This window comes from Sesamum indicum, linkage group LG10 (assembly GCF_026168435.1).
Source record: "Sesamum indicum cultivar Baizhima isolate 11 linkage group LG10, ASM2616843v1, whole genome shotgun sequence".
NCBI lineage: Eukaryota > Viridiplantae > Streptophyta > Magnoliopsida > Lamiales > Pedaliaceae > Sesamum > Sesamum indicum.
Window position 1 is genome coordinate 4249007 of NC_142666.1, and position 60948 is coordinate 4309954.

At 32.4% G+C, this 60948-nt stretch overlaps 5 protein-coding genes across 5 annotated transcripts; all 5 read left to right on the top strand.

The window, feature by feature from the left end:
* The first annotated feature begins 4648 nt into the window (after window positions 1–4648).
* Window positions 4649–7307, top strand: LOC105172401 (F-box protein PP2-B15). The gene is made up of 3 exons (XM_011093800.3): window positions 4649–5066; window positions 6215–6336; window positions 6708–7307. Exons 1-3 carry the CDS (start codon window positions 4797–4799, stop codon window positions 7129–7131), a joined length of 816 nt encoding a protein of 271 aa, XP_011092102.1. The 5' UTR covers window positions 4649–4796; the 3' UTR covers window positions 7132–7307.
* Window positions 7308–20227: 12920 nt separating this feature from the next.
* Window positions 20228–27208, top strand: LOC105172792 (enolase (DUF1399)). The gene is made up of 8 exons (XM_011094370.3): window positions 20228–20583; window positions 20719–20833; window positions 20922–21305; window positions 23914–24177; window positions 24933–25453; window positions 25539–25669; window positions 25901–26064; window positions 26398–27208. Exons 1-8 carry the CDS (start codon window positions 20405–20407, stop codon window positions 26938–26940), a joined length of 2301 nt encoding a protein of 766 aa, XP_011092672.2. The 5' UTR covers window positions 20228–20404; the 3' UTR covers window positions 26941–27208.
* Window positions 27209–32462: 5254 nt separating this feature from the next.
* LOC105172400 (Plant invertase/pectin methylesterase inhibitor superfamily) lies at window positions 32463–35138 on the top strand. Its single transcript, XM_011093799.3, has 2 exons — window positions 32463–33433; window positions 34261–35138. The coding sequence occupies exons 1-2, from the start codon at window positions 32491–32493 to the stop codon at window positions 34929–34931; spliced, it is 1614 nt and encodes a 537-aa protein (XP_011092101.1). The 5' UTR covers window positions 32463–32490; the 3' UTR covers window positions 34932–35138.
* Window positions 35139–36768: 1630 nt separating this feature from the next.
* Window positions 36769–40085, top strand: LOC105172399 (putative pectinesterase/pectinesterase inhibitor 58). The gene is made up of 2 exons (XM_011093798.3): window positions 36769–37977; window positions 38119–40085. The coding sequence occupies exons 1-2, from the start codon at window positions 36981–36983 to the stop codon at window positions 39510–39512; spliced, it is 2391 nt and encodes a 796-aa protein (XP_011092100.2). The 5' UTR covers window positions 36769–36980; the 3' UTR covers window positions 39513–40085.
* A 3247-nt stretch (window positions 40086–43332) lies between these two features.
* Window positions 43333–50599, top strand: LOC105172398 (uncharacterized). Its single transcript, XM_011093796.3, has 6 exons — window positions 43333–43583; window positions 47863–47932; window positions 48017–48079; window positions 48422–48463; window positions 48588–48644; window positions 50167–50599. The coding sequence occupies exons 1-6, from the start codon at window positions 43375–43377 to the stop codon at window positions 50257–50259; spliced, it is 534 nt and encodes a 177-aa protein (XP_011092098.1). The 5' UTR covers window positions 43333–43374; the 3' UTR covers window positions 50260–50599.
* The last annotated feature ends 10349 nt before the right edge of the window (window positions 50600–60948 follow it).

Sequence of the window (60948 nt, forward strand, 5' to 3'; positions counted from 1 at the left end):
AAGAGGCGACTCGAACTGTGGTGGTCCGCGACAGCTATTCGTACGAACCGCGATGAATTGACGCGAAGAGGCTGCAGCGATGAAGGTGAAAGCCCAGTCTTTGTGGTGATCGAAACTTGAAATTGATTGAGGGGTTTTGTTTGTCTTGAGCTGGGGAGTCGAACGGTATATGTGGCTCTCGGCAATCTTGAGTGACGGCGGCAGATTTTTAGAAAGAAGGTGGCAGTGAAACTAGGGCAAAAATGGATATTTTTTCGGCGAAAAAAGTCCCAAAATTGAGCAATTAAAATACATAGAGGACCAAATTCAAACCCTAACAAGTTAAAGGACTAAAATGGGATTTGGCTATAGTTAGAGGACCAAAATTGTATTTAATCCTAATTCTTATCCAGTGAAGTTTACATTTCTAATTCTATGAACAACATACTAATTGTGTTCTGTATTTATATTCCAAAATGATTTATTAGCAAACTGTATTTAATTTTTGGAACCATAAATTTTGATTTTATCAAAATCATGATTCTTGATTTTCAAAACCTCGCCTTGATTATTATTTCCAACAATAATCTACATTCCACCCCTAAAGACATGTGCATTTGCTGTCAAACGACCAAACATTTTGTGGCAAGATTGGCTTAAACAATAAGGGACGCGGGCATATATCCGTCAAACCCACAACTCGTTTCCTAATCTTGTAACATATCCCCTAAAACAAAGGGTTAGTTACATAAGGGGTAAAAATTAAAAATTTACCCTTAACGTAAGGGGGTCAAGTGTAAACAGTAAATTCTCGAAAAGAGTGTAAGTGTTATTTTGATATTTTTTTGAAAAAAGATATAATTTCGTATTTTATAGGGGATCTAAGTGTAATTAACCTAAAAACAAATGACAAACACGTGAATCCCCACGAGCAATAGCAATTCCTTGATAGTTTCCCCTATTCTTTGCTTCCTGTAAAAGCGCACTAAACTCGTCCGAACAAATAATGAACATATATGGAGAAAGGGGATTCCCGGCACAATCCTTGTTCAGGACAGAAAAAACCAAATTGATCCTCATTTAACATAAAAGAGAAACTCATTGAAGAAAGAAACAACATTATAAGCGAAACAAATGACTCATTAAAACCCAACTTTTAAAGGATTCCGTCCACAAACATCCATTCAACACTATCATTTGCCTTACTCATATCCAGCTTTAGTGCAACAAAACAACAAAACTTGTTTCCCTCTCTTACTTTTAAAGAAATAATATTATAAACGAAACAAATAACTCATGAAAATCAAACTTTTGAAGGACTCCGTCCACAAATACCCATTTAACACTGTCATTTGCCTTACTCATATCCACCTTTAATGAAACAAAACAACAAAACTTGTTTCCCTCTCCTCTTACTTTTTAAAAAATGATTACACTCATATGCTAACAAGACATTATCTGTGATAAAACGTCCTCCAACAATCGCCAAAAACCATCTTCTTTTATATGATGAACCAAAAAGGAAAAAAGAAAACTACAATAATGAAAAAGATTTATTATTTAAAAGTAGAAAATTATTTTTACATTTGATATAAATAAAATTTAAACACATATTTACTATTTAGTCTCTCCGCTAATTCAAATTGAGACGAAAACCTCAAGGCCTATACGCTCATAGATTGATTCAAATACTCGTACCCAAATCCAATGAATATATTAGATCAGATCCAAATTTAGAAGCATTATAAAAATATGAATTAGATCTCTACTCATTAATACACATGAGTCTAAATTGGGCCAAATTTAGGTCCAAAAAATATTTATTTCTTTCCCCAAGTCATAGATTATTAATTTGTTCAATTGATCCACGTACAAGTGAACAAATTTTAAAAAATTTGAAACATCATAATATTATGTATCGTGTAATTCTTTAACTATGTATGTCTTTTAATTAATAAATAATTAGTTATATAAATATTTTATCATACTAGGTATATTTTGCAATATGTTGACAGACAATAGTATGTGCTTGAAGATTTGAAGTGATAAAATTGAATTTTAAATTTTTATAATATTAAATTCGATTACTATTAAATATGTAGATTTAATACTTTTATTAGATTATTTTGTAAATGGCATTATAAATTATATTAATTAAAAGATTCTATTGAAAATGAGTTATTTATTAATTGGTCTCAAAAATTCTGAATTTATTAATAAATTATGGGTAAAAAGTAAAAAATAAAAAGAAAGGAATTTAATTTACTTTAAAATTTATTTTTTAATTACTTTGTCTTAAATAAAAAAGTCAAATATTATCCAACAATATAACAACGGAAAAAAAAAAAGTTTTGGATCTGGATAGCAACATAGGATCCAAAACAACGGTATTGGATCTAAAGACTCACTGAGTCGTAAAGGAATTAGGTAGAATTTGAATATTATTTAATATATTAACTCTTTTACGGGTACGAATTCGAGTAGGATCTTACCTACTCATTAACAATTCCAATATGATCGAATGTGAAATAAAATTTTAACACAATTCTTACAAGCAATTGACAATTATTTCACATTATAAAATGAGATGGAAATTATTTCATAAGCGATCAAATGTCTGGAAAGAGCGACACTTGCTCTCGTGATACTCGTGCTCCAAGGAGATTATGGACAACAAGCTTCGTAAGGATAAAGACAAAATATCCAAGTTGGAAATGGGTATCTCAATTTAAATAAAAAAATATGGTAAATTACAACTATTTTTTTTTTAAATTTGCCACAATTATTAATATCCTTTATTGTTTAAAAAAATATCAATATCCCTTGATTATAATAGTCGTTTAATAATTAGCCAAATCCATTAGGTTTCCGTCCATTTTTATAGTGAATTGACCAAAATGACCTTGTGGATTAAGAATTATAATTTTATTTATTTTCAAAATGTTTGTCATTTTTTATGGATTAAATTGATAATATTTTGAATTAAAATTTTTCGATCCACCCCGTTTGATTTTTTTAAAACAAAAAGCAAAAAATACAATAAGGGCAAAGTTGACAATTTAATACCTCCATCCAAGAATTACATAATTTCATCAAATATTAGGGGGTATTTGTAATTTTTCAAATAACGATGAGTATTAATAATTATGCCTAAATCTCAGCAGAGGTCGTTGTAATTTACCCTAAAAAATAATAGATAACTTATTTGAATAACCTCAATATTTCTGTTTTATTATTCATAAATATTTTTATAAGATCGAATTACTTTTAATAAATAAGGGACAGTGTCATAATCACTAGTCTAACAAGTAAAAGTCATATTCTCAATTAATAATAGTTTGATATAAATCTAAAAACAATTGAGATTTGATCTAAGTCTATGATACACTAAAACACTTCAAAATAGAAATGTACCCAAAACGAATATTCAATTATACAATCTAGAAAAATAGGGATTTTACGTTTTTTTTTTTTCAAGAAATAAAAAATTATATTTAATACCACTGACGTTTATTTTTGTCCAGTAAAATAAAATCCTACATTAATTAAAAATTTATATCTACCTCGATTAAAATTTAAGGCAATAGAATAACTGCTTTTGGTAATAAAATGTAAGTCGACTACAATATTCTATTTTTTCGGTAAATATAAATTTTATTAAATAAAAGGTACAACCGTACAATACAGCAATGTTTTAGGTGTGATTTCTCCTTCAATAGACCAAGGGATACACGTCCACTACAATATTCATACATATATACTTTTCCGCTTCCAAATAATTAGTTGTATTAGTAGCTTTCTATTGATGTACATTTAAATTAATATTTTTTTTTATATTTAATTAAATGATTCACACTCATTGAGCGTACTTCATTTGCTAGTCTATGATTGAAAATTTATATTTTTTGTTCTATAACTTTAGGATGTGACTTTAGTCCACTCTGATTTTAATTTTGCAATTGATGACAATATTTAAAAAAGTATCACATTTGGTCTAACTTTTGCAGGATATAGCCCATTTTGTCGGAATAACGGGCTAGCACGTGCATTTTTCCAATAAAATTAGCATTTTAGCATAAATTGAATCAGACGTGTTATGTTTTGAATAAATTTAAAAAATATATGAGGTAAATTGCTACATTTTAAAAAAGGGTTAAATGCAATTTAACCCCCTATGATATGTGAAATGAGCAAATACCCCCTTATGAAAAAAGAATTAGCAAATTATATTCCTGTGTTTTAAAAAATAAAGTAAATTGCCCCCCTATCTATGGTTTAGATAGGGGGTAATTTGTTTATTTTTTCAAAGCACAGGGGGTAATTTGCTATTTTATTTTTCACAAGGATTTTTTTTTGCTCATTTCTCAAATCACAAGGGAGTAAATTGCATTTTTTCCTTTTAGAAAATATAAAGAGATGAATTAATATATTTTAAAAAATATAAAAAAATAATTTATTTATTTACAATATTACACGAGAGTTGCTTATATTTTTTCCGTTAATTATATTCATGTCCTCATATGTCAAATTGATGTCGTCATTATAACTCAACTCATACTATCAACATGATGACTACATAACAAATCGAATCTACTCCAACAAATATTCAAACTATACCCTACACCCTCTCCTTCCCTCTCTGTATCATATATATATATATATATATATATATATATGAACCCCATCATCATCAACCATTGATTTTAATTACCAACGTCCTCTGCTAAATCCTGTATGATCATAATTTCACGCAGCTGATCATTCTGGGTGTACTGTGCCGCCGCACTCCATCCTATTTCTACCTCGAAGCCGCAAGAATGGCGGCCGGCACGAGGGTGGAGTCGCTGCCGGAAGAATGCCTGTCCCACGTCCTGTCGTTCGCTTCTCCCACCGATGCGTGTCGGTCGTCGGCTGTGTCCTCCGCTTTTCGCGACGCGGCGGATTCCGACCTCGTGTGGGAGAATTTCCTGCCGTCGGATTATCGGGAGATTGTATCCAGATCAGTTTCGCCGGTGGAGTTCTCGTCCAAGAAGGATTTGTTCCGCAGGCTTTCGTCTACACCGCTTCTCATTGATGGGGGTAAAAAGGTAAAAGCATAATAATTAGACTATATTGCCCTGACCTCCTCTAAATTTGACATAATTATAAATATTTATTGTCTAATAAATTATAAATACTCATTGATTTTAACGTTCGTCTAATAATGAATTTACTGTATTAACTCCCATAACCTTTTTATCCAATACCTTTTCATTTAAGGGGTGTATATGTAATTTTATAAATAACGAGGAGTATTATTAATTATGTTAGACTTTCGAGAAGGGGAGATAGCTATAATTTATGATTTATAAGTTAAATTGTTTTTGTGCTTGAAATTATTTGAAATTAATAATAATTAATTTAAATGAACACATCATTATGAAAATTCTGCAACTCTTTTGACATATGACCTCGAGGGTATTTGGGTAATCTTATTTAAAAACGTCTTAAAAAGTTCATTTATTTTATAAAATATATTTTAAATTTATACGAGATAGTAAATTTCTATAACAAGTAACTCTCTAGCTGACGATATATTGTAATTAAAATACATGAAAATTATTGATACCATAATCTGAAAAATTCTATTATTTCGAAATATCTCAACATAATATTATTTCTAAAAGTATAATTAAAATTATCCATTCATTTAAGATATATAATGGTTTGGTTTCATGACAATGAATGAAATATATATAAAATGGGTGAATAGCAATTTATTCATATGTGATATTAAAAATGAGCATATTATTCTTCTATGAAAAAAATATAGCAATTTACCCTACTTTATTTTTTAAAATGAAGCAATTTACCTCCTTATAAAGGGAGGTACATTACTTCATTAAAAAGCATAGGGGTTGTATTTTGAAAAACACAGGGAGGTAAATCGTTATTTATTTTTTAATAAGGGAGTAATTTATTCATTTGCAATATCACAAGGAGGTTGCTTGCTTTTTTCCTTATATAAAACTAATAGACCAAATATTTATTCATCTAGTCTAAGCAGAATCAAAATGAAAGTGACATTTGACAAGTCTCAAATTTTAAATATTTATTTTTGTTACAATTATGCTATTTTTAATATTTTTGGTGGCCATATCTTAACATGACCTTACAATAAGATTTCACTAGATTTTTTTAAGTATTTTTTTTTAATTTTAATTTTTTTAGAGTTGTTAATATTTGTGGAATGCAGACATTTTCAATAGATAAATGTACAAGAAAGAAAATCTACATGTTGAGTGCAAGGGAACTTTCAATCACTTGGTCAACCAATTCCCTATATTGGTCATGGAAGAAACCCTTTCTCATCTCAAGGTTGATTTCTTTCACCTATTTTCCTCTCATTTATATGCTCTAATTGAAGTATTCAATAGATTTATTTCTAGGGTAAATTAGAAAGGTTGTTTTTTTTTTTTTAGAAGTTTGTCATAATTATAAATATTATTCGATTATTTGAAAAATTACAGATACCCTTATAAAATTACGGCTGACTAACAAATACCCTCCTGCAATTGGGTGTCAAGAGGAGGTATTTGTTGAATGGCCATTAATTTCAGTAAAGTATTTTTAATTTTTCAAATAACGAGGGGATATGTGTACTTATGACAAACCTCAAAAAAATCCGTTATAATTTACTCTTGTTTTCTATATAATTGATTTCGTTTGCGTTTGGACCGTGATGGAAGATTTCCAGAGGTAGTGGAGCTAGTAATGGTGTGCTGGCTAGAAATACATGGCAAAATAAACATCAGTATGCTGTCGCCAGATACGACTTATGGTGCCTATCTTATTATTCAATTGTTGGACCGTGCTTTTGGATTGGACACAGTGTTATCTGAAGTTTCAATTGAAGTCGGAAATTACAGAATGCAGAGACCTATTCATCTGAAGCGCGACCAATGCAGGAAGGAAGGACTGGAGGGGTTGAGGAGAGGGGAAGACGAAGAGGTGATTCGTGCACGTGGCGATGGATGGTTGGAGGTTGAGTTGGGGGAGTTCTACAACAATGGGAGTGAGAAGGAGGTGAAAATGTGGTTTAGAGAAACTAAGGGTGTGCATCTCAAAGGGGGTCTTCTTGTTGAAGGCATTGAGCTTAGACCCAAAGAGTGAGTGAAAATGTGTGGTTGTGTGTTCATGTGGTGAATTTTGCTCCAAAGAGTGAGTGAAAATGTATTTTTATTTTCAATTTCAGTGAAAAAAAATGTATTTTAAATTTTGTATAGTAATTGTATGAATAAGAACATATTTTGATTAACTAATAATATTGATGAACTGAGAATTACAAATATCCATCTTGAAGATTATAAAACCCTATGATGATACTTAGGATACCAATTTTGTCAAAGCTCAATGCAGTTATCCAGCCCAACTGGCCTAATGTAGTTTCGAAATCTCAATCTTATTATTTAAATTAAAGATAATTATAACGGCTTTTTTCTAAAAAAAAAAAATTGATGTGATTACACGCCGATCTTCTGTCATTTGAAAAATTATGTTTAATATCCCTGATATTTATATCTATCTAACAAATAGATCCATTCGTTAGTTTAAATTCACGGAATTTATTGATATTAGTTAAAAATTTAAATTGAAAATCTATATATACCCCTTATTGACTTATTACTGACTTATTGCAGGTCAATCAAAATTTTTTTCAACCAAACTACACTTATCAAGGTGAAAATATACTTCCTCACATATATTAGCGTGTGAAGATGTATAAGGGTAGGTTAGTCAAAAAATAATATTTGACCTGCCATTAGACAATAATAAGTCAATCAGGGGTAAATATGAATTTTTATTTATTTTTTTTCAGATTCAGTAAATTTTGACTAACAGAGAAATCTATTTGTTAGACGAAAACAAACGTCAAAGATACAAGATGTAATTTTTCTGTAATTGCACCAAACTTCAGGGGAGGGCATGCAATGTAATTATCCTCTTAATTTAAGAGGGTGTTTGGGTGAGTTTATATGTTTTTCAAAATATTTTATAAGATATTCGAGAGCTTATAAGATACTGAAAAGTGTCTGGTCAATTATTTTAAAATGAGAGCTTTTAACATCAAAAAATGAGATGCTAAGAATTTATAAGCTTGTAATGATAAAACAAAGAATTGTTAACTTATTTTTAAAATCTCAACTAGCTTTTTTAATTTTAACCATATTAGTTACAAAATTATCATTACTAGCATCTTATAAACTCTATACTTTTATTTTGTCAAAAGTTTATTTTTAAAATAAAATCTCACATTTGACAAGCCCAAACTTATAAGGTACTGGGTAAATTATACCGGCATTCCTTGATGTTAAATCGAATTACACAAATACTCCCTCAATTTTACAAAATTACAATCACATACCCTGAGGGGTGTTGGTGTAATATTTTTCAAAGAATTTCCTTATATTATATATATAGTTCAAAGAATTTCCTTTTTTAGTAATTTTGTATTTTAAGCTTAATTAATTTTTTAATTGGAAAAAACATCTATACATTTAGTGAGTTAAATAGTTCGAATTTTATTTTTCTTTATTGACTCAACGTTAACTAATAAATGAGTACAATAAATATACAAAATATTTTCATGAAAATATTTTCTTAATTTAGTAATAAAAACAAGTTATTGACTATTTATTCTTTTACATAAAAATGAATAATTGCATATTGATTTTTTAAAATATTATATTTAAAAATTATGACAAAATATATTTATTCATTTTTTTCTAAAAATATTTAACTTTTGGTTAAGCATATATATATATGTCAATTTCTTTCAAGAAGCATATATGAGTTGTTGGTTATATTATATCTATTTTGTATCTTATTAAAAAAATTAATTAAAAAATAATTTGATGATGATTTAATATGCAAAATACTAAAATATATTGAAAATAATATAACTCTTCAAGGCATGAGGAGCATATTTGTCCAACCAAGGGGGTAAGTATTATATTTGTTAGCTTAATGGGGTAAATATTACATGATAAAGGCAAAGTGTATTTTACCCTATTGTAAATTAGTTAATTATCCTCTATAAAAAAAAAATAGTAATTTATCTCCCTATATTTTTTTAAAATATAACAAGTTACCCCTCTGTATTTTTTAGAATGAAGCAATTAACCTTCTTATCACATGAGGGGTAAATTGCTATTGTTTTTTCATAGGAGAGTAATTTGCTCATTGACAATATTACAGGGGGTAAATTGCACTAATCCCTATAAAAAGATATATGGAATAATCAAGACAAGCAATATTGAGAAACTCGAGAATGAACAGGCTACTTAGATCTGTCCTTCAACTGATTCAAGTCTCACATAAGAAAGGTATGATCAAAATTGGGACAAACTGGTCATAATTGGGACAGACTGATCAAAACCAGCCACCCAATGAACCGCTTGATATGCGATTTCAGTTAAATTTATTAAAACAAACACATTCAAATTCAAGAAAAGGGGGAGCTGCCAGAAAAAAAAATTTAAAATAGGAGTTTTCCTTCATTTTTCTTCACTCAAAAAGGAATTGTTTGAGAAAATTCAAATTCTTTTTTTTTTTTCTCAATTGCTCCTTCTATTGCTTCCTACCAAACACTCAATATAAATGAGTAATTTGTGGCCCACTATATATATGCAACTTTTATAAATATCTCTTAAAATAGAATATTTATACAATTTTGCTATTTAATAAAGTATATTCAAAATAATAAATTAATATTAAATTCATAAAATAGTGACAAAAAAATGAGCAATTTTTTTTTTCAAAAAAAAAAGAATAACTGTTGAAAGATAATGGAGGAGTAAGTTATATGGGTGTGTGGAAAGTTAATAAATAAATTAATAAATTAAATTAAATATTAAAATTTATATACTAAAATAATTGAGACTCCAATTCACCCCTCTTCAATTATATATAAATAACAATTAAATTTTGTTATTATTATTATTATTATTTAAGTGAAAGCAATGAAGTATTACTCTTTTTCTTTTTATAAGTCGATTACAATCATCAATCTATATTAATCATATACTAATCATCAATATCAGATAAATTATATTTAATTAACACCTACTATTAAAGTAGAACAACACATACAATTAAAGTAGACTAACATTCTTATCTATATCTAACAACAGTCGAGAACTATATCAATCATCTACTAATAATCAAATCATATAAATTATATTTAACTAACACTTACTATTAAAATAGATCAACACCTACTATTAAAGTGGACTAACATTCCACACGTTGGTAGGGTTCGGACCCATAACATTAGAGGTCGTGGAACCTTAACTTAATTAATTGAACTAGGCCTCCTCGTTAATTTATTATCGTTGTTAGGTGTTAATTAAATTGTTTAAATTAATCAATAAATTAATTTGTATAAATGGTATAAATTATTGATATGTATATATTATGGTTCGAATCAAATAGTCATTTCGATTCGATTTGATCCATCGGCCCAATGACCCAATAACTTGATATTAGTTTAATTACTTCAATCTCAGATCCAATTTTCAAAACATTAAAAACAAGGAGAGGAACAACTTTATGCACATAATGTAAGTACTGGACTTGGACTGGAATATTAAGATTAGGTTGAGCAAATTGTAGCGGACTGTATAAATGGTAACCGAACTGGTAAGCAGGCCTTTGATTATTCATCAGAATTACGATTTTGACAAAAAAGGTGAAAGCCCATATATATGTTTCAGACGCGGGTATTTATTTAATCATCGAGTTGGATTTTTATTGCAAAATTTATTCAATTTTCTAATTTATTCAATATATACATACTATGTACGTAAAAATTTTCTTAAATAAAAATACATTATACTATTCTTATACACATGACGTATGTATATTGAATGAATTGAAAGATGGAATATATTTTACAATAGAAAATCTAATTCGATTAATTATATAGCTGGTAAGGACGTCTAGTTTGCGCGAATCATGATCCTCATATTATAGGATATTAGTCGTTGTCGAATACTGCTTCTGTTTATTTATAATAAATAATCTTTTATAATTTAAATAAGAATAAAATATATACATCAACATATTATATTTCCAAAAAAAAAAAAAATGAAAGAAAAAGAACTTAAGGCTATACAACAAAAGAATGAGTGCCACAGTGTCACAAACTGTCATCTTGTAAGTAAAAAAAAGTACCGTCATTTCTCATAGATTGTGGATAAGGGTAAGAGTGGATTGAAGGCCTAATCCACCTTTATCAGACCTTGTAAACGGCCCCTCATAGTTGGAGGGAGAAAGGTCATTTTTGTTTTTTTGAGTACCATGGGAGTAGATGGTTGTGGACAACTTGAGTTTGAACTCATGACCCTTTCATTTTTCGAGGAGAGTGATGTCAATTCAATCAATTGATTATTGGCAGGGGTAGAAAAATCTTATCATGCGACCACCTGTTGAATTGCATTGAGCAATGTTGGGGAAAGCGGTGGTGTCCGAGGAAATGCTTGTCTTCAAGGATCAACGAAAGGGTCCACCACTCCAGAGAGCGGTATTGGCACAGGCAAAGCTGGGGCGTATCCTCCAACAATCGGAGCCAGTGGGGCTCCTGCAATGACCTACAAAGGTTTATTGTTGTTGGGTGTCTCCACGGCCTTTTGGTTGTTAGCGGGGTTGTTGGGGGTTTTCATGGTAACTCACGTTTTCAACTTAGTTTTTCATAAATGACGCCAATTGATGCATGCGATTTTAGCACGGGTCCAACGGTCTTAGATATTAACAATGAACTTGGGCTGATTGAGCAAAATAACTTGAGAAATAGGACCTACAAAACAACATGTTAGCACTCCGATGTTTAACTTAGTTCTAGATTTATGAATAACTAAATGTAGAAAGAAATCGTAATCTAAGAAATTGAGATAAAAATGAGAATTTTATAAGAGAAATATAATCAAAGCACGAGATAAGAGTTGCAGCAAAAAATGATAGAATGATTTCTAGACTCTTGAAGGTGTCCCTATTGGGGGATGCTACCTATATTTATAGAGAAGGCATCCCCCTTCGTGGGGACTCTTCACATTACTTATAGTTTCGAGAAAAAGGGGCAGTAAATCTGTTAATAAAGCATGATTCCATCTTATCCTTAGCTTGATTAGCACGTTTTGATTTTGGAAGAGGGCTTCTTTTATTTGAGGCTACTCTGCATTAAATTATCACTAGAAATAGATAATAACATAGGTATAGTGGCAATAAGTGATTATTGCCATTATAAATGTCACTAATTATCTATGTTAACAACTTATACACAATTTTATCATTAATAATTATACAGCGACCAGATCAAAATTATTGTAAGTCAGTATATATTTTTTTTGACAACTTTAAAATTGTTATGTCATATTTTATCACTAATATTATATTTTTTTTATAGTAAGTGTACAGATTTTAAATTATGGGACAAAAAATACAATTTTTATATTTTATAATTTAAAATAATCATTTCAAATAATAAAATCTTATTTGAAAAACTAATAAATTTTGTAATTATTTTAATTATTTTTTTTAGGGGGGGGGGGGGGTATAACATGGACTATTTAAATTGGTGAGTTGTAGGTGAACAGATGCATGGATCCCCTTACAGAAAGAAGAATCGCATTTAGTACTGAAAAGACTAGAAAAAGTGAGATAAGTGGTCTTTTCAAATTATGAATCATAGTTCCATTTTCCTCATTTGGATAAACAAGGAAATGATCTTTATAAGTTTGTCTTATCTTTTGTTCACAAAAAAGCAATAACATAGAGTTGAACATGCACCTAAATCTTTTCTCAAATAAATAAATAAATTTTCAAATGAAAAATGACCTTCCACTTTATATAGTTGAATACATGTAAATTTAACAAAATTGCTACCAACTCAACTGGCACATTAGAGGTACTTTGAACCCAAATGATACGTCGACTTAAGGACGGATAGAAAAGGGATAAGCATATTCGCTGAAATTTAGGGATAAGGCTAGATTGGCTCCAACGTGTAACGAATTGTCTTCTAAGTAGGCAATTTTCTTGCTGAAGCGATAGATTCTGTTCGACTTCTTAATGACATAGATGATATTGCATATAGATGAATAATGTTATCCCATGAAAATGGACTTATCCTGTAATTCCAAATCACGCTCAATCCATATATTAATCTTCTCATCCAACCCCTGTAGATCGGGGTTTAGGTGGATCAAATGAGGTAACTTAACAACTTACAAGAATCACAGTCGTTTTAGCTCACTAGCCCGTCATATCTCTCATTTTTACAGCAGTCTACGCATTCCTGACATATTTCTTTACTTTTCCTACTAATTCCATACATTTTAAACATATTTTTGCTTTAACTCCCTTCAGAATTATTACTGACTTTAATATTAAAGTGCCGAGTTTGTTCTGTAAGTTAGTCCCAAGAAAATCTTAGAATTCTCAACTGGAATTTTTCGACGTTTTGCGATGCTGCTGGACTTCAATAAATATCAAAATACAAACTCTTCTCTTTTACAATTAGAAACAATTGCATATATTGATTATTGTTGAGTTGATTTGGTAAATAAAAATAAATAACAATATTCATTAAAACAAATCTCAAAGATCACCATCTCTTTGATTTTAAATCTACTTTTACCAGATAGTTCTTAGAGAATTTTGAAAACTTCATCAATTAATATTATATTATTATATGAATAGCATAAATGGTTATAATCCCCTATTTTACTCAAAAGGTAGTCCCACTGATCAAACTGCCCAAATTGATTGAGGGATGATCATGACAGCACCAAAAGGTCCATATATATATATATATGTATAGTTTCTCCTGTCTTAATCATACATTCACCTAATCCGTATGTCGTTTGGTTTATGTTGTGACATAATATTCTCTTGTCCACATGGGATTATTTTGAGGACGCACTCACTGTAGTCGCAAACAAGATAATGCTATAGTATTTTATGGGGTAAATTACACTAATTCTCGTAAGATTGGGTCAAAATATATAAATATTTTTATTTTTTTAATAAAATTATAATTATATTTTTTTGAGATTATAGTTGGAATACAACCACAATCCTATTCAAACGTAAAGCTCACTCAAACACCTCCTAAAAAATAATACACTAATATTCCTCAAGAACTGTAGTTGTAATTTTACAAAAGATAGAGGGTGTTTGTGCAATTTGATCTAACTTCAGGGGGTGTCAGTGTAATTTGTCCTATATTTTAGGGTACACTGACACTCCATGAAACTAGATCAAATTATATAAACACTCCCTATTTTTTATAAAATTACAACTACATCTCGTATAAAGGGTGGTAACGTAATATTTTCAGGAGGTGTTTGTATAAATTTTACTTTTGAACATGGAATATAATTATAATTACAACTATAATTTTAGGGGATGTAATTATAATTTTTCAAAAGACAATGAATATTTATGTATTTTAACATAATTTCAAGAGGCTTCCACATAATTTACTCTATTTTTCATTCTTGTTTATAAAAAGAAAAAGTCCACATTGAGGATTTTTTTTTTTTTTATTTGTGAGTTGTATTCTATTTGGGTTCAGCCAAGAAAAAGGATTAAAATAGTGGTAATTATTATTGAATAGATTAGAATGCCATGATTTGTTATAAAAAAGAGAATAGTTTGATCAATGTCAATAATTGCTTTAAGAAAAATATGGCAAAAATTAAATTTGACTTGCAATATGATTGAAAATTTTGAATAATCGGTTCCAAATAGCAACTCTTTTGTTTATAATGTATGGATTATAATTATATTATAAATTTTAATTATTAACAATCAATATATTAATTAAAAATATCAAAAATTTATATATTAATAACTAATTATTATTATTAAAGTAAATCAACAACTATTATTAAAGTAGCCAACATCCACATATTTCTGAAATGCAAACATGTGACTATGGGAGTTCGGTTTTGCCAGGTAAGGCCTCGTTGGCGTAAAAAATAGAAATTGGGACATTTTATGATAAGAGAGTATTAATTTAATACGATTAAAAGTAGAAAAGGAGAGTGGGAACTGAGCGATTCTCTTGGGTTTTTCTTTTTTAGGTGAAAGCAATGGACTATTATTGATTGAAATAAATTGATTACAATCATTCATGTCGAAGAACTATATCTATCAAAGATAACTACAACAATCATATCCAAATCAACAGTATCGGATAAATTATATATAAACAATAGTAGAAAGACATTATCTACTATGCAGTAGAATAATATCCCACATATTGATTGCGGTTCGAATTTCACCATCTGAGCTAAGTCATACCGGCAACAATTATCTTGGTTAAAAACAGATAAGTTGAGCGTGGAATGAGTTTTTGAAAATAGAAGAGTTTTTTTTAAATGTGAGGAGATTTTTCTCCAAAATCGTTAAAGAAAGAAAAGTAACAAAGAAATAGAGACAACTTAAAAATTATAATAAATTACAGCAAAATCCCCTGAGATAATTATGAATATGCTCACATTGTTTGAAAAATTAGAAATATATTTGGATTTCAACGATAGTCTAATAATTAGCCTAATCTATCAGTCTCGATTAGTATTTTATTCATTTTTTTGGTAAATTGTTCATAATGCCCTGTAGACTATAAATTTGATTTTATTTATTTTTTGAAATTCTCTTATGGACTAATTGAACAATTATTTTTATATTTTTTCAATTTTTAGAAAAAAATTAAAAAGATACAGCTTAGGACAAAGTTGATAATTTCAAGCTTCCATTAAATGGTTACATTATTTTATCAAATATCCGGAGGGGTCTTCATAATTTTTTCAATAACAAAAAATATTCAAAATTATATGAAATTTTAAGAGTGCTCGTTATAATTAGTTTAAGAAATTAAAAGTAAATAGTATTATCAAACCACACGCAAACATCCAAATCTTTTGGCGCTATCCAAATTCAAGCATCATGCACGACCTTATTCATCGGACCTATTACGATTCATCAATCGTTGTGTTGTAGTGATTAAGGTTGATTTGTTTCATATATATGATATGTATTTGAATTTTTGTCAAGAAACAATAGAATTAAACGTACACGACACATAACAGAGACACCATCCTCTCTTATTGGTCTGGGGGTCGGTAAATATATCACTTATTTTCTCATTTTATCTAAAAATAAAATAAAATCAATTAAGACAAGAAAAAAAACAGTGTAAGCACTTTTTCCACACCTAATTATTACAATTTTTAAGAAATGATTGCGACTAATTAAATTGACCCTACTCCAATATGTTCCTACACTCCTCCAAATTAACTTTTGACTGCGCTTCTAAACGATAAATTATTATTAATTGAATTAGTAATTATTATTGTCAAATAATAATTACAATAATTATATTTTGATCAATAGTATAAGATAAATAAAATTTAAATAATACCTATTATTATAATAGATAAGACATACTATACAATAGAATAACATCCCATGCATATAGTGGTGTTTGAACCCACTAAAAAAAAATTACTATAAGCTACAATAGCAGTGGTTATGGTTAAAAACCATAGTAAATGACTACTATTAACTACGGCTAAATAAAACCGATGCAAAAAATTAATTTTTCAATCATAAAAAAATTATTTGTCACCGGCTAATTAAGAATCATGGTCAAAATATTTGCCATGACAAATATTTTAGGCACCTTTACAAAAAACTACGGCCAACAGCTGTTGTGTGGCCGTGGTCAATAAGCATTTGCTATGGTTATTTGTTATTGACCATGGCAATCAACTATAGTTAAATGTTATATTCTTCTAGTAACGTATGACCTCTAAAATTATGGGATCTCAATTTTACCAATTAAGATAGACGTGGTTAGCAATTTTGACTGCTCTTATGGAACCATATTATGAGATTATGAATTTATTAATATTTTAGTGGTAAATTAGGAACAATTTGAGTTTGAGCTGTCACTAATAAGCCTAGAGTGATCCATAAAAGCTAATTCCATGCCCATTTCATTGACCCTAATCATTTTTTGTGGTCACTCTGGCCCCTTCTTTGTTTCATCTTCTTTTTCTTTTTTTTCCCTTTTCTTATGAGAGATAATTTTTTTTAAAAAAAAAGTAAAAGTAGAAAATCTCCTAACACGGGCGAAATTTCACTTTTAGTCCCATAAAATAGGGAGTGTACTATTTTTAGTTTTTTGCTTTATAATATTTTTAAAATGATCCGATAATTAAAAAAGTTCAACATATTTAGTCTTATACTTTACGGAATTTTCAGAATAGTTCTAAAATTAGAAAAACTCGATATATTTAACTCCATAAATCCCGTAAAGTAGAGGACTAATGTCGAGTTTTTTCAATTTGGGGACCATTTTAAAGATTTCATAAAAGAAATAATTATATGCATTGATCCCTATCCTATGGGACTAAAAATATAATTTGCCTCTATCACGTTACGGTGATACATCTTAACAAGTCACCAATATATAATTGGTATGTATCCGATTTTTAAATTCACAACTTAATTTTGACTATATTTTTTAACTTTCAAAAGAAACATATATTAATCATACATTATGTCTTATTCTAGTGGAGATTTAATGAATAAATTTTAAAGTCATGGATTCAAGTCCCACCAAACGTATGAGTATTTATCTTACTTTATACGAATTTATTATAATTTATCTCCGTATTTTTAATTATATTGATGTACTGCTCAATTTATTAATATATTAATATAATCATATAATTATCGAGAAATATCCCTTATGAGTCTTTAGAAACAGCTTTAAGGCCCCTGAAAAACAATTTTAAGGTACTTTGAGGATTCTTTAGAAATTAGAAAAAGATTGAAATTTTGACTTATTTTTGAAATTTTTGATCAATTATATATTACTTAGAATTAAAAAAAGAGGGAGTTTCATCACTTACATTTTGCAAACTCTATAATTTATTTTATTTTATTTTAAATAATTCAAGAACTTATAATTTGAGATAAAAATTTTATCCCTCAAAAGGAGTGGAAAACTAATCATAATGTTTGGATTCGTTTTTTGAGTGTTTTGTGGAGATAGAGAAAGAAAAATAAAGATAAATAAGTATGTGTTAGAGATAGTATGTATGTTTGAATTTGTTTTTGGAGATAATTTAAAATAAGTATTATATGTTTAATCTTGTGTTTTGGGAGACAAAAATTACTATTCATTGTCAAATCATGTTTTTTTTATATATATTTATGTATATATGTGTTTATATATATGTATGTATTAATACTAAAATAGTTAATGATGGCGAATATTACATATGTTTTGACTTATCTCGAAATAATTGAAGAAAACAACAGTAGTTGAACATGTGATCCATAATTACAAGCTGACCAACACATTCACATTCACATTCTTCCTTAAATTGAACATCCCTCAAACCTTTGCCCCAAAAACAGCACAAAATGATTACAACTACATTCATCCAAGCCATCTACTGGCCCCACTTTTGGGCAGTCACAATCCGGACCGTTTGATCAAGTTTTGCTTTGTCTTATACTTATTATAAAAAGGTATAGTTACACTCTCCTTGGTAAAATTTATTAATTATACGTGAATTTTTTGTGATTTAAAATATTATATTATGTTGATATTAACAAAAAAGAATGGATAAAACTTTATATTTACCCTTGATTGACTTATTTTTATATTTATTGCAGGTCAAATAAATTATTTTATGAAAAATTACCCTTATCCATCTTTACACGTTAATATATGTGAGGAGGTATATCTTCGTCATTGTGAGGGTATTTTGGTTGGAAAAAAATTATTTGACCTGTAATAAGTCAATCGAGGTTGGATATCAATTTTTATTAAAGTTTTTTTTGTTAATATCAGCAAATTCAGTGAATTTTGACTAATAGAAAGACCTATTTGTTAAATGCAAGCAAACATCAGTGGTGCTAAATATAATTTTTCAAACCACAAAAGACCTATATGTAATTAGACCAAATTTCAGAAAAGGAGAGTATAATTATTCCTTTTAAGAATAATAATAATAATTATCTGTAGATTTTTTTTCAAATATTATAATTATATTTATTCTTTTCAATTCTAGAAATTACATCCAAACCCCCCCCCCTCTGTAAAAGTGTTGTTTGTAAATTTTATTTCGGTTCAAAATTTAAAGAAAAAGTATGAATATAAGGCAAATAAAGATAGAAAAATATATACATAATTTTATTTAAATTTAAATTCTTTATGTGAGGTCATTAATAATAATTTTTATTTTATTTAAATTAAATAATTTAATACACAATTTGATGAATATTTTAATTAATAAAAAAATATTTTGTTTTTGTTATTTTACTAACAAGGTTTTTAATTTTTTATATACCAAAATTTATTTTAGTATAATATCAACTTATTTATTTTTTGAAAAATGAAATAAAATGGTTCATCAGTAAAATTATAAAAATTAATGTTTTAACTCAATTTATTTTCATCATACTAAATAATAAAAAAGTATTTAAAATTTATTTTTCTCCAATTATATTAAAAATACTTGAAAAAAAATTATTATTCTTTCTATCCCTTACCTTTTCACCCCTCCCCCCTTTCATTCTTTAAGATCGTAATTGAAATTTATACACTTCTTCAATGACAGAAAACTTACAAATACTTATTTAGGAAAATTATACCGACACTCTCATAAAATATATATAATTTTATAAGAAAATAAGAATTGTTCATATGATTGAACTCTGACTTCAAATACATTGATTTAATTTATTTATACTAATACAAAAAAAAAAGTTTTCTACATTTATAAATGACGATTAATGGTACCATTATATTAATTTTTAATTATGAACATTATACTTCTAATTAAATAATCTTAAAATTAATTATATTTACCTTTTTGTAGCAACTCTATGTAATTTTAATATTATTATAATATTTTTTTTATCGTGTCGATAATAATTTAAAATTTTTGTTAGTTTTATTTCAAAATAAAATTTATTGCTTTTTTATATTTTTATTAATAATATATTTTAAAAATAATAATTTATTATATGAACGTAGAGACAAACAACGGTAGTTTATTATATACAAATAGGAATCTTGGTAGTAATAAATAATTTATTCTTCAGTGGTACTAAACATGGACCAACATATCCACGTGTCAACTCCTGAAATCCAGTACCTATCCCCATCCCCACAGTGGAACAACCTTTGCCACCTTCAGAAAAGTTCCCACTTTATGCAGACTGCGTGTTTTCCTCACCTAGTCTTTGAGGAATCAAAGTTTGTAACCTTGGACTCCATCTCCATCTCCATGTTCCACCACCCAGCTCCTACAGTAACCAAGAATCATTCCAAAAAAACCCAGAAAATTTAAGGAGAAAAATGTCAGCTTCTGAGGGCATTTCGTCCATGAGAAGCCTCAGCGAGATATCTGAGGAGGAAACAGTGCGGTTCAGCGTCGATCTTGTGGCTGCTGCCAGAAGAAATCTTGGGTTCTTGAGACTTGTGGCTGATTCTCCCTGGCTGCACCAACAATCTACGCTTCTTGAAGCCATTAGAAGGTCAATGTTTTTCTTTTTTGTTTCTTTTTTTTCGGGCATTTTTAGATTATTTCTTTAGCTTTATTTTGACTTATTTTGTGAATTTGGAGGCGTAAAAAAATAATGGGTTTCTTTTATTTTTGCTTATTTATGTAGATATGATCAGCTATGGATGCCATTGATTGCTGATCTTACAACAGGGTCAAAGCCTCCGATGATTCTTCCACCACTTGATGTTGAATGGGTCTGGTATTGCCATACACTTCAACCGGTAATCGGCTCTTTTCTCGGTTTTCATAGGGAAAAAGATGGGTTTTTTTTATGGTTGAAATTGGGATTTGATAAAACTTGATTTTCAGGCCAATTACAGGGATTACTGTGAGTCAAGATTCTCAAAACTCATTGGAAAACCAGCTATATTTGATGAAGAGAATGAAGAATATGCATTGGACAGATGCAGAGAAATCTGGGAGTCCAAATTCCCATCTGAGCCTTTTGAAAATGAAGCTGATTCCAATTTGGAGTGTTGTTCATCTGTTCTTAGTGAAGATCTGTTGGATCAAATGTCCAAGCAAAGAAATCTGAACACAAGGTTTTCGGAGCCGTATTATTCTGAAATGGTGTATTTGGTGGCAGCCAAGCAAAGATACAAAGGTTTCATTTACATGGTTCATAGGTTTGGCGATGAATGTTCTTGCTTAGTTCCCACCTCAGATGTTCTGTTGATGTGGCTTACTCATCAGGTGTGTCTAATTCCTTGCTTTGATTAGTAAAAGGTTCTTGTTTGATCAAACTTATGTGGTAATTGGAAGAACAGAATAGTTGTTGTGGATTTGGATAAGTTTATTGCATATGAATTCGTGATACAATGTTGTCAAAGATTCTTTCCTCCAAGGTTTGTGTCTATTTGAATATTAGAGTGGGACATGGAGCATATGAATTGTTCTGCATGTGAAAGCACACTTTTTTCAATAACTTTTGTCAGTATTGCTTCTTTGTTTGTTCGCTTTTGATGTATGGGTGATTGACTGCAAGTTGTGAAAGATATCCTAATTTATTTTGTAAGAAGAACAATATAGGGGCAAGTTTTAGGCAAATGATCTTTTATCATACTCACACAATGGTATTATACTCATGCGTGTATTGTGTGTGGTCCTACTTTTAAATTAAGTTTAATTACATTTAGACCACCTCTGAAATCCGAAATTACACTTACAGCTATGAGAACTCTCCATTCGTGTGTTTACAGCTTTTGTTAAGGTTTGGACGGAATTATTTACGTCAATAAAAAGAATACCTAGACTTCCAATTTACCTCTCATTCAACATTCAGTATAATTTTTTGCCCAAAATACCCTAGTAATTTTTTTATACCTGTAAGGAGGTAAATGCGATATATGTGAAGTCAAAAGAGTGTAAGTACAACAAAATATTGTTCCTATATTATTGTCATTGGATAAAAAAATATTTGTTGCTATATGAAAAAGACTAGCTATATTGTCAATAATTAATACACAATGCTGAATGGACATAAAATTAGAAGTTTACGGTTTTTTTCTTATGGCTGATGTCAATATTTTTCATCCAAACTAATGGAAGGGTTACGGTTGTAAACGCAGAATTCTCAGAGGGATGTAGGTGTAATTTCAAAAGTTTGTTGAGGAAATTGTAATTTCGCATTTTAAAGGGGTCTAAGTATAATTAGCCTTTAAATTCCAATTTAATTATATTTTTTTAATTTGAAAAAAGAAAGTGTCAATCACTCACTGTTATGGTACCAATATGTGACATAAAATTGTGGTAAAAGATCCCCATCGTAAATGTTAGATTACATGGTTGTCAATGTTATTATCTTTGTTGGTGAAATGACTTAGTTCTTTATATTATTTTTTCCTTATGCATGGCAAAATAGTAATTAGGGGAGAAACACATGGGGACACAAGAAGGAACTAAATGTTTTTTCACAATATTTAGGATAAAGCCATAATTTTGTTGATTTGTGGCTTAATACCACCATTCCAAGATTCTGAAAACATGAATATCTAACTCCACTTAGTTGGGACCAACTAGACAACCTATTCAAGTTTGCATTTATTCCTTGCTGTGTATGAAAGTAAATGATTGTGAAAGCTTCTTTCACTTTTGGGTTGGATTTTTTATTTTGTGAAAGACATATTAATAATACTTAGTGTTATTAAGGAATAAATTTTATTATTTACGTGTTTCGGATTAATAATGAAAAATTATGATAGCGTACATCTAGCAAATATTGAGTTATTTATTTTAAATGCTAAATATTATCGTCAAGAAACAAAGATATGATAAATATATACTCGTATACAATCTCTAGGCTTTTAGAAAAATATAATATATAGGATTTGCTATTCAAGCTACTAATAAAAATTTGAAATTCTCAACCTTTTTATGTTGGAAATTATAAATATACAATAAATACGGCTAAAGAAAAATACATGGTAATGTAATTAAAAAGTTAACCATTAAAGAAAAAGTAACAAATAGAGTTAGGACAAAGTAATTTGAAAGCAAGTACAAAATATCAAGAAAATTTGCATGTGTGTCTATATGATGCATTTTTGTAAATAAATATTAGCATTAAGAATGGAGAAGAAGCAAAAATGCAATCTTGACATTGATATCTTTTAGTACATAGTATTTCACTTCTTATTATACTTTTAACAAAATTATGCTTTTATTCATATACCAAAAGAAGAAAATATTATTTTAATAATATTTATGAAAAACACATTAATCTTAATAACTAAAAGTAAATGTATATAGTATGAATAAATTTTATTGTTATTTATTCATAATTTTTTGTTTAGAAATTAGTAAAACATTTAACACTATTCTAGACGAGCTTAATAATTTCCTACAAACACACTTGCAATACGCGAAAAAACACGTGATTTTATTTGTCCTAACAAATCATATTTGTATCATACCATTAACTTATAATTTCACTTGTATGTATATCATAAATATGTAACTGGATAAAGTAAAGATAAATGTAGGTTGTGCAACTGTGATATACAATACCATAGTACGTAACTAAAAGAGAATTCTTGATCAACATATACAATTTTGTGTGTTGTCTTCCGTGACTGGAAAGCAACATTTCCAATCCCACACTTCAATGGACCAATATTCTTTAGATTTGTTGATCAATTATATCAATGAGAAGATCATTGTCTGTGAGTATTTGTACTATTTGTTCAATATGTCAAGTTTTGCCCTCCATAATTTGCAGAATGCATCGCTATATGAATATGTTTTACGATTATTTCTGGGAATATAATTATAAGATCATGTTGTATTTGGATTTATTTATTAGAGCTATCCAACAGTATATGCAGTGGATGTTAAGGGGTTGGAGGGAGATATGGAGAAAATAGTTTGGGTGTGGGAAGCTGTGAAAGAAGAAGACATAGAAGAAACCAAAATGCTGTGGGAGAGAACTTTTGACCAACCATATGAGAAAGCTGGTGGTGGAGCCATCACAAGGCCTATTACCAATGAACCACCTTTTTACTGGGACGTAACGAACACTGATGTCAACACCAGATACAAGTCAATGGTGCCCAGGTTTTTATTCGAGGTTTGTCCACTATCTTTACTATTTCTTTCATTTTTCCTACAATTTCCCCGAACGAGAAAAGGCAACTCATGATCTCATAGATTTCTTGATGTTTCTTGCTCATCACACGTCTTTGGCATTGAGGGTGTGGATCTCTGATTTTAGGGATTCGGCAACTTTATTAGTGCTGATGTTAATTATGAAGCAGAGTATGTGATCGAGTGAAAGGCTCTGGCTTAGTTCTTTTTCATATTATCAAGTATAATTGTGATCCTTTAGCTAAATTGTTCCTGAAGTGGGATCGTAATAATGGGAGAGCCGTTATTTGTTTTTCTTGCTTTGATACTTACAAGTTAAAGATTCCTAGGTCAGATAATGCAATAGCTACAATCCAAGAGTTAAGAAAATCCTGTTCAGTTTTAGCCTTTCTCAACCATGCAATCCGTTGGTTCATCGGGATTTTCAATTATCAACAAACTCCGAGTTTTCTCGCATTGTGCCTATACTCTTCAGTATAAGCTCAAGTCAGCAGTTACCCATTAAGCCCTCATGTTTGTGCTGTATAAGCCTAAGATTGAGGAACTTTTCAATCTTATAAGTGATCTATGAGGCTTGTTGCATCTCAAACACTTTGCTTCACTTATTTAGCTGTTGCAGCTGCTTTTGCGCCAATTATCTTTCCTTAGTTGTGAACTTGAAACTGTAACAGCTTCCAAAACAATGCATTAATATCATATGAATGAATAACATGCGGATGCAATGATCTATAATTTCAGGTGTGCGTATCAGTAAAACTTATCTCAAATATCAGGCAAATGAAGACAGATCCTAAACGAGAATTTCTGCGTCTTCGAATGGCAAAGTGTCACAGGGAGGTGAAAATGGACAAACCAGTATCTCAATTCACATCAGAATCATGGCAAAAAGCATGGCATCTCTACTGCGAATTTGGTACCAAAGGACTAATACTTGAGCTTCGACACCGTGATGGCTGCTGCTTTAAAGGTAGTTCTCTGCGGGAGAGCATTTCATTTGCTTGGAATGACTTGTTACGGGCACCCTCTCTCACATTAGGAAAAGAGATTGATGAAAGAGTAAGGACTACGGCTTCAATTACTCCACCTGTACAAGCATCGTATTTGTTGAAATGTGTGCCGGACCGGGTGACAGATGACTCAGGTGCAATGATATCAGATGTAATCCTGAAAATGAATCAGTACCGACCGCAGGAAGGTAGATGGTTATCTCGGACGGTTCTGGATCATGCCAGCAGAGAGTGTTTCGTTGTTCGAATGAGGTAAAAGATGCATCTTAGTCTTAACTTGTCTATCATAGTTGGTCTCCGCAGTCAGCAGCTAATTTTCTAATTTCTTGCATTTCAGAGTTGGAGGTGGTTTTTGGCGAAGAGGGGCTGAAGCTCCTACAGCTGTGAAATGGGAGGACCGTATTATAGAGATACGGGAGGGTTCTTGGTCTTACGTTACCGGTTCCAGTTCCATCGGTAGATCGCCTGGTATGTGTGAGTTATATCATCTCCATGGATTGTTTGGATAAGAAAACACAAGAACTTAGGATATTGTTGTTTTTTCTTCTGATCAAACACAAATAGGGAGAAAATTTGGTTCTTATTCTTTGTCAAGGATTGATGTAAACGAGTTTGATTGACTAAATTATCTGCATACTGTACCTAGATTTTTCCGTCTGATCTTTATTATTACTTGGTTGCATATGCGATCTAGTACAGAGAAAGTGGTCGGAACCGCTACACCAAAAGAACCACCGGAAGGGTTCCAAGCTTCGTGGAGCTTCTCAACAGGAAATGAATTGCTAATACAATACGATACATCATCATCATCCATCTCCGGCTTGAGATTTGATCTACAAAATAAAACATCTTCTGAACCAATGGTGAGGAGACCTCAGTTAACTTACCAATAACTGCATGGACACCCCTGAGGGTGAACATATTACAAAACAACCCCTCAGTTTTTGAAAAAACAATACTCTCTCCCCTGCATTCATGTTGTGAATACAAATTCTTTCTAACCTATCCACTCTTCAGGGAAATTTGTAAAGTAGAATATGACTGTAAGAGAAGCAGTGTGGTTTCCAAAAAGAAGGGTCTTCTGTAACATGCCTACACCTTAGGGGATGTCTGCATAATTATCTACTTACCTTATTATTTGAAAAGAGTTACATGCAATATGGACCGTGCATGTAGTGACCATTGTACGATGACAGGTAAAGCTGTTGCCTGGGAGACAAATGCAATATCAGGTCAATAACTCCGGTCTAGAGACTAAAGCCGGAAAAGATGGCAGAAACAAGGAAGTAACAAAGGAAGAAGGAAGCACCGAGGAACACGAATTTGTAACCATAATTAGGTACTCGGAGGACAACCTGACTGGAAAAGCCACTGCGCTTCTGAACTGGAAGCTGCTCGTGGTGGAGGTGTTGCCGGAAGAAGATGCAGTTCTAATACTCCTTATCTGCCTGTCAATACTCCGAAGTGTATCCGAATTCAAAAGGGAAGACCTGGGAAGCTTGTTGGTCCGGAGGAGAATACAGGAAGCTAAGATTGGGGACAGGGACTGGGGGTCGGTTTTTCTCCACCCTTCGTCGTATTCTCCATCAGTTTCTTCTCCATATCTTCATCCCTGGTATTGGAATGCAAAGCTGGTTATGACATCCCAAGTGAAGGATCAGGCCGTAGCTCCACCGTCTTCAAATTATTCGCAGGCGGAAGGCGGGGAGAGATTGTACAAAAGCGGAATAATACCTTGAAAATGATATGTTTGATCTGTGATTTGTGAAAGAATAGGAATAGGAAGAGTCTGTTTTATCATCCGGCTTCCTTTTTTGTTGTTCTTTCTGAATTTGATAATTTGTGAAGGACTTGTGGAAGAGAGTGATCAGGTTGGATTTCAATGATGATTGGATTAAGAGGGTATGTTGCTGTTCATATATTTGTTTGGAACTTACAAGATATTTGGCATTATAACTTGAGCAAAAGATTACAGGGTGAAGAATTTTATATTGCACTTTTGTGTTATATATTGTGTTATATCAGTACGCGTATGGTATGTGTATATTCTTTAATTTATATTTTTTAATTGTCGAAAGCTATACATTTGCGTGATATCGATATTGTGTGATAGAAGATTTTTTACTTCCCGGGGGTTGGATTTTCTATTGCCTTTTTTATTTTATTTCACAAATACACACTGTGTGTATAAATGTAACGTTATTAATTTTATCTAAAAAAATATTTTATACACGTGGTGTGTATACGTGAAATGAAATATTAGAGGCATACACATTAGATCCAATTTTCCAATTTGAAGAACTCCAGTCCACATACACATTGCATGAAAGATAGTTATGTGGGGAAAATCTGTTGTCATATTAGAATTCTCATTTTTACCAAAAGATATAAAAATATGACATATGATCTCATCATAGAGATATCAAAATAGGATAGTCGTTCTCACCATAGAGATATCAATAAATATACTCATTTTCACCACGAGATATAAAATAAAATACGTGTTTTCATTATAGAAATATCAAAACAGGACATTCTCACCGTAAAAAATTACAGTAGGACACATGTTCTGAGATATCAAAATAGGACACCCATTCTCACTACAAAGACATCAAATAGGATATTTGTTCTCGCCGAAGATATATCGAAAGAAGAGATCATTGTCAACACAAAAATATCAAAGATAGTGCAAAAGATTCACCCTTTTTTCAACTAAGTCAGGTCAGCTTGATCCAATGGATGGGTTGACCTAATTTAATAACCCTTGTTATTGCATATGTCGGAAGATTGGAGTAAGTCTAATAGATACCATTATTGACCAATTAATACCTATAAATAATGTGTCATAAGTAACTTACAAATATAAATCATATTACTCAAGGTGCACAAAAGGCTAGGTCAACCCAAAACACACATGGACTAGCCTAGAAACGCCCTATCCAGGACCGATTTAGTGTTCTTTATGATCGGTCTTGAGCCCTTAAATGAACCCCAATTATGTCCATTTTTAAATCCATATTGGGCCATAGACTAGCCCAGTTGAGGCTTTGTCCAGGTCGGCCAAGATTAGGCCTGATTGAGCATATTTTGTTTTTATTTTTTTTATGAAATTAAGGTATTTTTGGAATAATTATTTAATTTTATAAAATAAATAAATAATAACTTAAATCAAACAAAATTTATAATAAAACAAATCTATAAACGGAACTTAAATTATAATTTGACTGACAAGCTTACAACAATAAATTTACTTATATATTGCTTAGATTAGTAGATTAGTATAGGTTTAAAATATACTATAAATAAAAATAAAGTATATAAACAACAAATCACATTTCAAGGATTAAAAAATAAAGAAAAAAAAAAGGAATCGCCGTGTCCTATTTGTCATCAAAGTATAATTGTCGTATTTAAAAGTTAGAGCTGTTGTGGCATGTCATTCCTGTGTGCATATAATGAGTAACTCTTTTACATACTTTAAAATATATTAAAAATAATATTATAAATAAAAATAAAATATAAAAATCAATACATTACATTAAAAATAAAAAAGAAGAAAAAAAGAAAAAATATAACTTATCAATTAATATAAAATTTGAAAGTTAAGTAAGTTAGTTATTTTATCAATTGAAGGACATTTTTTACTTCACAAAAAATTTATGCAACGAGTGTCATTAATCACCTTTTATGAGTGTAGAAGATCTTTTCTTTTTATATGATATAGATATAAATATAAATAAATAAATATTGATATAATCATATAATTACTATTTTTATACTGACTACCAAAAGTAGAGAGCTAATTCTGATGAAATAACACTACATATATTTAACTCAAGGTGCACAATGGTTCTATTTTTAAACCCCAGGTCGATATCAGATCCAGATGTGCTTGTTTTATTTCTTTTTATGATATTGAGGTCTTCTTATAAATAATTACTTAAATTATAATTATCTTATAAAATAAATAAATAATAAATTAAATCCCACAAAAAATTATATATATAAAAAATAATAGTTAAGAATATATAATGAACTTAAATAATAATTTGACTAACAAGCTTACAATAATAAATTTAGATGATAATAAATTCAAAAATGACTTAAAATAAATTTTGAAAAAAAAAAGAGTTTCAATGAATTAAAGTACTAAAAATTTAAAAATAAATATAAAAATAAAATTTTTAGAGTTTCAAAAGTATAAAAAAATTATTATAATAATCAACTTAAAAGAATAAAATAAAAATTATATGTCATGTATTTAAAAAAAAAAACAATAGGCCTGGCCCAAGCTCGATCCAGAACCAGGTGATCTTAGGCCACTGGACCCGGATGGTCCCAGGTATTGATTTCTGCAATCAACCCCATCTCAAACGGGTCTGGATCAAATCAGTCTATTTTTTTATTGATTTAAAATCCGATCCTAATTAGATATTTAACTATTAAAAAAAAAAAGAGAGAATATTATATTTTACTTATTTATGAAATTTCTTGATTTTGATAATTTTTTAAATAACCCCTAAAAGTACATAAAACTTAGACCCAATATGTCTTTTGCTACATCTGCATTCTGCACCCTGTTCTTGCAGAATTTGGCACTTTATCATCAGTTACTTTATTATTAATTTATGAACACTCCAAATTTCATTTCTAAACGTGTATAGGAGTGGTATTGGTACCGTGTTAATATGTATCCGACACCTATACGTAGCTTTTTGGTTGAAATTATTTAAAATATTATATAAGTTCGTATATTTTATAATTAAAATTAAATATTAATTTTTATTTTAGAAATATTTTTTTGAATTATTAGATGAATAAAATTATAGAACTTATAAGTTGTTAGTAATGATAATTTTGTTATATTTATTAATATGATCAAAATTAATACTACAAAAGAATTGATTATCCCCTACACTATAAATTACTATGGCTTAAAAATCATAATAAGTTAATACTCTCTACTACGGTCAGACAAAATTGATACGATAACTTAAGTTTTGATTAGCAAATGTTTTGGCTTCACTTGAAGAATCAACGGCAAATAGTCGTTGGGTAGCCGTTAGTATCCACCATGAATTTTTTACTTTTAATAATAATCATTAAGCATAATACACTACAAGAAAACAGGGTATCAGAGACCAAAATTTAGAGACGAAACAAAATCCGTCTTTATCAGAGACGGAAATCCTTTTTATGATAAATTATTAATAATTTTTATTTTAGAGACAGATTTATAATTTCGCTAAATTCCGTCTCTATTGATACTGTTAAATGATTGCTTAAAAATCGAGATGGCTGAAACTTGGTTATTTCCGTCTCTGTTTCCGTAGCTATTTTTTTTTTAATTTAGCCACGGAAATTTCCGTCTCTGATGGTGTAAATAGAAATTTTTTTATTTATTAAAATATTAAAACACAAAAATAAGAATTTTTTTATTTATGTAATAATAATTAAGTTGTAATTATATAACATGATAATATATATATTTGTATAATTATAATGTATTTTTAATTTTAATTAATTACAATAAAACTAAAAGTAAACTTTTTATTATTTTTTTATTTTATATATATATTTTTAAAAAAATTATATTTCTTAGGAGATGCTTATGTCAAATTTATAAACTAATCCAAACCTCCTACATATTAAGAGAGTAAAATTTCAAAACCATCTCACTACAAAAATAGGCAGAAGATTAGCGACAAAAAATCAAGTGAAAATTTTAATATTGTCACAATATATATATATATATATATATATATATTGTGAAAAAAATATTTGTATTGTCACAATAGTGAATTTTATGAATTTAATAATTACTATTATTTCGTAAAAATTATTACCAGCAAGAATTAGTGACAAAAAATTATATACAAAGTCGTCGCTAATTAAATACAATTAATGACGATCTTGTAACAACAATAATAGTTGTCACTATATTGTATTGTTAATAAATTATCACTATAAATGTGTTATTAATTATAGTTAGTGATAATTTTATACTCAATATTTGTCGCTAATAATTATACAATGACAAGATAAAAATTATTGTCATTTAATATATATTTTTAGTGATAATTTTAAAATTATCACGTGATATTTAATCTGTTACTAATATCATATTTTCTTGTAGTCTATACTACTGATTGTCGAGTTCTTCACTCCTATGAATGCCCTATTTGATTGGATTTCATGAATCTGTAACTGTACAAAAAAAAAAAAAAAGACAATTTAAAGATAAATTTTGCCGAAAATTCATAAATTGTCAAAATTAATTTTAATAGAATCAAAATTGACATCCCTCTATTTAAAGGACTAAAATTGCAATTTTTTCTTCTCTTTATCCTCTTTATTTATTTTGGTAAAATAATAAGCTCTAATACAAGGGGAGAATAAAAATTACGTGGATGCATTTATTTGTGAATTTTATTTATATTTCAAACCTTATTATATCTTCTGTTTTAATTAATATAAAGAATAATTATGTAGTATATATTAAATGCAATAAAAAAAATACGATGAAATTAAATGTAAATGCGGTCCACGTTTCTGTGTATCCATTTACATGGAATATAGAGGAAATCTCAAACATGCGAACTTGGACAGTCATCTTAGAATCCTTCTCACTTCCATATTAAGACAATTTCTTGAACAAGCTACTTGCAATAGAACCTTTATACATCACTCCCATTTACAATAAGATTCATATATGGAGGGTACTCCTCTAATCAAAGTTCAATTGCGTTTCTAGTTTTGGTAGTTATATCTCTCTAGCATTTTAGTCTAACTTGTTAGAATTGTAAAATAGTTGTTTATTTTCTTAGGACAAAATTGGTAAGAATTTTCAAATTTGGCTGGAAGGTGACATCATAATTTCCGCCAACTTTGAAAATTTCAGCCAATTTTGTAATAATGAAGGATTATTTTATAACTCTAACAAATTATAGAATTAAAAGTGTCGAATGACTATAATTATATGACTAAAAATATATTTGTGGGGGGGGGGGGGGGGGGGTGGGGGGGGTGCATGGGGTGTGTGACAGCAATTTCATTGAACTCAAGAGAATCAATGTTATTTTTACATGTAGAGAAAAGGGAGCAAAAACTTGAACTTTGCCAAAGGGAAAATTAAAGTATATTTTGTATCAACATCTAGACTAGAACACATTCCTTTCCCTTTTAATTTCATCCATGACAAGCAATCCCATCATTCTTGGCAACATAAATATGTCTTCCAAGAATCAACCACTCCTCCACCCCACCCTTGTTTGCATGCATTCAATCAAATGGCATTTGTCAATCTCCTTCTCCTTTTTACCTTACTCTCTTCCTTTCACTCTCTCTCCCATGGAATCGACCAAAACCAAACCCTCGAACCCATGATCATCAAAGCTTGCGACAGAATCCAGAACCAAGCCTCGTGTTTCTTGAATTTGCAGTTCCAGATCAAAAGTTATGGCCGTCGTAGTCCTGACTCTGTCCTTAGGGCTGCCCTCCAGCACACGCTCAACGAAGCATCGTCCGCCAGCGAGGCGCTCACAAAATTCACCACCTTATCCATTAGCCCCCGCGAGCAGATGGCCATCGACGACTGCAAGGAACTACTCGATTTCTCGGTATCCGAGCTGGCCTGGTCCGTGGACGAAATGAACAGGATTCATGCCGGGCTCAAGAGCCCTCACTCGGAGGGAAACCTGAAGGCCTGGCTGAGTGCTGCTCTAAGCAACCAAGATACTTGCCTTGAAGGCTTCGAGGGCACCGACAGGCGACTCGAGCACTTCATAAGGGGAAGTCTATCACAAGTGAATCAACTCATAGGCAATGTGCTGACTCTCTACACGCAAATGCACAGTCTACCTTTCAGACCACCAAGAAACAACAGCACCGCGGCCGACAACGAAAATAGAAACAAGGGATTCCCGCAGTGGATGACGGAGGGAGACAAGGAGCTTCTTGTTTCTAGTCAGAACGGGATGCATGTGGACGCGGTGGTGGCGGTGGACGGAAGCGGGCAATATCGGTCGATAGCGCAGGCGATATACGAGGCGCCGAGTTATAGTAACAGGAGATATGTGATATACGTGAAGAAGGGAGTTTACAAGGAGAACATAGACATGAAGAAGAAGAAGACTAATATCATGCTGGTGGGCGACGGTATAGGGCAGACCATTGTTACTGGTAACCGCAATTTCATGCAAGGATGGACCACATTTCGCACAGCTACAGTTGGTAATTTCTCTTCCCCCCTTCGGTTGCATGGCTTTATTGCAATTTTGATCCTATACGTAGTTATAAGGGTTTGACGTTTTGGTCATCATTTAAGAATGATATTTATGATTTGATCCATTATATTTATAATTTTTGTGATTTGATTATACATTTGGCCTGAAATTTGAAAGTTAGTTAGAAAATTACACGTGTAAGTCACATGTATCTTAAAATCTAAGTCGGCATTACATGCACTTATGAATAGTAGATGTAGAACTTTTCATCAAATTATATCCTCAAATCACAAATTTACAAGAACAATGGATCAAATTGCAAGTTTTGTTTTTTAGTGGATCATAACACCAACAGTTATAATTACGTGATCAAACTTACAGTAAAATCTACAAAGTGCTAGGAAAAAATTATAATGGAATATGAAAAATGAAATGACTTGAATTATGTAATATCAACATATAATTGATTTTATTGATAACATACTATAATTCAAGTCGATTCACTCGGGCTATATAGAAATTTTCCTATCAAGTTATAATATTATATATCTTTGTCTTTAATTGTACTCGTTATCTTGATCCCTTTATGTATAAGTTGTTTGATTAATAGAGGGTTGGATTTGAATTCTTTTAATTCAAATTTATTTTATTTAATAAGTATATGTTACATATACAAAATCTCAAATTATCTGGAGACTAATTAAAATTAAGTACCAAAAATGACAATAAAATGGTGATTTTTCATTAAGACAAGAATAATTTCATAGTAATCAAGAATTACAAGAATGAGCTACGTAACGTACCCAGATATATAACTATCCCATGTTTGTGTAGCTGTTTCGGGCAAGGGATTCTTAGCAAGGGACATCACATTCCGCAACACCGCCGGGCCCGAAAGCCACCAGGGAGTGGCCCTCCGTGTCGACTCCGACCAATCAGCCTTCTACCGCTGCAGCATGGAAGGCTACCAAGACACTCTCTACGCTCACTCCCTCCGCCAATTCTACAGGGAATGCAGTATCTCCGGCACCATCGACTTCATCTTCGGCAACGGCGCCGCCGTCCTCCAGAACTGCAAGATCTACACAAGGCAGCCACTGCCGCTGCAGAAAGTCACCATCACGGCCCAGGGCAGGAAAGACCCTCATCAGAGCACCGGATTTACTATCCAGGACAGCTACATTTACGCCACCAGGCCGACGTATTTGGGCAGGCCCTGGAAACAGTACTCAAGAACAGTGTTCTTGAACACTTACATGAGTTCGATGGTGCAGCCCAGAGGGTGGCTGGAGTGGTATGGAGATTTTGCTTTGAGCACGCTTTGGTATGGTGAGTACAGGAATTACGGGCCCGGAGCGTCGGTTTCCGGCAGGGTTAGGTGGCCTGGTTATCATATAATCCACGATGCCTCCACCGCCAGTTTCTTCACCGTTGGCCGTTTTCTTGATGGAATGTCTTGGCTTCCGGCAACCGGCGTTAAGTTCACCGCCGGTTTGACGAATTAATTGTGGCCCTTTCAAGTTATTCAATTGAAAAATTAGTTTTTATCATAGTTAAAGCTAGCTGAAATTCAGGCTGTCTGAAGACAGATCTGTGCATATATTGTTTCGTTTTAGTATTTCTATGTACTGATCAGTCTTCACATTGAACAACTGATGTATTCTCTCTGATTTAATATAGCTGCTATACATTGATTTTTCTGATTTGTTTTAGTTTTTGTACTTTGATCCACATGCATGAGTCTAGAAAAAGGTAAATAATCATATCATAATTAGGGCAGAAAAAATGATTAAACTACTGATCAATGTTTGATTTGAGATTGATTATTAAGGATTATCCTTTGCATTACTCAATTTGTTAATTTAACAAATCAAATTTTGAACTTAATTTTTCGTTTGATAAATTTTCAATAAGTTGGACTCGAGCTCAATTCGTTTACCAAAAAAATAATAAAATATAATAAAAAATATCAAAGTACTAGGTCAGCTTGACTTGTGTCTGATTTAACTGAAGCTTGTTTGAGCTTGAAGTGATTATTAATCAAATAAAATATAATTTTTTAAACTCGATATATAGTAATTTAGATAAGCTCGACAATCCCTGCCACTCGATTTGACTTATTTAATTTATAGCCTCCAGTGACAATATCCTAGCAATAATATTAGAAAGGATAAATTACAACCATTCTACTGAGATTTGGTATAATTGTGAATACTGTCTTGTTGTTTGAAAAATTATAAATACCCTTTCAAACTAAAAATAATTGGTAATCCCTAAACGATGAAGTGAACATTACTATTTTACCCTTCTTGATTTTTTTTTAAAAAAAATGTTTGAAAAAATGTAAAAAAATCGAGGGTGGATAAATAATTCAGAGGTAATATTAGTTCATAAAAATATTTTAAAAAATTAATATATATATATATATATATATAATTAAAATTTATAATCCAAAAGGATATTCAGTTTACTACATAAATTTGATGAAAATCTAACTGAATGGGCTCGTTGTTAGATGACCGCTAAAATTAGAGGGGTATTTATAATTTTTCAAATAACAAAAAAGTATTTGTATTATACCAAACCTTAGAGGAGGTGGTTGTACTTTACCCTATTAAAATTAATCACTAGAATAAATATTACTTTTGGTAATGGCTAATTACTATGATTAAAAGTGAAAAAATATGGCAAATACTAATTAACTGTTGACTCTGCAAGCGAAATCAAAATATTAGCCACAACTAAAAATCATAGCAAATGTTTTGGTTATATATAATTAAAATCATGACAAACGTTGATTAACCATGATCAAAACTTAATTAATTTTTTGTATTAATTTTATTTAATTGTGGTGAATAATATTAATTTATTGCGGCCATTAAATATACGGCATCATTCATATTTTTCATAGTGAATAAAATTAGTTTGAGTGTGATCACATCATTTATGTTAGTATTAGTTGATTTTTCTTGGACCCTTTTTCTACGGATCAAATTTTTTGCTGCTTGAATCTTCTATTCCAGTTCACATATACGCGTAATGTGTATAGAATTTTTAATTAGATAAAGGAGAATTAGAATCTTTATACACATAATGCGTACATATAAAAAACAATATAAGATGCGAAAGGAATTGTAATAGAAAATCCGATCCATTCTTGAGCAACATTCTTGATTGTTGCCAAGTAGTAGATTGATGTAGTGGTAGGAATGAAAAATCTGCTATTTTGATGGGGCTCCATGTTCATATCAGAGGTCCTAGTTTCTCTAAAATGAAATGAATGGTTGATCCTCTTTCCCCCTCAAAATCCTCATCATCCATCCTAGAAATAGGTGAGTTCCAAATAAGAGCCCAAGCCTTCTTTCTCTTCCAATTTGGAAGGGAAATCAACCTGTATAAGGGTCTTGGATGCATAAATTTAGTGCTTGTTCTTTCCTCATATTCTTCACCAGGAGGAATTACCTCTTTATGCCTTAGTTTCTACACTGCATTGGTCTTACTTGGCGGTACATAACAAAAAAAGGGTACCGTTGAATCAATATTTCTGATCAAATATGGACGAAAGCAAGAAAAAAATCACCATAGTTGCTGTATGTTCTTGTTTGCTGGTTGCTATGGTGGTCGCCCTTATCGCAGTCGGCCTGCAGGACGAGGACAAAGAGGTACAGGACGTATCTTCCTCCAAGAAGGCTATCACAAGCCTATGTGAAACAACCGATTACCAAGAAGCTTGTGTGGAAAGCCTCAACGCTTCAGGAACCAACTCCACCAACCCGAAAGATCTCATAGACGCCATTTTCCAGTCTGCCATCGACTACATTAAGGAGGCATCAAAGAATTCGACCGTTCTCTTAGAACTCCAGACTGATCCAAGAGCAAAAGCAGCTCTTGAAAACTGTCAAGAGTTAGCGGATCGTGCTGTCCATGATCTCGAGAGATCTTTTCAGTCGTTTAACAATTTTGACATTACAAATATGGATGACTTACTCTTGGAGTTGAAGATTTGGCTTAGCGGTGCCATCACACACCAAGAAACGTGCCTAGATGGCTTTGAAGGCGTTCCCGGAGAGGCTGGGGAGAAAATGAGAGTATCCCTCACAAAGGCCATGCAGATGACTAGCAATGCTCTTGCAATGATGGCTGAGCTATCTACGTACATCAAGTCTTTGGGTATCGAGAGCTCCACTAGTCGTCGTCTCTTGTCAGAAAATGAAGCTGTCGTGGGACACGATGATGAACTACCTAACTGGATGGATTTGAATAAGCGTAGACTACTGAGTGCTTCGCCACAACAAATTAGGCCACATCTCGTCGTGGCTAAGGATGGGAGTGGCAAGTTCCGCACGATAAATGAGGCATTGAAACACATACCTAAAAAGAGGGATGAGATATTTGTATTGTACATTAAAGAGGGTGTTTATGAAGAGAGGGTGCAGGTTAATAGCAGTTTGACACACTTGTTGTTTATTGGTGATGGACCGACGAAAACAAGAATAACTGGAAAATTGAACTTCATAGATGGAACCAACACCTACAGGACTGCCACTGTGGGTATGTATATTTGCATTTATTTCTTGCCAATTCTGTGCAGAAATCGCATTTTTAATCAAATTTGAACTCATGCTTGCATCTGTTTCTGTGGATGCCAATCTTTGTATGAAGTACTAATGAGAATTAAGTAATGCGTTGCAGCTGTGCAAGGAGATAATTTCATGGCCGTGAACATCGGCTTTGAAAATTCTGCTGGTCCACAAAAGCACCAGGCCGTGGCATTGCGTGTTAGTGCCGACAAGGCGATCTTCTATAATTGCCATATGGATGGCTATCAAGATACCCTCTACACGCATACGTATCGCCAGTTCTACAGGGATTGCGTTATCTCAGGCACGATCGACTTCATTTTCGGGGATAGTGCTGCTGTCTTCCAAGGCTGCACATTGCTGGTCCGAAAGCCTTTGGACAACCAACAATGCATCGTCACTGCACAAGGTAGGAAGGACGTGCGCCAGCCTACAGGACTTGTCATCCAAAACTGCTCCATTAAAGCTGACGAGGCATACTATCCCCTAAGGAAACAGATCAAGTCATACCTCGGCAGGCCCTGGAAACAATACTCCAGGACCATTATCATGGAGTCTTTCCTGGACGACTTGATCCAGCCCCAAGGATGGCTGCCGTGGAACGAGACGTTCGCCCTGCAAACACTGTTCTACACTGAATTCAACAACAGAGGCCCAGCTGCGCCCAAGTCAGAACGCGTTAAATGGGCCGGCATCAGAGAGTTGCCATCAAACCGGATTCGACGTTTCACACTTGAAGAGTTTCTTGACGGTCACAGGTGGATACCACAGACTAAGGTGCCGCATGCTTCTGGCTTTATCTTCGAGGTGCCTAAAGAGGATCCTAACGTTAAGTACTCACCCGTGGTGCCCGAAGAAAACAAAGATTTGGGATCAACAAGCGCCAATAACACTGCTCCTAGTCCCAGCAACCAAACTAGTTCAGAGACAACTTCATCTACCTCTTCTAACAGCACTTCACCTTTGGCTCCCCAATCAGGAACCGCTGCCCCTTCACTCTCCTCTCGTAGTTACAGCCCAGCTTCCATTTCTCAGTCAAATACACAGGAATCAAATACAGCTACTTCTCCACAGACCTCTACCTCATACTCATCTGCTAATCCACCTATTTCTCCTAGCGGCAGTTCAGCGTCCAGTCCTCATTCACATCAAACCACTTTCATCCCACATATCACTCCTAGCGGCAGCCCAGCCTTGAGTCCTCAGTCAGATTTCTATATGTCAAATGCAGCTGCTTCTTCACCTGGCTCTCCCAGTGCAAGTGCAATTGGGGTTCCTACTGCTTCTCCAGCTGCCTCTCCGGGCATCAGTTCTTTCTTGGGTTCTCCATCAGGTTTAGGATCTGCTCCTCCGCTGGCCTCTCTTGGCGGCGGTTCAGCTCCGGCACCTGCAGCTTCTCCTGCGCCTATGATCTCTCCTGGTAGCAGCGCGGTTTCTGCTCCAAGTTCGGATATTACTGCTTCTCCACAATCATCATATTCATCTTATGCTTCCTCCCCTAGCTAGCCTTCCTCCGTGCAGGTTTCATTAAGTTTTCTGTCATGGGAATGTTTCTCGGAGGAGTATCATGATATTTTTGAAAGTAACTTGTGTAAAAACACAGACATTCTCGTACGAGGTTGGTAACTTGGACACCCTATTTACATCATTTGAGTCAAATGCAACGGGTTCCATGTAAAAATATTAATAGGCACAAAACACACCTAACAAAAAATTCGGGCAATATAACCCTTTCGAAACTTTTAAAAGGAGAGCAACACCATCCTTAACGTAACGTGGGAGATATTGAGATTCTTCTTTTAAAGTTTGGAGGATCGTGTTGTACTTTTTGTTTTGTTCAAGGAAGTTTTGTGGCTATTGGCCTTGTTTGATTTTGTTTTCATTTTCAATATTTTTAAGTGGGTTTTTGTTTTTGTATTGAGTTTGTGCGAGAAAATAAAAATATGTTTGTATTAGTATGGTTTGTGATAGATTTTCTTACGAATATTCATGATAGATTGAAAATGTGTTTAGATTTGTATATTCTTACAATTTTATTGTAAAAAAATACGTGATAGAATGAATATATATATTTGGATCAAAATGTTTTGGGCTCGTTTTTCATACAAAAAGACGTACTGCTTGATGATAATTTTTATATGAAAAGACGTGATTTGTTTTGAAGGGTAAAATGCATTTTAGTCTCTTACTAATTACAACTTTTGAATATTTTTTTCTTTTCAACTTACTTTAAATTAATCTTTTTAGTAGAAGATCTTATTAAAATTTCCATTTGTTTTTGTGAAAATTCATTTTAGCGTCTCAATTTTTATTTTCAATTTGATCCCTCGCATATAAATTTAAAAAATATAACCGATTTTTAATTGAAAGAGTTTACTATTGGACAACTATTTAGATAATAGCTTGTTCAATAACATATATATATAATTATTGTGAATTTAATAATTCTCTTGAAATTTTCAAATAAAACAACCCTTGAATATAGAAGTTGGAGAAAAATGTTTAAAATGATAAAAAAAAGAGCAAAAATATTTAAACGAAAATTTTCTCTAAATTTAGAACAAAAATAAGAAAGGGAATGTTGTCAAGATAAAATGTCAAAAAATAAGGTATAAAACCCCTTAAATTTTGCAATTAAGAAAATATATGTCCAATCAAGTAGGCAACTACATCAAATGGTCATGCAAGAGCTTCTACTTACGACTATATAAAAATAGGTTGTTCTTCAACAATTCAATGTCAAAGCAAAAGTGACATGGAAAAAACACAAGATGTTTTCTAAAAACATTACAAGAAAATTATTTTATTGTAATGATTTTTGTAACAGTCAAATTAATTTTTTGTAATAGTTTTTTAATAATTGTAATAGCTCTGTTAATGGGAGGCTTTTCGTGGCTTTTTTTAGCGTTATAAAATATTTATAACAATTTATTTTTCGGCCGTTACAAATTGTAACAGATTATGGACCAACCAAAAAAGTCTTTACAATACTTGACCAAGTGCAGAAAATGAGTTTGGAGCTCACTACAAAAAAAATATTTTATAGTAACGGATTTTATAATGGCCAAGTTATTAATTTCGAATAATATTTGAAAATTGTAACGGTTCTAAAGACACCCCCTACAATTACCGTGGTTTTTACAGGTGTTACAAAATATTTTTATGACGGCTTGCTTTAAAACCGTTACAACTTGTAACAGTCTTAGTGACGGCTCTTTGACACCGTTACAATAGTGGTTCAATTGCAAAAATATGAATTTGGATCTATTTTTGGAATGGCCAAATTAAATTTGATTTTGTTAATATTGGAACGGTCTTTGTAACACATTTAGGTATGATTGTGTTTGAATATAGAGTGGTATTTGTATTGTTTGTAATGGTCATACGTTATGTTGTAATGATTGTTGTTTCGAGCTTTGTATTTCTTTTTCAACTATTGTTGTAACGGTCTTTGTAACCCCTTATGCCTATGTTGGTTTGAATTTTGCAACTGGCTTTTACACTGTTTTAGCAACGGTGGTTTGGATGGCCATTTTCAAAATTGATAACAATCTTTTACATGGTCACTGTAACGAGTGCGTGACTATACGATAATTTATTTTTATTCCAAAAGCCGTTACAAATGCAATGACAAAAAATCATTTTTTATAATATTTAATTGTATTTCATATATTTTAATATTTTATTTTGTAAAACTAAATTATTGAATTTTTCTTATCTAGGTAGTTTTTTAATTTCTTAAATCTGTAATATTATATAAAACACATATAATATAACAAGAAAATAAAAATAATTTAATTATAAAAGTAAAAGTATTGTTTTAAAATTGTATTTATACATTAAAAAAACTAATATAAATTAGCAGCCCCTTCGACCATGGGTTCTGGAGAGATCCTCGGTTGATGCAGTAGTATGTTGACCCTTTGCCTGTCGTTAGACGTATTGGGACGGTGGCGTACAAGGTGGAGTTGCCGTCGTGGTGGAAGATCCACAACATCTTCCATGTGAGCCAATTGAAGAAGTATTCAGCAGATAAGGAGGACGATACCCGCAATCAACCCAGCCGCCCACAGCTTGAATTGACGAATACGAAGGAGAAGGTGATTGAAGCAATCCTAAATCATCGAGTGACGAGTACCGCGAAGAGAGACCAAACAGAGTACTTGGTGAAATGGAGGGGATGCAGCAGCAAGGAGAACACTTGGGAGCGAGTGACGAATCTAAAGGCGTTTCTACCTCTTGTCGAAGCGTACCATGCTTCCATAGTGTCGGGGACGTCGCTATCTCAGGTGGGGAGGATGTCAAGGGCCGCTAGCGTACTCGGCACCCTTGACGCGCACTTTAGCCACTCAACCGTTCTACATGGCCGACCAATCAATCTTCACCGACAGACGATGGACATCTACAGTCTTAGAATCCTAAGAGTTGGTCTTTTACTGCTTTGTTATTTGCTTTTTGTTGTTTAGATTGATCAGGGGGACATTACGCCTCTTGAGGTGCAATTTTCAGGTTTTCTATTATCTAGTGTAGACAATAGGATTTATTTTTTTAAGCCTATTAAAGGGGAGAATGAGTTCAAAAAGCTTGGTTTAGTGACGTGTTAGAGTCCCCCTTAAGGCGATCCCCCTTGCTCTAGCATTGTTGTTTACTGTATACGCACTTTTCAGCAATAATATAAGCTCCTTTCTAAAATCGCATGTGTAATTTACTGTTGTGTGATTTATTCCTCCCTATTGTGATTGCTTCGGCGCACTGCGTTAGTGCCAAGCGGAGGTGTGTGTGGAGATTGACGGACGTAGTTAGCGGACTACTAGCCACACGTTGCGCTTTGTGGAAGGGGCCTCGTGGGACAAGGGTTTATCAACTTATCCAACACCCTACTCAACTTTTGCACAATAACAAGTAGTTTTGTTGGTTTGTTAATAGGTCATATTTTATTCATGAAATGACTTGGATTGGTATTAATCTGGATGCAGCAAAATTGATCTAAAAAGTCATAGGAGATCTACGTCGAATTACACCAAATCTCAAAGGAACGCAATTGTCATAATTATCCCTACATTTTTTTGAAGCTTTTTAATCTTAACATCCAATAGACAAAATATGCTCACAGTTTTGTTATTATTTCACCTTTACCCTTCATATAACTAATAATTTTCCTCCCAAATAAACAATATCTATTTGTATGATTTTAAATTCTACTAACTTTATATTTTTTTGGTCATTATTATAATATGAACAACTTAATATATCAAAATTCCCAGTATCTTATAAGTTCTCAACTAACGACGACGTATTGTTCGTCCAACCTCTTTTAATTGACTCGGACGATCAATTGATACTTCATCAAGACAACCAAATAATCTCAATGGCAGCCTCTTCGTCGTCGCCAACGACGTCGTCGTCGTCCTCCGACGCATCTCGCCATCGCCGTCGCCGCCACCATCGCCGCCACAGAACCGATAGAGACTCTCTCAGAGTCAGCAAAAAGAGTCGCTCCCACACCAAACGTCGTCGTAGGCGTCATTCATCCTCTTCCTCTGAAGGCTACACCACCTCCTCCGACGAAGATTACAGGTCATACGCACGCACGTAAATTATTTTTTATCTAAGTTTTATTCTTGGTTGAAACTCTCTGTGTTATGGATCTTCAATTTGAAGTTTTTCGCCTTTTCTTGTTGACTTAAAGCTGAAGTCTTGATTGATGGGTTCCTTAGGACCTATCGTTAACTTTCTTGATTAATTTGGTGTATTTTAAACTCTGATTCTTATTTGGATTTGTCAGGTTTGATCTTTTAGGGATTTGTTTGAAGCTTAGTTAACGGGATCAGACCAAACCCCTCTCAGTTAACTTGACTCTTTAACACTTGATTTTCAAGTTTGGTGAGTTAGACTAGAAACTAGTTAAATTGTCAAATAAGGTTTAAGGATTTGGTTTTATTTTAGAACAATGAAATAATGTATTTTACCTTGTAACTTGGGGAAAATCCTGTAATGTTATTGGCATTGTAAAAGATAGGATTCCATAAGTGCGTTTTCTTGTCTGAAACGAAATCAATCCAGTTTTGGAGCAGGAAAACCTGGATTCTTTCGGGAACAAATTTAAAACAATAGTTTTCCAAACATTACTGTAGTCTTGAGGAAGGCTTGAGTTTTTATGATATAGTTTTGAGAAGGTAACTAAAAGCAAATAACATGGAATTAATGATTAGGGTGTTGGTGCCAGACCGTTCTCACCAGATCTTCCTGTAGCTATTGTAGCTCCGAGCTGTTGAGCTACTGGAGCTAATGAGTTCCTCTAGGTAGTAAGCACTAAGGTAGTGGCTGAAGACCCAACTTAAAGCCTATCGATAAGCCAAGACATGACGGGTGCTATTCTGACTGAGTGGAAGAATAGAATAAGCTGGTCTAAATTAAATAAGGATGCCTTCCAAGTGGCTATATTGATCTTTATATCTAGTCTATGGTGATTGGCCGAAAATAAAATGCTAGAATTGACTTTGATTTGTTTATGCATTGTCTTGAACCAAGGTTTCATCTTTATGTTTAAGCATTTCGTGCTTTTAGTATTCATTAGTTCAGGTTATAATTCCTAAGCATGTTATGCAAAATAATTACATAACTTTCTGCTTGACATTTTAGCAAAATCATGTTTTTGCAATAGGATCATCAAGTTATGATGGGAATCAAGGGATTTGTGCATTATGTACCACAAGAATAGGTGTGGCAAGAGCAAGACTTTACTTGCTATTACACAAGCATTGAACTTCAATATTTCAATATAATGATAATAGTGATCTGGGATTACTTTGTGGAAGATGTACAATGAATATCAAGTCACACATATTAATGTTTTATTCAATCACCTAGTATTTGGTAACGGGATTGAAATTAGTTATGATGGACAGCTGCATATGTTTGGAGACTGGAGGATAGAGATGGAGATATGGAGTAGATAAGTGAATGTGGCTATTGGTATGAATCAGGGTGGTAGTATTGTTACCCATCTGCTGACCCAAAGAGAACTAGATTTTTTGGGAGGACATCAATATCAAATAATAAGATGGTATTTTTAACCAAAGTTTGTTTCTCAGTTCATATTGAAATTTCTACTTTTTGTTCCTTTTCATCAGTTAATTGAAAATCTCTATAGGCGCAGTTCCGGAGATGACAAAAAAATGGCTACGATGAGATTGGGGTGCTGATGGGGCAGTATATGGCAAAATTTCTGAGAAGATACAAATGTAGGGGCAGGATTCATCATGAAAGGTGGGGGAAGGCAGGGGAGGGAAAAGATTGGTTTTACTTTTTGATATAAGCATTACATGAACACACTGCTGATATATAGATCCTAATAGATCTCGCATACACTGGAGGGTGGAAAATGTAATGCTACCATAGACCTTGAACAAACAGGGGGACGAAGGTCAACAATATTTTTTCTATAAGTCGCAGTAAAACACTTTTTGATGTAAGTAACATGGATGCTTTACATAGTTAGGAAAGAAAGATGTGACTGCTTTGTAAAGAGATTTCTGTAATGTCTGATTTTACTCTCTCACACCTCTTCCAATTTCTCTCACTGCTATGCCATCTCTCTGGATTTCTCACATTTCTCTTTAATGGATTCTTGGATTTTTCTTCCTTTTCCTAATAGGTGAAAGGAACTCAATTTTTTCTCACATATATATAATTTACTTGAATTTATTCATGAAATTCTGAATTAGATTTATATGATGCAAAAATTTCATTGTCGTCATAGTTTCTCAGTTGAAAATTTTAGAGCACGTTTGGTTGTGTTTTCAATGAGATTATTTTCACTTTTCACTATTTGGGTAGTTGGGATTTTGTTTGGTCAAGCCATATTCAATGAGAATGCATTCCTATTTTAATCTTGAATTTTTTGAAATTATAGGTGACATGGGTTGGTCATACTTGTCTTATCTTGTCGGCATGTCTTTTCTTGTTTCAAATCAAATAAAATTGCTTTCTCTCCCAACCATTTGTTGTTCTCTATGGAATACGTAATGGTTTTGATCTAGGTCACATGATTAGCTCATTTATAGTACTGCTCTGTTGCTCCGGGCGCGAGTGAGAGCTGGATTGCTGCTCTAATAAGACTTAATTTGCGCTAATTCACAACTTAAGTTTCAAGAATGCGTGAAATATTTGTATGTAGTTAAAAGACTTTAAAAAAATAAAAATCTCGATCCAATCATTGTAAGTCTTGCTCTAGAGTTGAGGTATTCACGCATTAGACACATCGGTGCTTCTTAATCCCTTATTCTTTTAAGTTTTTTTTAAAAAGAAAATTATTAAAAGTCAAAGTTAAACAAAAACTATTTGAATTACTAAATTACCTTTTGTTTTCTTTGTTGAAAAACATTACCTACAAAACAAAACCTAAGTCACATAATGCGTTATTGGTCGCAAGTGCTCTGGTGACTTCAGGATGGCATTGTTGATCGCTAAGTCGAGCTTTATTATTTTGTAATCATTTTTTATTAATTATTCCATAAATGATATTCTTGGAGTTCTCTTTCTTTTAACTATATCTATAAATATATGTATTCTTCTTTTACTTTTTGTTAATTATTTTGAAATTTGGATTCAGAATAAGTCCATGTACAATTTGAATATTATTCTCTCACAAATTTTTTATTTAAAAATCAACTTTTGCTTGGATTTCTATATGAAGCATTTAGGTATGGCTGAGGAAAATCCAGAAGTATTTGCTGACCTTTGTGGATCTATAATTATAATAATTGCATTTGAACTAATGATGTATTTGACATGGAAAACTAAAAAGACAAATAAGTGGATTGAAGTTGTTTCTGTTTGAATGTTTCAAAAGTAGACCAAATACATATCTCAGTGTTTTATTTTATTATGGCAATATAATGTATATTTCCATACACATAAACGTATATATATGAACATAGGTTATATTTGTATATATGTGTGTATATATACAAATATATATGTATGTATATCTAGGACATTTTTTTTCAATATAATTTCCTCCTCTGTTGTATATAGCTTACCAAACATTTCCTAAGGATTTGCATTGGTTTCCCTATTCAAATACTTTGTGCTACTCAAACATTTGCAATGGAAAGAGATTTCTAGTAATCAAATTCCGTGTAATTTTATTCTTTGTGATTCCGTTCCTGCCAAACAAATGGAGCCTAGGGTTGTCCTGTTAACTTCCTTAAAAAAAGAGGGTTTTCCATAAGTAGGCCTTACTTGATAAGTGTTGGTGTAATTTTCTGAATCATTTTGTACTAATGTTAGAATTTAAAGCAGTAAAGTGCTGTTTGTTGACTTCCATACCTAAAGGTATTTACAGCTGCTGAACCAAGCTATAGAAGCATTAATTTGCAAATCAAATCAACAGTCGATCCCTCAGTAATTGTCTTGTGATCTTGGGAAATAAGCATGTGGAATAGGGTTGCCATGAACCTAGAAGCAAATTTTATTCTTGCTAGCTACGCAGAATTTCATTGACAGAGAGCATGAAGAAACTAGCTGGAAAGGTTAATGGCTATGTTAAAATTTATGAGATGCTACATCTTGCATTTGTGTAGCTTGTTTCTATTGGAAAATAGACTGTCAGGTTTTGTGCAGTGATTTTATATCTCTATTGAATATGAGGTTGTTGATGTTTATCTATGTGTATTGACACAGAAGTGTAGCTGTTTAAGATCTCTTGCTCCTGCTAGATTGCACCTGACAATACTGTATAACTGTTTCATCTGCTTATCTGTCAGTGTCTGCGCTGCAGCTATAAGGTGGAAATGATGGCCTATAAACTTGGTCGACTTATTTTTAGTTTGTTTCGGTTTTTGGGTTGCAGTTCTTCTGACAGTGAACATGAAGTAACCCATCATCCAAAGAGGCATAAACGGAGTGATAAATCGAAGAAGGTGGTCATTTAAACTCTCATTGACTTGTTGACTAATATATCTTCTGCTGCATTATTCCTGGTTGACCAGTTAGTTGCATTTCAGACCAAAGATAAAGACAAAGGGAAAAGTCATAGTCATAGACGTCATAAACAAAAAGCTAAAGAGGTATACCACTTTATTTAGTTTCTAGCTTGCAACAATTTGTTTGCTTCTTTGAATATTTATTCTGATGGGACTTTTTGTAAAGCATTTAGATTGTTTGGAATGTTAAGGCCTTTGAATCGTTCATATTGTACTTTGATCGTATGCTTACATTGGTTTCTTAATACATTCTTTTTGTTATGCATATTATTCTTTATTATGGGTTTCTTATAGTACTTTCTGCCTTTTATGAATGGCTCTTTGAAATTGGAGCTGGTGTCCGTGGCATGATGACTGGGCTCTTAATTGGCTTGCCTGTATGTTTCTGGCTTGGTTTTTTATCCTGTCAATGTGAGCCATATACAGAAGCAGCAGGAGGAGAATAGTGGTCCTGTGCAGCTTTCTAAGGTTCTTACTTTTTTTCTTTAAATTCGATTCTTCCTGTCCGCTTGCCCTAACAGAAGTAATTATAATAAATTAAAAGGGTTTGATGAAGTTGTATTTTGCTAATGTACTGTATACATCTTGTCAGTTTTTGGGAAGGGACAAAGATGATAGTGTTCGTCGCAGTGCCGTCTCTGGTAAAAAGGTGTGCGCATATCCGCCTCTGTATATATAGAAGCGTCAGTGAATTCAATTAATGTGTCTGTTAGTTACATCCAGCAAATTCACTATTTTTTCTGATGGATTTGAAATTAAGGGTTTCAAATTCATAAGAACAAATTATTGCATGTGTTTGGATAATTTTTTGTAAACACAGTGAGTTTTAAGTCCTTGAATTCTCATATTAACCAACTTTTGAGTTATTGTAGTGGAATTTCAATTCACTTACAATGGAGTCATTTGAAATCCTGGTTCCAATTCCTTCCTTGAAATATAAATCTTCTATTTGACATTGATTCTCTTATTCTCATGTAACTGCCATGATGTATATTATTTGATGTAGTGTTAGACTTTGAGTATGGAATCATGTCGTATGAGTCACTTTTAGGAAAAGGCAATATGCTCAACACAGTTACTTGGTGGAAGTGACAAGTTCCAACATTTTGATGCTTGTCCAACTTTACAAATTCCTCCTATGAGCCTTTCTCCAATTATACAGAAATTTCCTTGAGATCAAGCCAATTTAACCAATCAGCGTGAGATTCTGTATTTTTAATTTATCATAAAACTTCAAATTATAATCTAGAATATAAATAAGCACGCACTAATTGTTTTGATTAAAAGATTGTCTTACTATTCTGTTTGAAATTAGGAGTATGTGATTAGTATTTCATTTGGGATTAGGCACAGACAAATGACAATTGATATTTGAAGAAATTAATTTGTACCATATTCCTAATTTGTTCTTTCATCACTTCTATCTCCTATTTTCTTAAAACTCATGAGTGTTGCAGTGTTGTAGCCGGACATCTTGTGTAGAAGAACCCATATTTTAAGAGATTGACTTAGGTGTTTTACATTTGATGGCAAGCATGATGCTTGTTAGCAAGGAGGATAAAGAGAATGATCTAAATCTATATCCTGATCTAAGCTTATTTTTGTGTAACTGAAATATTACTTTGACATATTCTTTGTTCCTTTCCAGAAGATGTTCAAAATGTTAGATAAAAGTTTTGAAGTAAGTTGATTGCAATTTGACAAACCTCAGTGGAGGTTGTTTTAATTTAAACAAATATCAAAGGAGGATACTGCAACTGACGAGTGGAACATAATTTCAACAAAATGCATTAGGGTTTTCAAACTGTCATTAGTGCCATGAAAGGTAGATGTCAAAAACATAAGAACTTTTACATCATTTAGACAGACTTAAGGGGACGTTCTGTTATTATCCTATTATCTTATAGTTGTTTTTTTGCATAAAAAACATGATTTTTGACTGAGAAGTTTCCTGACTTACTGTGGTTTACATATATTCTATGTCACAAGAAACTTGTCCTTTTAATCACAAGTATTCAGAGAGACATTCACTCGTGGTCCTTGTGGAAAACTTAGTATATCTAAGAATGATGACAATAACGTTGAAAAGCTTGCTGCTATATGTTCAATGAAGCAGCTATTAATGTATCTTGCTGCTATTTTACATATACCATAATGTTCTTTTTTTGTAGATATTGTTGAAGCTGGAGAAAACGAAGGAGGACAAGTTAGCAGAGAACAATCGGAACGAACTGCTGAAGTTCTTGAATGCTAGTTATGATTGATGTTATCGAAACAGCAATCACATAATTATTATCATCGAAAAGGCAACAACCAGCGTTTGTCATTCTATGCAATATTCAAGTTTCTTAGCCAGAAAATGTGACTTTTATAGTGTTTGCTGGTTGTGAGAAGTGATCTTCTTGGCCTTTGGGCAAATATTCAGGTATGCTAGTTTAGGATGTAATTTTTGTGATATCCTGGCCCAGGGAAGTTCGAAAAGGGAACATATTACGTACTGGTAATTGGTATTGGTGTGGCTGTGATTGCTGAGTTTTGTTTGTTAGAAACAAGAAGCATGTTACAAGTGGTTCAATGCATTAGGATGACTTATTTTCAGGTAAATTACATGGACATCTTTTGAGATAATCTAATTATACAAATACCCTTTGTCTTTTGCAAATTAGCAAGTACACTCTTTAAAGTATAGTTGTAGTTTACATCGAGTACTTGTATTTTGCATAGGGTTGGGAGTGTTGGTATAACTAAATCTAACTTCAGGAGTTGCCGATATAATTTATCCTACCTTTATAGTTTATTTTGAAAACGATATTAGTTGTAGTTGAATGTTTGAAGCTCGTCATGTTTATCTATTTTGCCTCGGCTCTTCCACTACCGTCCAGACCAATTGTGCGTGGGCTCTGAGTGCCTTTAGGATGGATGTATCATCATAATCGAGATATATTTTCTTAACGTTTTCATGGGATTTTATGAATGATACTGGTGTGGTAATTGGAAATATTGGGAGTTCAATATTGATACTGTTATACTATGAGATCTTATCTTTAGATGGAAACTTGAAATATGTTGGAATGTACAGCGGCAGTTTTGATGAATACATGTAGATGAGATCCAATTGTCGTGTGTACTTTTTCACTATGGTTTAGCAGATATGCAGTTTTGAGTGTAGTCGCTTGCTAAGGATGTGTTTGGTTGATTTTGGATAGTTTTGACAATTAGGTTTGATTTTATATTTAATAGACTACGTAGATCAGGATGGATTGTGTTGTTATGGTTGTAACAACAGCTATATAGTATCAAATCATATTAATTGGATATGGGTCCTCATCATATCTTCAAAAACCGTGCACTTTCAGAACCACCACAGAACAAATAAGCATTCCTTCTCTTAAATTGACATTTATGCATTAATTCTCATGTTATTCCAACAATTGAAATGACAACTTTGATTTTACTGGACAGTTGGTACAACTTTTTTGGTCGTATGATTCACTTGATGGGACTTTTCATGTAATAAACCCAAAACATATTATCATTTTATATAATATTGATTGTACAAAATACATAATATATATATACACACACATATCTCTCCTCATCTTTCTATTCTAGGTGCTCCTCCGGGCGAGATGCATCAGCATTTCGACATCAGTCCTGAGGAAGTCGGGAATTAGATCATGTACTTTTGCTGATTACAATATGACATAAAAGAGTTGCCAGAAATATGTAATCCACAATTGATTACCAAAAGATTAGGACATTACTCCACCGCATCTCGCGCAAAGCGTGATTGGTAACATCAATACATCCAGTATATTGCCAAATGGCACCCGCAACTTTTGTGCATCGATCGACTATTTTCAATGGCGTTGATACAAATGAAGGATGTGCGGAGTGGTATGATGAAATTACTTGTCGTTGTGTAAGATTCGGGCTGAGAGAAGTTGGGTACCGACTTGGTGCTGCATAAGATTCGGGCTGTGAGAGAAGTTGGGTACTGACTTGGTGCTGCATAACTTTGGCAAGTCAATCTTTAGGCTGATTAATGACGTCCATTCGATTAAGCTGGGATACTAGACTAGATGACATAGAAGGCCACAAATTGTTAATAGACTGATATAAAGCCATAATAAAAAATATACATCAAATCGGCACAACCCAACAGCCCTCGCAACATGTGTTTCAAGAAATCCATTGCACTAGAGAACACGCCATGCAGCATCCATAGGCAGCCGAGAAGTCGTCATTGCTATTGATACTGCTGCTGTGAATTAAAATAAACTTACGGTATACCTAATTGAGGAGCATACTGCAATGACTTGTGATAATATAATAAATGACGAGCTGTGTGTTGTCATTGGCTAGTAGAGATGATGTGATATATTGTACGAGCTATGTGTTGTGTGCTGTGCGGTACAATTGATGATGCGGTATCATATGAGCTGTGTGATATCGAGAAAAAAAATATAGAGATATTACGATTGAGGTGATGATAGACGAAAAAATGATTGAGTTACGACCTCTATATATTATTTAAATAATTAAGTCGGACAAGGTGACTATTAAAAGAACAAGAAAAGACAAGAAGGGTAAATGTGTCAATTACATAGCTCGTACGGAACAGGCGTCTGGAGCGCAACTCCGTCTCTATATAAAGGACATTTCTCGTTAGGGTTTTCGATACTGCTCCGCAGTCCTCATCTACATACAATCTCTTTTCCTCTTCTTTTTCTTTGAATTTTTCTTCTGAATAAAAATCGCACATAGTTCTTCTCGGGAATCTCCGTCGCAATGACTCCTGAGATTTTATTTGTGCGTAGAACAAAATCTCATCCTTTCTGCTTGAGCCTTCTCCGCGTTTCAAATTCCACGGAGTTGAGCTCCAATGTTATTGGATGACATTCGCCTTCATCAATCGCGCTATTTCTGTTTTGCGGCTTCTTCTTCTTCGATCGGTTCTTCGATTGAATGGAGTTTCTGATCTATGAAATCGCGTTTCTAGTACTGTACTGTTTTTCTGGTTGTTGCATTTGGATTTTGGATTCAGATGCATTTCGCTCGCTGTTGAAAATTTAATTTCGGGGTGTACTCTATTTTTCTTTTTTTTTTAAAGATTTATTTATAGCATAAATGAAAATATTAGTCAACCACTACAAACAGTATATTTTGGCGATTTGCATTTTACCCCATTAATACACAATCTTTTCAATTAAAAGAAAATACAAAAAGAGACAGCGCATTTCTTGATTTTTCAAGAAAAGGGTGTCGACTTTAATTAAAAGCATCGGAGATTCGTAGAAATGTGTATAATAAATATTTTTTATATTTTAAAGTACATTATAAATAAGAATAAAATTTACAGAATATATTAATTGAATAGTTAAGTTAATATAACATTTTAAACAATTAAAATTTTTTATTATCTTTGAATTGCGTTTTTTAAATTATAAAAAATAAGTGTTAAAATTATTATTTATCTGTACAATATATATATATATCTTTTTAAATAGTAGTATAGATAAGAAGTTCGAGATGTGATAGTATTTTTTTCTGCATAATTATTATTGTTTATTGTTAATTTACATATGGAAAATAAAGCGTTGATTGTTTATATAATCCTTTTGTCTTTCGAAAATCTTCACTTTAGTCCCTCAAATATGATGAAATGTGATACGCTAGTCCAGAGCACGTTGAAGAGCGTAGCAGTCATCAGGGAAAATAATATAAAAAAAATAAAAACTTACAAAAAGGGTGCTGTTTAAAAATTTTGCAAAATTGAGCAAAATTATGAAAAGTGGTCGTGGTTATTTAATTAAAAACAAATACAAGTGTAGGAGTATTGTTGATATTGTTCACGGTACTCTGCACAATGTCTGCAATGTTCTCAAATGCATGATTTTTTTTTTTTTAAAAGATTTTGCATTATGAATTTAAATAAAATTTTATTAATTAAAAGAACATATTTAAATATTAATAAAGTAAAACATAATTAATATTTATTATATTTTATAAATTCAAAATTAAATAATGAATTAGTATAATAGATGTACAAAAAATTTTATATAAAGATTTCTATTAATTTAATAATAAAATTAATTTGTCAACAATTTAATTTGAACTAAACATGAGTAATTATATTTAAGTTTTTAAATATATATTTTTAAAAAATATATATTATTCATTTTTTTCAGAGAAATTAATAAAAATCTTTTGAACTAAATATATATATATATATATATATTATAAGGGTAATATTGTCAAATATTTACTCCACATAATTGAATATTTGACAATATTACCCTTATAATATATATATATATATATTTAGTTTAAAAGATTTTTATTAATTTCTATGAAAAAAATGAATAATATATCATCATATTTGTTAAAAACAATATATATTTAAAAAATTTATGTATAATTGATGCGTGCGATTTTAGCACGAGTTCAAAGTCCTTAGATCTTAATGTTGGATTTGAGCTAATTGAGTGAAAGCACTTGAGAAAAAGGACCTGCGAAACAGCATGTTAGCGCTTCGATGCTTAAGTTAGTCTCGAATTTAGAAGTGAATAAATGTAAAGGTAAACTATAATGAGAAGTTGAAGTAGGAATAAAAATTCCGTAAGTAAATTATAGCACAAACGCGAGTTTAGAAGTAGCAGAGAGACAACAAGAGAGTTTTTTCAGATTGTTGAAGGGAGGTCTATTGATGTGTGCCGCCCATATTTATAGAAGAGGAGTCCCTCTTAGCAGGAACTTTATGGAGAGCTACGTATCCGGTAAGGAAGGCGAGAATCTTGGGATAAGGTGCGATTTTATTCTCTTCTTGACTCGAAGCAACACGTCTTTAAAGAAAGGAGGACTCTTGCCCATTGGGCTGAGGGTGTGCCACCAGTCTTGTATTTTATTGCTTTGGAATTGCCTCCATTGTTTGAGTTTATTTTGCAAGGGAGTCCAAAACGACAAATGATGCTCTTTTATATAAAATTCATTACCTCTGTTTCTGTAATGTAGGCGATTGGCTCAGCTTCCACCCACTTGGTAAAGCAATCAATGGCTACTAGCAGGAACTTCCTTTGGTCAGGTGCTAGGGGAAATGGTTCCACTATATCTATCTCCCATTGTGCGAAGGGACATGGTAACAACATAGTTGTCAGGGGTTCCACAGGTTGATGTATGAGGGAGGAATATTTTTGGCATTTCTCACATTTGATCACCAATTGCTTTACGTCTTGTTTCATGAAAAGCCAGAAGTATCCTGTCCGCAATGCTTTGTTGGCGAGCACCCAGGTGCTCGCGTGCGCTCCAAAACAACCATAGTGTATTTGTTTAAGGATATGGACTCCTTCTGACTGAGATAAACATCGGAGTAGATGGTGTGTAAAGGATTTCTTGTAAAGGATCCTCCTTGTAGTAGAAAGCGGGTAGCTCGAACTTTAAGCCTTGCAGCCTCCTAACTGTTGTCTAGAAGGCGTCCCTCTTCAAGCCATCCAATAACAGGGGTCCTTCAATCTTTTGAGGAGGATATGACTTGAATATAAGTTGAAGTTCTTGATTAGGGAGGTATTGTATGGTAATATGCGTCGTTCTACAATCTTATAAAGCGGTGGCCAATTTGAAGAGTTAGTCGGCTTTGATATTTTCTTCTCTTGGGATTTGTGTGATTTGAAAACTTTCAAATCCCGTTTTTAGTTCTACTATTTTCTACAGATATTGAATCATGTTTTTTTCCTTAGCTCGTAGGAGCTTTCCACTTGCTTCACTATCAGCTGCAAATTTAAATAAGCTATCAGATGTTTAGCTCTCATTTCATGCGTCATTTTGAGTCCCGTTACAAGTGCCCTCATATTCGGTTTCGTAATCGGAGGCCTTGAATCCAAATTTAATAGCGAACTCTAGGTCTTCACCTTGAGGTGAGGTGAGGACTATACCTGCACCACTACCTTAAGTTGTGGATAACCCGTTTACGTGCAATAGCCATTTTTTTTGGCTTGAGAGGTGCTTTCTTCAAATGTTCCTACAGTCTCAGAGACGAAATCGGCTAGGGTCTGGGCTTTGATGGTAGTTCGGGGCATATAAGAGACATCGTATTCACTCATTTCTATCGCCCACTTCACTAATCGTCCTGAGGTGTCTGGCTTACCCAATGTTTGTTTCAAAGGTAGGTTAGTCTTCTCTCCAATGGAGATGCGAAAGGAAGTATGGATGTAGCCTTCTAGCAGTGATGACCAATGCGAGGGTCATCTTTTCTATGAGAGTGTATCATCATTTTGCTCCATTAATGACATTGCTAACATAATAGATCGACATTTACTTCCCCTCCTCTTCACGAATCAGGACGGAGCTGATCGCTTGAGGGTACCTGATAGGTAAACACAGAGCCCTGGAGACGGCTTCACCAGTAGAGGGAGCTTTACTAGATATTGCTTGAGTCCTTCAAAAGATTGTTGGCAAGAGTCATCCCAGTTGAAATCTTTCACCTTCCAAAGAACTTTGAAGAAAGACAAGTTTTTTTCCGCCGATTTCAGCATTTTCGATATCTTTGCGTCTCCCGTACCCCAAAATCAATGACCAACATCTTATGATTAGAATTAAACATACACATATTTGAATTAGTAGTTTCTGGAAGCTTACTCAGCCATCCTGAATTAGCACAGGCTTTATCCAATTATGCCCTCACTGTTTTCGGAGCTTTCCTTCGATTATACCATGTATAATATAGGCCCCGAAAATTGATATCACTTAAGTAACAGTCCGAGAGAACTCGAAAAAAGGCATTCAACTACCTTAGAGGTCTAGATGGCCCCATTTTCTCGTGGTGAAACAATATTTTGTCGAAGTCCCTTGTACACAACCAAGCCACATCCGACTGTTTTCTAAGCTCATAAAACCTATTCCAAGCTATCTAATAGTACCTTGGATCCAATTGCTAACTATAGGCCCAATAATTGATATGCACGAGTCGACGAGTTCCAGTAGCCCATATATAATGTATGGGCTCAGCCTTGAGGACAAAGCTGTTTAGAAGGGCCAAGCAATGATAGGGTTATGGACTGAGCTAGCCCAAATGTTAAGAAGTATAGTAAAGTTGCTACAAAATTAATTGGTTTATGGACTATTATCATTGATGAAAATAAAATAGATAGGACAAAAGTTGTTAGGGCGAAATAGAGATGATGACACTTGTCCACAGATCCTTCAATTAGGTTGAGAAATGAAAAGGGTAGAGAACAAATTGAAAGAAATCTTTATCTTCTTTCTTTAAATTGTGGAGCTCCATTCCAGCTCGATGTTGACTCTGAATCTCTGTAAAGTCTCGTAAACCCCCAATGTGATATTGCGTTAGAAGATAAATTTCAACATCAATGTGATAGAGGGAAATCGACCCCAATCGAACCACTACATCCTTCTACCACATCAAACAGAGCTCGTTCTAGACCCCACCCCCCCCCCCCCCAACCGTGAAGCAAGTCCCAAACACGTCTAGCCTCTGCTTCACCACATCGAACCTATAACTCCCACACTTAGTGTTAGACAAAAGCACCATCCAATGACTATGTTCTTGGAACAAATCTTCGAGCTTCCTTGCTATCAAGGTTGTCCCAAGACCCCGATAATTCCACGCCAACAGAATCCTGGTGACCGTCGGGGTGCTCCGTAGCCACCGCCAATTCAGAGACAATGTTATCAACTCTCAACATCAAGTTCTTCATTGTCAATTCTCCCACTAGAACACCCCTTTCTCTTCAGCGATCCATGATGTACAAAAAATAGACTAACTCTGCAAAATAGATGTTAACACTCCAATTTTTAAGTCAGTAACGATTTAAAGAAGAAATAAAAAGAAAAATTTGAAATAAAGTGAGAATATTGGTGAAATATGATTAAGGTTGATGAATAATCGTGTGGAATACAAATTATAAACTTAGAATAGCTTGAAAATTGAGAGAAAATAGTGAGAATAAGTGAAAGTTGGAGTATGAAGAATGATATTATTAGAAATTTACATAAGACCTCTATTTATATGGCTTGTACAGAGTTGGATACGGGTCAATTAAAAAGTTCCATACACCATTAGAAAGCTCTTTGAGTTGTCTGTTATCCGCAACAATCCGTTGGTGATTTGGATAAATATTGACAAAAATATTGAGCTGGACTGAATCCTACCAAGTTTGCCTAAAAATCTGGGAATTTGTTATTTGTGAATTTTCCAGCTCATTTGCTACTGATTTATTCAGAACCACCTAGGGATATTTTAGGGTGACGTGTATAAATATCTTGGCAAGCTATATGACATGTCTTCCATACTGTATGATGATGTGTACGGTTGAAATGAGCTTATTTATTGAGGTTTGTCAGTTCAGTAAAGTAATAGGTAAGCTTGTGGGCTTTTCTTTCCTACTGACAGGCTTTATCCGTCCTACTGGTGGGCCCTTACCCTTTCTGTTGATGAGCTCTTGTCCGTCTTGTTGATGAGCCAGCTGAGTTGTAGACCACTACACTAATATGCCTAGCTTGTGGTATTGGTCCAATAATTTTAAGGGGCATCAATCCCCATGATCACCACCGCGTTTCCCCCTTTCGACCCCTCCATCGCTCTCCCTGTGAACAACCTCCTCCCATTTGTAATTTAATAGGAACAACCACCCCACAGCCTTAACAAAAGTTAGGCAAGCTGTTGGAAAAATTGAGTGACCCAAGTTCAGCCCAAGCCCAAGCCAAGTGCTGAAAAATAAAACCCTAACCTCTTTCATTCATTAATCGGTCTCTCTCTCTCTCTTCCTCTCTTCAATGTTTCTCTATTTCTCTTCTTCTTGGGGTTTCCATGGCTTCTTCTTGGGACTTTGTCACCGCCTCCCTCCTCCATTAACATGCAACTAAACCCACCTTAAATATGGTGGTCAGTTCGTGGTTGTGGGGAATTTAGTATGTGCAAGAACTAAGTGTTGGAAAAAGAGGCTTTTGTGGCCAAAGGGCTTTGTTCCGAATTGAGCAACAATGAGCGTATTTTAGGCTGTTCATCTCCGTGATCGTGAGTAAACCAAAATATAGATCGTGAGTAATCCTTTTGTACGTTCGATTTTTACTGTTTTAATACTTAGTGTATTTTGATCTGTAATTTATTTTGTATTTTGAGGGTTTGAAACCCATTAACTTGTAATAGTAAATAGGCCCTCCACCCAACACAAACATGCATCGAACGAGATAGTCCACTCCTCTTCCGGCTCCTTCACGCGCAGAAACTACGTCGGTAGACTTTACCAATATTACATAATAATGGTCTACTTAGATGGGCTTTGTACTGGCCCAATACCTCTCAGCCAACAAGGTTTTGAATTTGAGCTTCCTTCCACATCTCTTATTAGGGCCGAATCCGTCAAGCACGTGGGTGCCCATGGGCCATCATCAGTTGCGTATCTATCATAGTATTTTATAATTTTAATTAGTTTGTTATACTATATTTAAAAAAATAAATTATTTAATTTATGTTTAAGGTAAACATAGTAAAAATATATTTAAATAAAATAATATTAATGTACATGCATGACGATAATTTGTTCAAATATTTACCTAAAGAAATAAATAAAATATTCAGTTTTATTAGTTTTAAAGTTCAAATACTCTCTATATTATAATTTAAGAAGGCAAAATTTATTTAACCCCTTAATTTGGAAGAAAAGAAAACAAGATTCATCTAAAGGGGAGAATATTCGAAAATCCCTTCAAAAGATTGAATTGGATTTTCGATCTTAAATAACTATGTATATTTTTTTTTAATTTAATATGTACGTCCTATGCATAATTTTTTTCCTAATAAAATATATAAAATTTCTCTATGCACGGAGTGTGTATATATTAATTAATATATTTTCAATTGAATATAAAATTTAATCCCTCAAAAATATTGGATTGAATTTTTTATTTTATATCATGTTATATATTTTATTCTATTTAATAAATACACATTATGCGTTCAAAATTTTATCATCTCAACCACGAAAACAAGAATGAATATACATGCCTAAGATTGGGTGGTAATATTGGCCCTTCTGATATTTATCTATTATGTAGTGCTTAGATATAATAAGAAGCATATATATCAGTTTGTTGATCATACATTGTCCATAAAATATATACAGATAAATAACTTATATTAAATATTTTTTTTCTAGATTTTATGATCTTTTGTTTCCTATATATCTAAGTAAATTTCTCATTTATTGAGTAATCTAATTTTAATTATTATTTTTTTTTTGGAAAAGCTCTATATATTTTGTATTGATAAATGACCTTCAAAATCTTCTTTATTTTCGTAATGAATCCTTACATTAAATATATAAATACTTTCTTAGAACATCATCAGTATTTTTCACTCTTTTCATCTCATCAAGTCATTTGTCACTTTAAAATTAGTTTTGAAGTTATAGTACTTTTTATTGGTTTATCTCAAAAATTAATTACATAATTTACAAAAGAATTGCTTTCGCAGTGGTATGCATAAAAATATCTTTATATTTATTATAAATTATCTTCGTGTATAACATGAGAAACACGCTTTATATTATATTTGAAGGGTTTCTTTAACCTACTCTTCAATTTTGACCAAATAGTAAATTCTTAGAATTTTAATTTTTTTTTCAAATTTTAGAAGGACTTTAATTGGTAGGGTAATCATTAATGGCAAATATTAATATCAGTGTTAATGATTTCATTAATTGATAGGTAAAATGTAATGATAATACTAATAGTTTTCAATTTATTTAACCTCTTTAAATTATATTCCCTGTTTATAGTTATATTTTATGATTTGAAAATCTTGATCCGACATATATATTCCCCTTCTCCACATATATATCTGTGATACACTTGGCAAAATATCTTAAAGGAACTACTCAAAAGGGCTTCTTCTTTCTCTCTGATATGTAGTTCAGACTTCGAGCATACTGTGATGC

Bases quoted from the DNA above. Each gene is read 5' to 3' on its own strand.
- LOC105172398 (XM_011093796.3), top strand. From the start codon at position 43,375: ATGGCAGCCTCTTCGTCGTCGCCAACGACGTCGTCGTCGTCCTCCGAC. The intron at 48,464-48,587 runs GTTCTTACTTTT...ACATCTTGTCAG, and splicing joins GTCCTGTGCAGCTTTCTAAG to TTTTTGGGAAGGGACAAAGA. The intron at 48,645-50,166 runs GTGTGCGCATAT...CTTTTTTTGTAG, and splicing joins GTGCCGTCTCTGGTAAAAAG to ATATTGTTGAAGCTGGAGAA.
- LOC105172400 (XM_011093799.3), top strand. From the start codon at position 32,491: ATGGCATTTGTCAATCTCCTTCTCCTTTTTACCTTACTCTCTTCCTTT. The intron at 33,434-34,260 runs GTAATTTCTCTT...ATGTTTGTGTAG, and splicing joins ATTTCGCACAGCTACAGTTG to CTGTTTCGGGCAAGGGATTC.
- LOC105172792 (XM_011094370.3), top strand. From the start codon at position 20,405: ATGTCAGCTTCTGAGGGCATTTCGTCCATGAGAAGCCTCAGCGAGATA. The intron at 24,178-24,932 runs GTTTGTCCACTA...CTATAATTTCAG, and splicing joins TGCCCAGGTTTTTATTCGAG to GTGTGCGTATCAGTAAAACT. The intron at 25,454-25,538 runs GTAAAAGATGCA...CTTGCATTTCAG, and splicing joins TGTTTCGTTGTTCGAATGAG to AGTTGGAGGTGGTTTTTGGC.
- LOC105172401 (XM_011093800.3), top strand. From the start codon at position 4,797: ATGGCGGCCGGCACGAGGGTGGAGTCGCTGCCGGAAGAATGCCTGTCC. The intron at 5,067-6,214 runs GTAAAAGCATAA...TGTGGAATGCAG, and splicing joins TCATTGATGGGGGTAAAAAG to ACATTTTCAATAGATAAATG. The intron at 6,337-6,707 runs GTTGATTTCTTT...CCGTGATGGAAG, and splicing joins AAACCCTTTCTCATCTCAAG to ATTTCCAGAGGTAGTGGAGC.
- LOC105172399 (XM_011093798.3), top strand. From the start codon at position 36,981: ATGGACGAAAGCAAGAAAAAAATCACCATAGTTGCTGTATGTTCTTGT. The intron at 37,978-38,118 runs GTATGTATATTT...AATGCGTTGCAG, and splicing joins CTACAGGACTGCCACTGTGG to CTGTGCAAGGAGATAATTTC.